This window comes from Mustela erminea, chromosome 18 (genome assembly GCF_009829155.1).
Source record: "Mustela erminea isolate mMusErm1 chromosome 18, mMusErm1.Pri, whole genome shotgun sequence".
NCBI lineage: Eukaryota > Metazoa > Chordata > Mammalia > Carnivora > Mustelidae > Mustela > Mustela erminea.
The window spans coordinates 14,726,183-14,798,271 of record NC_045631.1 but is presented as its reverse complement, the minus strand read 5'-3'; the positions used below and the strand labels follow the sequence as shown (position 1 = coordinate 14,798,271).

The window sequence follows — 72,089 nt, the reverse complement described above, 5'->3', positions numbered from 1 at the left end:
ATTGATAAATGGTATTATTAAACTCTTCTAAATAATTGCTAATTTTATTTGTAGTTGTAGTTGAAAAATGGGTGTGGAGGTCTCCAATTATAATTGTGAATATGTTCATTTCTTCCTTTCAGTTCTCTCAGGTTTTGTTTTATATATTTTGCAGCTCAACAACAGTTTGGTACTTAAAGAATTATGATAGCTGTATTGTATTGCTGTGGTAGATTGGACATTTTACCATTATATAATGTCCCTGTCTGTGTCTTATAATTTTCTTTGCTCTGAAGTCTATTTTATCTGATAGTAATAGAGTTACTCTTGCTTATTTTGATAAGTGTTTTCATCAAATATCTTTCTTCCATTCTAATTTTAATAAGCATATACTGTTTTATTTATGGTAGCATTCAGGGCAGGGGAGGTTCTTTGTTACTGCTAGGCAGCATGGTCTTCTTGGGGCTCCATTGGCATTATCATGAAATGAACCTCATTTCAACTGGATAATGGTAAATGTTTTGACTCTCCTCTAGGTCTCCTTTGGCAGTGTTTTAGTGGAGAGGGGGCAAGGTGTCCTCTTTGTTACCATCCAGTGGGGGTAAAACTTCCACTCCCCTTTTTGGCATTCCAGTAACATGTTTAGTTGCCATGACAGCCTTGCAGGTATAGAAGTCTAAGTTTCCCGCTTAGCATTTGCTGTTGTGGTTCAAGCGGGGCCACAGTTTTTCTGTGGCGTTTGCCTGGAGCAAAGCAGTTATTATTTAAAATTTCTGTCTTGCTAGGCTGCACCTTTGAATAGAGAAAACAGGCTTTAATTGTGAAATTTTTGCCTGTGCTGCATTATACTTCCTTGTTTCCCATTTCTTCAGCTAGAAGTCTAGGATATATGAGGCAAAAAGAAAACCTAGACTACTAAACACTGTTTTATCAACAGTTTCTGAGGTCTCTGACCAATCTATTTCCTTCTGTCCTTCTTTCAGAGTATTCTTATCTTTATTTTATATAGAATGCCCAGGCTTTCAGTTGTACTCTGTGGGGAAAAATAGAAAGAAGTATGCCTACTCCATCTACAAAGAAATGGAAGTCTCCAGGGAAAATTTCAAAGGCTACAGGCCTAAAAACACAATTTGTTGGATTTTCAGATAAACTTAGCAATATAAGCTAGACTTTGATGTCTTTTGAATCCCAGTCAATTATTTGCCAGGTCTTAGATAGTAAAAATTGTCTTTGGTAGATATTTGACAAGGCCCTTATAATATCTAAATTCTTTGTTCCATCAAATAATCCCAAACTGCAGTGGTTTACAGTAGCAAACTTCTGTCTCCCTTACAAAATAGTCTTCAGGTGAGTTATAGTTCAACTTCAGACTGTGTCAGACTCAGGTGTTCTGATTTAGGGGTATGGTCTGCTCCTCATGTTTTCTCATTCTGGAAGCAAGGCTAAAGGAGAAATTCTCTGAATATATGCTGTTCTTTCATGGCAAGGGAAGAAATAAGAAAGTGACAAATATATGCAATGACTATTAAAGCTTCTGCACAGAACTGATAAAATTTTGCTTTTGTTTCTATTTCATTGACTAAACCAAGTAACATGGCCCAGCCTAAAATCAATTGGGTATAGAAGTATACTACTTTTATACAAGTCAGACAAGTTACATGGCAAAGAACACTGATATATAATCATTCAAAGGAGGGAGTGCATAAATATGAAATTTTTACTATCATAATCTGAGAATTCTCAGGATCTAGGTTAATTGGGAAAAACATGATTTGATTTGACATATTTTTGAAACAGAGAATTGTCAAAATATTCTTTTAAATATTTTATTTATTTATTTGAGGAAGTGAGAACACTAGCAGCAGGAGGGACAGAGGGAGAGGGCAGACTCTCCACTGAGCAGGAAACCCAATGCAGGGCTCCATCTCAGGATCTCCATCCCAGGGTCCTGGGATATATGACCCAAGCCAAATGCAGATGCTTAAGTAACTGAGCTACCCAGGTGTCCATCAAAATATATTTTCTATTAAAGATGCAAACCTCGGGGCAAATAGATTTCAGCTTAGATTATGATCTCAGGGTTGTGAGATCAAGGCCTGCATCAAGCTCTGCTCTCAGTGGGGAGTCAGCTTCTCTCCCTCTCTCTTCCCACCCCACATGATCTCTCTCTTTCTCTCAAGTAAATAAATCTTTTAAAAAATAAATAAAGATGTAAACCTTGCATTGCATGCTGGGAAAAACATCTCTATAATATGTTGTATTTTTTTTTTTTGCATAAAGTGATTTGTCAAGTAGGCTACCTGAAATGTATGTTAGGTTTAAACTTAATTTTAAAATAAATTTTAAATAAATTTTAAAATAAATATCATAAAATTTATCTCCAGGTCAGTACTTTTCAGACTAATTATGTTTTACTTTGCATTCCAAAATCTCCATTACAATATAGGTGTCTCACAGGGTGCCTTGGTAGCTCAGTGGGTTAAAGTACCTGATTTCAGCTCAGGTCATGATCTATGTTCCTGGGATCCTGTCCCACATGGTGCTGTCTGCTCAGCAGGAAGCCTGCTTCCCCTTCTATCTTCCTACCTCTTTTCCTACTTGTGATCTCTGTCTGTCAAATAAATAAATAAAATCTTAAAAAAAGAATATAGGTATATCTACAGAGATAGAGATATCTTTATTGTTTCATGAAATTCTATGTTAAGGCCAGATACGGAATAATTCATAAAATGATAGCAAGGGAGAAAAAAGATTTCTAGGCATCTGGAGTTAGAATAAAAATAGAAAGAAAATTTTCTGTACTGGGAAATATTTTAAGTAAAGAATCTGGATCAAAATTATACATAGCTTCTTCTTTCTAAATGAGAGAATTGATTCTTAGCCCCACAAATTCCATAGTGAGCTCATATGAGTTCCACATAAAGGATTCCAGCATAAAGAAAGCAGTACAGTATAGTGAGATATAAATTAGTTTGTGTTGCTTACACTTTTAGTTACATATCTTGTTATTTATTAACTACACAGGGATTATAATAGTTACCTATCTTGTTATTTATTAACTACACAGGGATTATACTAGTTACCTAGCCCAATACACAACCAACACAAATAGAACTAAAAATTACCTTATATATCTGTGTTCAAGGCCCAGTATAGAGTAAATGAGAGGAAATGAGAAGGTAATCTTATCCCATCCTTCCTTATAAACGACTTCTGTCTTCAATATCTTGTTTGAAAAACTACTGTGTTGGTAGGACACTGACTGTTCCTTACATTCTAATACCTGTGATTGTGAGACACAAGTTACATTAAGTTGCAATTTACCTTTCTCTGTTGTCTATTATTATTGTTGTTGCTATTCTTTTCATTCTTCTAATTTTTATTTAACAATAGTAACAACAATAAAAAAACATCTAGTAAGTGGTATCCATAAATTGGCACAGTAGACACTAAAAATGAGTTAACTAATTTATATATGGTCTCATGAATCCAATAGAAGAGGTGAGACAGATGACCAAACAGATGAAATATGAGACAATATATCATGTCTACACTGGAGATAAGCAAAATGTTAACGGGACTCCAAGCAGTAGAGATTATATGCTATCGGAGGAGGGGAACATATGGGAAAGAAGAATGAAATCTATTTTCAAGGTGGATTTGACTCGGGCTTCAGCATTTAGGTAGAATTTTAGCAGGTAAATGTGGGACATAAGTAAGAAAAAGATTGTAAGTGAAAGATAGGATGCAGTTCCAATAGGAGAAGGAGGAGGTAAGACCGAAAAGGCAGGCTATATGCCTGTATTAGTTGTTTTGGGCTGCCATAACAAAATACCACAGATGGAGTAACTTAAACAAGCACTTATTTTTTAATAGTTCTAAACTCTAGAAATCCAAGATCAAGGTAATCATTAGGGTTGGTGCCTAGTGAGACTTCTCTTCCTGGTTTGTTTAAGGCTACCTCCTTGCTGTGTCCATGCACATGTGGAGAGGGAGAAAGCTCTGGTGATTCTATCTCTTCTTGTAAGGGTACCTCCCCTATAGTATTCAGGTCCCAATATTCTAATACCATTTAACCTCAATTACCTCCTTTAAGGCTTTATTTCTAAATACAGTTACATGGGCTTAGGGCTTCAACATAGGGATTTCAAATATGAACAGTTCAGTCCGTAACAATTCCCAAAGTGGAAAATTGTCAATGTAGACTGAGAATTAGGACTTAATTCAGTTATAATTTGGGAGCCATTGACACAAAAACCTGGATTAGAAGAGTGACAGCTAAAGCTTCACTCTAGGTCTGGTGCTAAACATGACATAGCCCATTATTAAATTCACAAGTAATGGTCATACAAATATCTTTAAAGTTTCATTTGATACCAAGGAGTAAATGAACCCTAAAAAAATCTTCATTGTGTTTATAAAATATCAATATACATAAACCAAAATTACAAAAACTCAGCCACTCTTTCCAGTTAAAACATTCAGTACTGTTAGATCTTTTCAAGTATAAATCTGAATGGTAGCTCAGTATGTTTGTATAGAATCAGTCTCTATAAAATATTTGATCCCAAATTATCCATGTGAAGTAGAGGTATGTTTTGTTTTATAATTATTATGAAAATGTGGGTATCAATAAAAAAAAATCAGACTTTCTGTCTTTGCTGGATTATTACAATTTTAGTTATTTCTTTTACTGCTTTATGAATTATTAAAAGCTTTTGTCATTTCATTCATGTTTGGTTAAAAAATTAGACATGATTTATGGAGATTTAAAATAAGGCAACAGGAAGTAGAAAGCCAAAAACACAATCTCATTAATTCACAACTTAAGAATTCTACTACCAAAAGGGAAAAATAGTTTGGGATTTCTTTCTCATAATTTTCAATATTGTCTACATAATCTGAACTCATCACATAATTAAATATTCTCTGGTTTTATTTTTGTCAGCTCAGTGCTTATGGTTCTTAACTCTTTTTAATTGGGTATGTTTTCCTGTCTGTTAGAATAGACAAGTTATTAAAACAGGTTTTAGTCTGTTTTATTACAATTTATTAAAGAAGATGCCAAAGTAATTAATACTAGCCATAAGTTAAGAAAAAAACTAAAAAATAATGTTTCTTTAGTTTGTAATTTCATACTAAATGTTGGGATGTAATAAAAGTTATTTTGTCATGTGTGATAAGAACACGTCAGATTTCTGAGTAAAACATGGCAGTTGCAAGAGTCATTTAACTCTTGGGTAAGGGGACAACATAATGCTTGCTTACCTTGGTTTGTCAATTTTAGTTGACTTCCAAAAGTCAATATCACATTTAGTAGAAAGAACATCTCATTTGAATAAAAATGTGAAAATGTTCACAGGTGGTTGTGAAAATATATAGTTGTAGCATCTTTTTTTTTTTAAGGAAGAACCAGCTTATTAATGACAGCCTTAATTACAACCACTCTCAAGTGTATAAAAAAAAAGGGTGATTAATTGACATTTAGAACTCACTTGGACTTCCTGATTAGCCTATCAGTGGATGTGCCAAAGGAGAGCATCTTGCCTGATTCTGAATCAGCTGGTCAGATGGAATTCACTGGAGAATGAGGTAATAAAAAGAGACAGGAGTGCCAACCGCAGGGCTCAAGTCTTCTCCATGTTGCAATGACACTACAGAATGACAACTGCGTGGGGGCAGAGATGACACAGAATCATCTTACAGCCAGGATATGGCATGAACATCTCTAACTGTACAGGGACACAAAAACACACATGCAGTCATACACACACTCACACTCCAGAGGCAATTTTCAAAGAATCTTTGTCTTTCCTCTGAGCAGATTCATCAGCCCCCATGATGCAACATGGGACTGACACAGAAAACCTTGCTAAGTTTCCATAAAGCCTGCTCGCTGGATGCCCAGTTTTGTGTTGGCAAGTGTGTCATCACCGCAAAACACACCTGTGGTTTTTCCAGCATTTCACAGGCTATGATCTGCTCTCCAGGAGAGGGACCTCCTGGCTGAAACCAGCTGGTTTCAAATCAGAGGGTAAAATTCATCTCTCCCCAGGCTGGTGGGGACAGGTGCATGGAAGCACCTGAAAGTGGTTTCCCACTTTGGGTCACAGAACACTTGCCCCATCAATGCACTGCCTTCCAAAGTATTTGTGCTTTGTTACCATCCTGATGGTTAGTCTGCACTATGAGACCAGAAGGAGCTCTGTCCATGCACTGTTTCTTTTAATAAAAGCCAACTGAAACCAGAATAAGAAGAAAAACATTGATATTTCTGATTGTGTCAACACTGTTTCAGAATTAGGTGCGATTCCATTCAAAGAGAAGGGGCGGGGGAGCTGCAGACGGGGCCCTGAAGACTGATAGGGTAAAGGTATCATGGAGTCCACAGAAGCACTTGCAATAGCCCAGCTGGTGGGACCCTCCCTGGCCACAGAGAACAGGCCACACCGTTCAAGCTGGTGAACTTATGAAATAAATGCTGACCAAATAACATTTATAAATGTTTGTAGGAAAGATGGCAGGAAAAGGAGCTGGTAGAGTCAGATTCACAGATCATGCAGGGAGAGTACACACACACAAAAAATTAATATTTGAGCTGATTAAGAAATCACTTTAAGAGAAACTGCATCCTAGCTTTCACTTTTGGGAGACAAAAACAAAAACACACAAAAAAGTAGAACAAAACAAAAAAGCAAACAAAACAGCAGAATATTCCAGTTTCCAAAGAATCCAACAACTAATTTGGTGAGATGGAGAGAGGGCTATTAGTTAATGTCTCTAGAATAACCTCATTTTCTCCTTAAATTTCATAGAAAATACAGCTCAGGCCTCCTGACAACAACAATCTGTCCTGTTAAAATTCAGCATCATTGAGTGTTCCAAAGCCCTTACTTCATACACACGAAACACACAAGTCCCCTTAAAAGAGACACTCCAGGAGGGACCAGGTGTGCCCACCCTCACGACTTGTTGAAGGTGATCACAACATCTGAACCAAAGACAAGCTGTTTTCTTCTTGGGATGATAGTTTTAACAGGTCCCTGAATTGTATAGTGAAGTGATGCCAAAAAACAAAAACCAAAACACCAAAACAAAACAAAAACTCTACAGCCCTACCAGGTTAGGGGTTGAGTTTTAGAAAAGATGCACTTCTTTAGGCCATGGACCAGAAAGTCCCTTCAAGTTCTGATGAAGAGCAAAAACTGCCTGTCCCAGCCCTTTGATCACTGAAGGAGAGAACAAGACTGAGTGTTCCACAAATTCAATACAGCTGGGTCCCTCACCCTCCCTTTTTTTCTTTTTTGGTAAGTATCCAACCATCCATAAATTCTTAGATACAGTAGAAATGCATGGCACAGTGACTTTCATACTGGTTATCTTTTTAATTTGGTCAGAGAACAGCATTTCCCAGTTCTACTCGCCCCAAACCAAGTTCTCCGCAGTTCCATCCCATGGGATTGTAGCGTGGATGTGGCAGGGCACGCTGGAGGGTCATGAAGGCTGGGTCTGTCTAGTGTCATAAGTGAGGCAGGGCTCTACCAGCTGGTCCTGGCAGCTTCGATATCGCTAACCAAATTCTGAACCAGGCAGATCCCCAAAATCTGTAGCAATGCAGTGCCTATGAAAATACCAGCCACGATGGTTAAATTGTCCTGCAACCACTTCTCAAACTGGGGCACACAGCCTTTCATGTAGATTGCAATCTGCTGGTCAACTTCTGTTTTTTTCCTGGCATCATAGCCACACTGAGCATTGATAACAACTTCCGGGGGTCTTTAGTGCAGCAGGAGAATGTCATGCCGCAACGCTCTTGACTTGCATAGGAATCTGTACAATTGAAGTAAATATTTAGGTTCCAATAATCAGCTCCAAAAGCCCCAGAGCACTGCCAGAACTTCAGAAGGAACGTGTTTTCTCATAGGGTTCCAATGCACCCTGCGAATCCCAAAATGAACATCACTCCTCCCACCAGGAGGAAGATCCAGACTGGGTCAAAGCTGTGGAGATTGGTGATGGAAGAGATATTAGACAGAACTACATTTTCATTCCATGCCCACAGCCCAGTTCCAAGAAATGCTACTCCCCAAAACCAAAATACGACGTTGAAGCCAAATATGAAGTATTTGATGCAACAACTGACTTCAGGACCTTTGTAGTGCTTCCCGGACATCCTCTGGGTTCATGAAGACACTTGCCCAGGCAGCCCGAGTTTGGAGCCCCGAGGGAAGCAGGGGATAGGGGATGAAGCTCCAGGTGGCACCCCGGTGGCCTGAGCTGAGAGCCGCGCGGGGACCGACAGGTGTAGAGCCGCTCCCGCACCTCTAGTCCCCTGCATGTCGAGGCCGCTGGAGCCAGGATGGCCGTGAGCTGGCAGAGAAGCCACGCTGCAAGCCCCGAGCCTCGCAGAAGGCCCAGAGCCCAAGGCGAGATCTTACGGTGGTCCTCTGGGTGATATTTCCATCCTTCGGCCTCCGAGATTCCGGCAAATGTAGCCTGGGCAGATGCTGGTGAAAATGCTACTCCCTAGCCCGCCCATTGGCTCCCCCGCCTATACTTGTAGCATCTTGTAATCTGACCAGTAACAAACAGAAACAACTGGTGAGAAGGCATGCATTAAAAACTTAGGGAAGGTTATATTTTTTAAAGTTAAGCTATCTCTTTATGTCCTCTGTTTTTCTACCTTTTATATGCTTACATAGCAAGGAAAAGCTGCTGCTGATTCTTTATTAGGTAGAACAGAACCTCTTATGATGGTGTCCGTGATCAAAGGAGTGAGACTGATACAAAGTGAAGGTCAAGCAAAGCTTTATTTCATGCCAGCACCGAGAATCAAACTGACTGGCGGAGGCATCTCTTACAGAGAAAGGGACCCCCCCACCCCCCAACCCCCTGCCCCCCCCCCCCCACCCTGCAGCTTCACAGACTAGCTTTTATAGAGCAAAGGCCATGTGTTTGAGCCTGGCCAATGAGATTGTCTCCATTTGGCCTGACTAGTCCTTACATTCTGGGCTCTGTTATCTCCACCTGACCTGACCTGTCCTTGTATTTAGGCTCTGTTATCAGGGACTGGTCAACCATATTTTGCTGGTTTCCCAGACTTGCTTTTAAGTAAGTTCCTCTGAGGGGGGGCAGGGTCATTTTAAGTTTTACTGCACAAACAACAAAATGGCTGTTTAACCGAGATGGAGTCACTCTGGCTAAGTAAGCCTCTACACTTATATGGGAATATAAGTTTGCCCAGGTTGAACTATATCAAAAAAGTGATGAGAATTTGCCTAGAGTCCTGAGAAGTAACTTGATTTTGTTTTGTTTTGTGTTCTAGCCTTGATCTGGAGAGGGGGGTTGATTCATAGGGAGAAGAGGGATGGCACAGAAACTGAATAGGAAAATACTGATAAATCAGCCAGTTGAAGAAAAAGTAGAAAGGATTAGGCACTGTTTTGCCATTTCAGTCACTATGACCACTAAACTCATCTGATTGCAATTTTCTGCTCTTTCCTTCTTTATCTCAAACTTGCAAATGAGAAAACTAAGGCTCAAAGAAACTAAGTGATTATATTGAGGTTATTAAGCTTCCCCATAGTAGAAATATGCTTTTCATTGCATTTTGCTAAGCAATATGTAATCTGACATTATAGTGAACATATGACCAAAGAAATTATTCTCATTAAAAAGACAGTTCTATCATGGAATATTTTCACTCTTAAAAATGTCTCACTTATTTTGCTATGTGATTTTAGAACCTCTCATTTTCCCTGAGTATATACGTAGGTTCTTTATATAGCTTATAAAGCCTTCTATGTCTACATCCTTCCTGTTGAACTCCACAATAAACCTGATGGGCAGAAAGAGCATCTCTTAATCTGTATTAAATAAATGTGCCTATACCAAATAATACATACTATTTTTAGTCAAGAATTTAAGATAGATTTACTAGAGTATTTTGATTCTATACAATTTTTGCCATTGGTGCTGAATTCAGAAACTAATATTTTTAAAGATGTCTTCCCATTGTAATCTTTAAAATGGTAAAGAAATAAAGGCCTAAGTGGAAATATAGCATTTCTCTGAACCAGAAATACAACTTGAAAAATGGAGTGGACTTCTGCCAGGATAAAATGAAAGGGGGGCAGTGGGAGTCTCTGAAATAGAATCCAAAGAATTCTATGATTTCTTACTATTGCTTTGACTAACTTTAATTCCCATCAACCAAAGACCACCAGGTACACAGCTGTTGTCAAAAGTTATGACTTAATGCAGCAAAAGAGTCTACACACCATGGGACTTTGTAGAGTACCACAAAAGAAAGAGGATGAAGTCAGGGAAAGAGAACTTCTGGACTTTTAGGTGCTGGAGTCAAGGGATGACCTTGGGAAGCACTGGTCAGATGGTGTCAATGCAAGGGTTGCTGGAACTGTCAGAGGTCTCTGTCTTTAGGATTTGTGAGCCCATGTAGAATCACTGTTGGTCAGCTTGGGTGTACTCTGATCTAAACCACACAGGTCTAAGTAAACTCGTGTTAAAAGAACGAGTTTAGATAATGGGTGATAAACATGATTTCTCTGGCACTTTCTATCTATTTTATGATTCAGGATATACTTTTAAGTTGTGGTTTGTGTTTCAGTTTTCACTGCCACTAGGTCAGCAAGTTTTTCCCTTTCTCACTCCTGACAAAATTTATCATTGAGGGTAAGTCATTTAAATTCCCTTTAGTCAATCAGTGCTTTCCTTTGTATAGTAGAAATCTTGCAGTTGACATTCAACAAACTCCTTCTACTTCTAAGTCTGAAATACTGAAGCCCAGACACTCACTCTTAAACATCTATCTTTAAGCATAAAGAAGGAGCTGAACTTTGTATCAGGTAAGCTTTATCCATCATCATCTCAAATTCCACATTGGAAAAACTATGGAAATATGATTTTAAGTATAAAAAACAGAAAATTCCAAATCCTTATATCCCAAATGCTCACTAAATATGTGAAAATAAATTGAAGTACAAAATTATGGGTGCTTTCATACTCTATGAATTTAATAGTAAGTGCACTCTTGTTAAGTAAAAAAAATATATATCATTATAATGAAACTGTTGACTCCAAATGAATATTCATCACCTTTGTCAGAGATCAGAAGAATCAAGGCAACCACAGATGAAATTGAAAACACACAGGTGCATTGTTTTAGTAGTTACTTGTTTTAGTCTGCTCAGGTTGCCATAAGAAAATACCATATAGCCTGGGCAGCTTAAACAGGAGAAATTTATTTTCTCACAGTTCTGATGACTCCAAGTTCAAGATCAAGGTGCCAGCAGCATTAAGTTTCTAGTGGGAACTCACTTGCTGGTTTGCGCATGGCCACCTTCTCTGCCAATGCCTACAAGCATAGGTATCTCTCCTCTTCTTAAAAGGACACCATCCCTGCTGAATTTGGACCCCACTCATGGTTTTATTTAACCTTTAGCACATTGTCACTGGCCCTGTCTCCAAGTTCAGTCAGTCACTCTGGGCCTAAAGACTTCAGCTTAGAATTGAGGCACAATTCAGTTGAGCACTAGTAAACCCCAAATAAATAATTTGCCTTCAGCAAAATACTATAATCTCTATTAAGAATATAAATGTTTTGTTATTTTTACCTCATGAAAAAATAAATCTACATAAGATGGAGTGATTTCCATTGCCTTCTTATGGCAACCCTTTTTCTTTCCATTGAAAAGAGGTCCCCTATGAGGGCAGTGAAAAATCCCTTGAACTGGACTGGAAAAATCTGCCACTTCTCTGTGTCAATCCCACCTCTGAACTCTTCAGAGATTATCTTGGTAGGATGCCTGATGGGGTTGGCTTTGAGTGATCTGACCTTCAGCACTTACTTAAACATGGACATAAAAAGGATCCGCTTCCAGCAGTTTAAACTGAAGTGAAGCAAACTACCAAGATTAAAAAAAAAAAAAGACTAACTTTAAAAGCAATTTTACTCAAAATTTTCAGTTTTTTTTTAGAACTTATTATAGCCTAATTTAAATGAACAGATTTCTAGATCATTCACTATCAATTGGTTAATTATTGACCAGAAAGTTTCCTGGTTTTCCTCCTATTTCAAAAATGTAAAGGCTCCCTTATGAGAAGATGTAAATGGCTAACTTATTTTCCAAAACCATTATTTCATTTATTTTATTCAATTCAGTTGGACTTATTTTCAATGAGCTTTGAAAAAAAGTTTCTAGTTCACTGCTGGTGTATGCAGTTGTATTTCTTTTATTAAACAATGTAATTTATGATGTGGCATCATTAATTTGATTTTTAGCTCCTTATCACATCATAAATAGGAATTCTCTGAATACTGATCTATTATCCTTCCACCTGACCCAAAATAGGTAAAAACAAAATAAAACAAACAAAAAAACATAAATCCCATTGCTATAAAGAGGGTATATTTTACCGTTTTTTTTTTCTTCCTTGTAAGTGGAATGACACACGTTGTTTTAGCAAACACATCTTTTATTCATTCATCCCTTTCCTTTTCCTGAGTACAACACTCTCTCCCCCTCTCCCTTAGGTAAGTCAATACTAAAAACTCAGTGTGTATTCATATGTATTTTTCTCCTTTTATAGACTATGACACTATGTAGATATGTATCAATGTATGTCCTCATACACACATATATGGAGTGGGGTTTCTTTGTTTGTTTTTATTTTGTTTTTCATTACCTTGAACAACTCTATAATAGTTATCTTTAGAGGCACCTGAGTGGCTCCGTTGGCTAATCAGGTGCCGTTGGTTAATCAGGTCATGATCCCAGGGTCCTGGAATCAAGCCCCTCACTGGTCTCCCCGCTAAGCAGGGGAGCCATCTGCCTGTGGCTCTGTGTACCTGTGCGCGCTCTCTCTCTCTCTCTCTCTCACTCTGTCAAATAAATAAATAAAAATAAAATCTTTTTTTAAAGTTATCTTTATATATAAATTCTTACACATTGGTACATTTGGTTCTACAGGAAAGCTTTCTAGGAAAGGAATTAGTATTTTTTTTTTCTTAGTAGATATTTCATATTCTCATTTTACAGATTAATAATATTGAGGCTTTTTAGAACAGAAGGCTGAACTCGGTTAAATAACATTACATTTCAACCTGCAATCTAAGACTACCCTTTCACCTCATGTCCATATCAACATGAAATCTGGAGCATTTAAACTTTCTCTCTGGTTAAATCATTATATTGATTTCTAGTTCCCTAGTAATTAGTCAATTTCCTTTTTCCCCAGGGTGTTAGTCATTTGGATTTGCACTTGGTACATTGTGTATTCATATCTTTGCCCATTTTTAGACTCTGTGTTTTGTCTTTTTTCCTGACAATTTGTAAGAACTTTTTGTGTATTACTGAAATGAACTCATGGCTTCCTATTTGCATTTTCATTTTTTCCACATATATCATATCTATCTTGCTTGGTATATCTTTTCTGCATACAGATGGTTTAAATTTCATTTAATAAATTCTGAGTTTCTAGATACTCTAGGTGTCTAGCATTGCACATGAGCTATCTAGATTCTCTTGTACTATTGCCAGAAAACAATCAGTGTTTTAATTCAACTGGTGTTAATTTTTGTAAATAGTGTAAGACAGACAGGGATCCCTTTTTCATTCCTCCTAGATCAATGCATTGCTGTTTCAGCACTGAATATGAAATTTTGCTAGTCTTTTCTCATTGAATGCCTCTACCACAATTGTTGTGTTAACTTTATTATTTTGACAAGGTATCCAGAGTCTGATGCTTATCGGACTGAGCTACCCAAGTGTCCCTCAATTCCTTTATACATAACAACTGATTCTCTTCCTCTATTAACTTGCTTTGTCAAATGTGAGAAAGAGCAAAAAATATGTAGAAAGTCTTTGATTTTTCTTCATTATCCCTTCCATGCATTTCTGCCTTTTAATGTCAATTTCTCCTCTTTGCTTCCTGAGAACCTTCTTTCTACTTCTTCCCACCCTCTATTGGTATCACTTCAGCCTCCTGTCAAGCCCACCTTTCTTTATTCCTCTCAAATTAGTCATGTCCTAATGCCCTTCTACATGTTTTCCTATCATGAGATAGGTTGATATATAATTTTTATACTGTTTCAATGTTTATAGTGATCCCAAAAAGTAGTTACATTGTTACTGAAGAGGCTATATGACCTGTCCATGAACCATGCCAAAAAGTGGCAAAGCCTATATTCAAGCACAGACAGTCTGATCATAAATTTCATGTGTTTTTTGTGCTGTCCTTTATTTGTAAATGACTGTTTTGTTTGATTGACTAATCTGAGTTAGGGTGACAGTGATTAAGAATCAGTAGATAATTTTCCAAAGTTTATCTTGTCAGATGGTTTTTCTGCATCAATTGAGAGGACCATGTGGTTCTTCTCTTATTGATTTGTTCTATCCCATTGATTGATTAGCAAATGTTGAACCACCCTTGCAACCCATGGATAAATCCCACCTGGTCACAGTGGATAATTTTTTTAATGTACTGTTGGATCCTATTAGCGAGGATTTTGTTGAGAATCTTGGCATCCATGTTCATCAGGGATATTGGTTTGAAATTCTCCTTTTTGGTGGGGTCTTTGCCTGGTTTGGGGATCAAGGTAATGCTGGCTTCATGAAAAGAGTCTGGAAGTTTTCCTTCTGCTTCATTTTTTTTTTTTTTGAAACAGCTTCAGGAGAATAGGTATTATTTCTTCTTTGAAAGTTTGTTAGAATTCACCAGAGAACACATCAGGTCCCAGGCTCTTGTTTTTGGGGAGGTTTTCAATCACTGCTTCAGTCTCGTTGCTAGATATTGGTCTATTCAGGTTGTCAAATTCTTCCTGATTCAGTTTTGGAAGTTTATAGTTACCAGGAATGCATCCGTTTCTTCTAGGTTGCTTAATTTATTGGCATATAACTGTTGATAATAATTTCTGATGATTGTTTCTATTTCCTTGCTGCTAGTTGTGATCTCTTCCTTTCATTCATTATTTTATTAATTTGGGTCCTCTCTCTTTTCTTTTGGATTAGTTTGTCCAATGGTTTATCAATCTTATTGATTCTTTCAAAAATCAATAAGATTTTAGCTTCTAGTTTTGTTGATGAATTCTACTGTAACTCTAGTTACTATCTTATTGATCTCTACTCTAATCTTGATTATTTCCCTTCTTGTGTGTGTGGTTGGCTTAATTTGTTGTTGATTCTCCAGTTCTTTAAGGTACAAAGTTTAGCTGATTTGATTCACCATTTAATAGAATTATTTGATCACAGAAATGAGTCTGTATATGTGTGTGTGTATGTACATGTGTAAAGCAATTACTTTACCTCTCAGGAAATACTTTTATTTCAGGATATACTTTTAAGTTATTAAAAAAATCATATTACAAAATGAGGCAAATGGGTTTAAATGTAGAAATATTTCACATGCCATAAGAGAGTGACTAAGAAACTAGAGTAAAATCTAGATGTTGGAATTATTATTTATAGGAAAATAATGAATCATCAATATATATTATTCACCAGGGCCACCTAGGGTACACAGAATGTGACTGGACATCTCAGATGTACACTTACTTTACAGTTCTAAATACTTAAATACTAGATACTACATTTCTTTTACATAGAATAGCATGCACTCTTTATGGCAAGGCATCATGAACATGTGCATTTGTATTAGAATCTCCATATATAGCAAATAAAAACACAAGAGTACACAGTTATGTATACTTCTCAGATAAAGGACAAATGTTATTTTTAGTATAAGCATGTGCCATGCAATACTTGGGATACGTGTATACTCACAATTATCCATTTTTATCTGAATTCAATTTTAACTAGGTATCATGTACTTTATCTGGCAACTATTTTTATATATCTAACACAATACTCAAATCAGTATTCATATTGATGTTCAAAACAACAACAACTTCTAACAGCTACATAGGATTATCCCATTGCATTAACTTTTTTTTATGTTGTGATAGAACCCATATAACATAAAGTTTACTGTCTGAACCATTTTTAGGTGTGCAGTTCAGCAGCGTTAATTGCATTCCATTGTGCCACCAATCTCCAGAGCTCTTTTCATCTTGCAAAACAGAAATTCTATACCCATTGAAGAACCTGTCATTTCCCCCTCACTGCGGCCCATCAATCACCATTCTACTTTCTTTCTTTTTGAATTTAACTACTTTAGGTACCTCTTATAAGTAGAAACATGAAGTATTGGTTTTTTTGTTTTTGTTTTTGTTTCTCAGTGACTGTCTTATTTCACTAAACATAGCATCTTTAAGGTTTACACATGTAGCAGGTGTCAGAATTCTCTACCCTTTTAACGGCTGAATAGTATTCTACTTTTAGTTGTCTATTCACCTGTATATAGCTATTTGTATTGCTTTTACTTTTTTTGGTTATTATAAATAATGCTTCCGAGTTGGTGTCTTGGTCCCTTTGAGCTACGGTAACAAAACTCCACTGACGGGGTAGCTTATAAACAATAGAAATACAATTTTCACAGTTTGGAGGCATGGTTGGGTGACAGCTCTCTTACAAGATGCAGATTTCTCATTGTGTCCTTCCATGGTAGAAGGGGCTGGGGAGCTCTGTGGGATCTTTCTTATAAAAGCACTAATCCTATTCATGAATGTTCTACCCTCAACCTATTTACCTGCCAAAGGCCTCACCTCCTAACACCACCACACTGGGCATTAAAATTCTAACATTTAAATATTAGGAGATCATAATAATTTTTTTTTTATATTTAATTTATTTTTTATTTATTTTTTTTTATTTCCAGCATAACAGTATTCATTATTTTTGCATCACACCCCGTGCTCCATGCAATCCGTGCCCTCTATAATACCCACCACCTGGTACCCCAACCTCCCACCCCCCGTCCCTTCAAAACCCTCAGATTGTTTTTCAGAGTCCATAGTCTCTCATGGTTCACCTCCCCTTCCAATTTCCCCCAACTCCCTTCTCCACTCTAAGTCCCCATGTCCTCCATGCTATTTGTTATGCTCCACAAATAAGTGAAACCATATGATAATTGACTCTCTCTGCTTGACTTATTTCACTCAGCATAATCTCTTCCAGTCCCGTCCATGTTGCTACAAAAGTTGGGTATTCATCCTTTCTGATGGAGGCATAATACTCTATCCCCAGGGGTACAGGTCTGTGAATCACCAGGTTTACACACTTCATAGCACTCACCAAAGCACATACCCTCCCCAATGTCCATAATCCCACCCCCTTCTCCCAAACCCCCTCCCCCAGCAACCCTCAGTTTGTTTTGTGAGATTAAAAGTCACTTATGGTTTGTCTCCCTCCCAATCCCATCTTGTTTCCTTTATTCTTCTCCTACCCACTTAAGCCCCCATGTTGCATCACCACTTCCTCATATCAGGGAGATCATATGATAGTTGTCTTTCTCTGCTTGACTTATTTCGCTAAGCATGATACGCTCTAGTTCCATCCATGTTGTCGCAAATGGCAAGATTTCATTTCTTTTGATGGCTGCATAGTATTCCATTGTGTATATATACCACATCTTCTTGATCCATTCATCTGTTGATGGACATCTAGGTTCTTTCCATAGTTTGGCTATTGTGGACATTGCTGCTATAAACATTCGGGTGCACGTGCCCCTTTGGATCACTACGTTTGTATCCTTAGGGTAAATACCCAATAGTGCAATTGCTGGGTCATAGGGCAGTTCTATTTTCAACATTTTGAGGAACCTCCATGCTGTTTTCCAGAGTGGCTGCACCAGCTTGCATTCCCACCAACAGTGTAGGAGGGTTCCCCTTTCTCCGCATCCTCGCCAGCATCTGTCATTTCCTGACTTGTTTATTTTAGCCATTCTGACTGGTGTGAGGTGATATCTCATTGTGGTTTTGATTTGTATTTCCCTGATGCCGAGTGATATGGAGCACTTTTTCATGTGTCTGTTGGCCATCTGGATGTCTTCTTTGCAGAAATGTCTGTTCATGTCCTCTGCCCATTTCTTGATTGGATTATTTGTTCTTTGGGTGTTGAGTTTGCTAAGTTCTTTATAGATTCTGGACACTAGTCCTTTATCTGATATGTCATTTGCAAATATCTTCTCCCATTCTGTCAGTTGTCTTTTGATTTTGTTAACCGTTTCCTTTGCTGTGCAAAAGCTTTTGATCTTGATGAAATCCCAATAGTTCATTTTTGCCCTTGCTTCCCTTGCCTTTTGCGTTGTTCCTAGGAAGATGTTGCTGCGGTTGAGGTCAAAGAGGTTGCTGCCTGTGTTCTCCTCAAGGATTTTGATGGATTCCTTTCGCACATTGAGGTCCTTCATCCATTTTGAGTCTATTTTTGTGTGTGGTGTAAGGAAATGGTCCAATTTCATTTTTCTGCATGTGGCTGTCCAATTTTCCCAGCACCATTTATTGAAGAGGCTGTCTTTTTTCCATTGGACATTCTTTCCTGCTTTGTCGAAGATTAGTTGACCATAGCGTTGAGGGTCTATTTCTGGGCTCTCTATTCTGTTCCATTGATCTATGTGTCTGTTTTTGTGCCAGTACCATGCTGTCTTGATGACGACAGCTTTGTAATAGAGCTTGAAGTCCGGAATTGTGATGCCACCAACATTGGCTTTCTTTTTCAATATCCCTTTGGCTATTCGAGGTCTTTTCTGGTTCCATATAAATTTTAGCATTATTTGTTCCATTTCTTTGAAAAAGATGGATGGTACTTTGATAGGAATTGCATTAAATGTGTAGATTGCTTTAGGTAGCATAGACATTTTCACAATATTTATTCTTCCAATCCAGGAGCATGGAACATTTTTCCATTTCTTTGTGTCTTCCTCAGTTTCTTTCATGAGTACTTTTAGTTTTCTGAGTATAGATTCTGTGTCTCTTTGGTTAGGTTTATTCCTAGGTATCTTATGGTTTTGGGTGCAATTGTAAATGGGATTGACTCCTTAATTTCTCTTTCTTCTGTCTTGCTGTTGGTGTAGAGAAATGCAACTGATTTCTGTGCATTGATTTTATATCCTGACACTTTACTGAATTCCTGTATAAGTTCTAGCAGTTTTGGAGTGGAGTCTTTTGGGTTTTCCACATATAGTATCATATCATCTGCGAAGAGTGATAATTTGACTTCTTCTTTGCCGATTTGGATGCCTTTAATTTCCTTTTGTTGTCTGATTGCTGAGGCTAAGACCTCTAGTACTATGTTGAATAGCAGTGGTGATAATGGACATCCCTGCCGTGTTCCTGACCTTAGCGGAAAAGCTTTCAGTTTTTCTCCATTGAGAATGATATTTGCGGTGGGTTTTTCATAGATGGCTTTGATGATATTGAGGTATGTGCCCTCTATCCCTACACTTTGAAGAGTTTTGATCAGGAAGGGATGCTGTACTTTGTCAAATGCTTTTTCAGCATCTATTGAGAGTATCATAAGGTTCTTGTTCTTTCTTTTATTGATGTGTTGTATCACATTGACTGATTTGCGGATGTTGAACCAACCTTGCAGCCCTGGAATAAATCCCACTTGGTCGTGGTGAATAATCTTTTTAATGTACTGTTGAATCCTATTGGCTAGTATTTTGTTGAGTATTTTCGCATCTGGGTTCATCAAGGATATCGGTCTATAGCTCTCTTTTTTGGTGGGATCCTTGTCTGGTTTTGGGATCAAGGTGATGCTGGCCTCATAAAATGAGTTTGGAAGTTTTCCTTCCATTTCTATTTTTTGGAACAGTTTCAGGAGAATAGGAATTCGTTCTTCTTTAAATGTTTGGTAGAATTCCCCCGGGAAGCCGTCTGGACCTGGGCTTTTGTTTGTTTGGAGATTTTTAATGACTGTTTCAATCTCCTTACTGGTTATGGGTCTGTTCAGGCTTTCTATTTCTTCCTGGTTCAGTTGTGATAGTTTATATGTTTCTAGGAATGCATCCATTTCTTCCAGATTGTCAAATTTATTGGCGTAGAGTTGCTCATAGTATGTTCTTATAATAGTTTGTATTTCTTTGGTGTTAGTTGTGATCTCTCCTCTTTCATTCATGATTTTATTTATTTGGGTCCTTTCTCTTTTCTTTTTGATAACTCTGGCCAGGGGTTTATCAATTTTATTAATTCTTTCAAAGAACCAGCTCCTAGTTTCATTGATTTGTTCTATTGTTTTTTTGGTTTCTATTTCATTGATTTCTGCTCTGATCTTTATGATTTCTCTCCTCCTGCTGGGCTTAGGGTTTCTTTCTTGTTCTTTCTCCAGCTCCTTTAGGTGTAGGGTTAGGTTGTGTACCTGAGACCTTTCTTGTTTCTTGAGAAAGGCTTGTACCGCTATATATTTTCCTCTCAGGACTGCCTTTGTTGTGTCCCACAGATTTTGAACCATTGTATTTTCATTATCATTTGTTTCCATGATTTTTTTCAATTCTTCTTTAATTTCCCGGTTGACCCATTCATTCTTTAGAAGGATGCTGTTTAGTCTCCATGTATTTGGGTTCTTTCCAAACTTCCTTTTGTGGTTGAGTTCTAGCTTTAGAGCATTGTGGTCTGAAAATATGCAGGGAATGATCCCAATCTTTTGATACCAGTTGAGTCCTGATTTAGGACCGAGGATGTGATCTATTCTGGAGAATGTTCCATGTGCACTAGAGAAGAATGTGTATTCTGTTGCTTTGGGATGAAATATTCTGAATATATCTGTGATGTCCATCTGGTCCAGTGTGTCGTTTAAGGCCTTTATTTCCTTGCTGATCTTTTGCTTGGATGATCTGTCCATTTCAGTGAGGGGAGTGTTAAAGTCCCCTACTATTATTGTATTATTGTTGATGTGTTTCTTTGATTTTGTTATTAATTGGTTTATATAGTTGGCTGCTCACACGTTGGGGGCATAGATATTTAAAATTGTTAAATCTTCTTGTTGGACAGACCCTTTGAGTATGATATAGTGTCCTTCCTCATCTCTTATTATAGTCTTTGGCTTAAAATCTAATTGATCTGATATAAGGATTGCCACTCCTGCTTTCTTCTGATGTCCATTAGCATGGTAAATTCTTTTCCACCCCCTCACTTTAAATCTGGAGGTGTCTTCGGGCTTAAAATGAGTTTCTTGGAGGCAACATATAGATGGGTTTTGTTTTTTTATCCATTCTGATAGCCTGTGTCTTTTGACAGGGGCATTTAGCCCATTAACATTCAGGGTAACTATTGAGAGATATGAATTTAGTGCCATTGTATTGCCTGTAAGGTGACTGTTACTGTATATGGTCTCTGTTCCTTTCTGATCTACCACTTGTAGGCTCTCTCTTTGCTTAGAGGACCCCTTTCAAGATTTCCTGTAGAGCTGGTTTGGTATTTGCAAATTCTTTCAGTTTTTGTTTGTCCTGGAAGCTTTTAATCTCTCCTTCTATTTTCAATGATAGCCTAGCTGGATATAGTATTCTTGGCTGCATGTTTTTCTCGTTTAGTGCTCTGAAAATATCATGCCAGCTCTTTCTGGCCTGCCAGGTCTCTGTGGATAAGTCAGCTGCCAATCTAATATTTTTACCATTGTATGTTACAGACTTCTTTTCCCAGGCTGCTTTCAGGATTTTCTCTTTGTCACTGAGACTTGTAAATTTTACTATTAGGTGACGGGGTGTGGGCCTATTCTTATTGATTTTGAGGGGCGTTCTCTGAACCTCCTGAATTTTGATGCTCGTTCCCTTTGCCATATTGGGGAAATTCTCCCCAATAATTCTCTCCAGTATACCTTCTGCTCCCCTCTCTCTTTCTTCTTCTTCTGGAATCCCAATTATTCTAATGTTGTTTCGTCTTATGGTGTCACTTATCTCTCGAATTCTCCCCTCGTGGTCCAGTAGCTGTTTGTCCCTCTTTTGCTCAGCTTCTTTATTCTCTGTCATTTGGTCTTCTTTATCACTAATTCTTTCTTCTGCCTCATTTATCCTAGCAGTGAGAGCCTCCATTTTTGATTGCACCTCATTAATAACTTTTTTGATTTCAACTTGGTTAGATTTTAGTTCTTTTATTTCTCCAGAAAGGGCTTTTATATCTCTCGAGAGGGTTTCTCTAATATCTTCCATGCCTTTTTCGAGCCCGGCTAGAACCTTGAGAATTGTCATTCTGAACTCTAGATCTGACATATTACCAATGTCTGTATTGATTAGGTCTCTAGCCTTCGGTACTGCCTCTTGTTCTTTTTTTTGTGTTGAATTTTTCCGTCTTGTCATTTTGTCCAGATAAGAGTATATGAAGGGGCAAGTAAAATACTAAAAGGGTGGCAACAACCCCAGGAAAAATGCTTTAACCAAATTAGAAGAGATCCAAAATCATGAGGCGGGAGAAAGGGGATAAAAAGAGGTTCAAAAAGGAAGAAAGAAAAAAAAAGAAAAAAGAAAAAGAAAAGAAAAGAAAAGAAAAGGATTAAAAAAAAGAAAACACCTTTCAGAAAGTGGTTGTTTTTCTGTTTCCAGAATTGCTGTTCTTCTTCTCTTTGATCTGCCGATGGATTTTCAGGTGTTTGCAATCTTTAGATAACCTATGTAGCTGATCTCCGGCTAGCTGAAGCAGTCTCAGACTGCTACTTCTCCGCCATCTTCCCAACTTCATTATTTTTAAGATTGTCTTTGCTATCCTTGTTCTCTTGAGATTCCATATGAATTTTAGGATAGCCATTTTTATTTATGTAAAAAAAATGCATTGGGATTTTCATAGAGATCACATAAGTCTACTTTTTGATGGATAGTTATTCTGTTCTTACTCCAATACAGTTCTTAGTATTTAGAGTCATTTCTAATTTTATTAGCTTGGATATTATCTCTCAATGGGAGGTAATGTTAAAGTTGCTAGCCGGCAGCAAAAAGCAGCACTTCTGAGATAGGATAACATAAAGAGAAAAACAAAAACCTTAATTTACAAGTATCAAAACTTAAAAAAGTGGAGATATATATATATATATCTCCACTTTTAAGTGTATATATATATATATATATGTGTGTGTGTGTGTGTGTGTGTATGTGTGTGCGTATATATATGTATCTATATATCTATATGTGTGTGTGTGTGTGTGTGTGTGTGTGTGTGTGTGTTTTGGTGTCCTCTGGCTGCCATAACAAAATACCATAGGCTACAGGTCTTAAATAGCAGAAATATATTTTCTCATACTTCTAGAAATTAGAAGTTCAAAATCAAGGAATCTACAGGGTTGGTTATAGATGAGGTCTCTTACTGATTTTCAGATAGCTGCCTTCTTCTGTGTCCTCCCATGACCTTGCTTCTGTGCTTGATGAGAGGGTGCTGTTCTCTGATGTCTGTTCCTCTTGTTATAAGGGCACCAGTTCTTTTGGTTTTGAGTTCCACTCTTATGACCTAATTCAACTTTCATTACCTTCTGAAGTCCTTATCTCAGTATACAGTCACAGTAGGATAAGCCTTACCTATGAATTTTGGGGTGGGAATGATCAGTCCATAATAACATAGATTAAAAAATAAAGAACATGAAAGTTATGCTACTAAAGGATATTGGCAGCCTCTCATTGAAATGGCCACCTCTGCTGTTGGGGACAGTTTTAGCAAAGCATCCAAGGAATGATGGATAATATTTTATTTTATCTAGTGTGTGAAAAACAATCTTGTGTGAATGAAAAGACCAGCCTCCCTCACTAAGTGGCTTTTTTCCCCCCAATTTTTATTTTATTTTATTTTATTTTTTAGTGTACCAAAATTCATTGTTTATGCACCACACCCAGTGCTCCATGCAATACGTGCCCTCCACAATACCCACCATCATGCTCACCCACCAACCCCCCCAAACCCCCCTGTTTGTTCCTCAGAGTCCACAGTCTCTCATGGTTCATTCATCTCCACCTCCAATTTCTCCCAACTCACTTCTCTTCTCTGTCTCCCAATGTCCTCTGTGTTATTCCTTATGATTCACAAGTAAGTGAAACCATATGATACTTGAATATCTCTGCTTGACATATTTCATTCAGCATAATCTTTTCCAGTCCTATCCATGTTGATACAAAAGTCGGTATTCATCCTTTCTGAAAGAGGCATAATACCCCATTGTATATATGAGCCATATCTTCTTTATCCATTTGTCCATTGAAGGACATCTTACTCCTTTCCACAATTTGGTGACTGTGGCCATTGCTGCTATGCAATGGGTATAAAAGAAAGGTACATATGCCCTCTCTTTTCACTGCATCTCTATCTTTGAAGTAAGAACCCAGTAGTACAATTGCAGGGTCACAGGGAAGCCCTGTTTTTAATTTCTTAAGGATTCTCCACACTGTTTTTTCCAAAGTGGCTGCACCAACTTGCATTCCCACCAATAGTGTAAGAGGGTTCCTCTTTCTCCATTTATTCTCCAAAACTTCTTGTTTACTGTCTTGTTAATTTTGACCATCCTAACTGGTGAAAGGTTGTATTTCAATATGGTTTTGATTTGAATCTCCCTGATGGCCAATGATGATGAACATTTTTTCATGTGTCTGTTAGACATTGGAGAAATGTCTGTTCATGTCTTCTGCCCATTTCTTGGCATGATTATCTGTTTTGTGTGTGTTGAGTTTGAGGAGTTCTTTATAGATCTTGGATATCAGCCCTTTGTCTGTAGTGTCATTTGCAAATTCATTTCCTATTCTGTGTGTTGTTTCTTTGTTTTGTTTACTGTTCCCTTTGGTGTGCAGAAGCTTTTGATCTTGATGAAGTCCCAAAACTTCATTTTCGCTTTTGTTTCCTTTACCTTTGCAGACTATCTTGAAAGAAGTTGCTGTGGCCAATGTCAAAGAGGTTACTGCCCGTGTTCTCCTCTAGGATTTTGATAGATTCCTGCCTCATGTTGAGGTCTTTCATCCATTTAGAGTTTCTTTATGTGTATGGTGTAAGATAATGGTCAGGTTTCATTATTCTACACATAGCTGACTAATTTTCTCAGCACAAGTTTATTGAAGAGACTGTCTTTTTTCCAATGTATATTTTTTTCCTGCTTTGTCGAAGATTATTTGACCACAGAGTTGAGGGTCCATATCTGGACTCTCTACTCTGTTCCACTGGTCTATATATCTGTTTTAGTGCCAGTACCATCTTGTCTTAGTGATCACAGCTTTGTAGTAAAGCTTGAGATCAGGCAACATGATGCCCCCAGTTTTGCTTTACTTTTTCAACATTTCCTTAGCAATTCGGGGTCTCTTCTGGTTCCATATGAATTTTAGGATTGTTTGTTCTAGCTCTTCAAAAAATGCTGGTGGAGTTTTGATCAGGATGGCACTGAAAGTATAGAAGGCTATAGGCAGTATGGATATTTTAACAATGTTTATTCTTCCAATCCATGAGCATGGAAGGCTCTTCCATCTTTTTGTGCCCTCTTCAATTTGTTTCATGAGTGTTCTGTAGTTCTTCGAGTACAGATCCTTTATCTCTTTGGTTAGGTTTATTCCCAGGTATCTTATGGTTCTTGGTGCTAGAGTAAATTGAATTGATTCTCTAATTTCCCTTTTTATTTTTTCATTGTTAGTGTATACGAAAGGAACTGATTTCTGTACGTTGATTTTGTATCTTGCCACATTATGGTATTGTGGTATGAGTTCTAGTAGATTGAGGGAAGAATCTTTTGGGTTTTCCATAAAAAGTGTCACGTCATCTGCAAAGAGAGAATTTGATTTCTTATTTGCCCACTTGAATACCTTTTATTTCTTTTTGTTGTCTCGTTGCTGTTGCTAGGACTTCTAGTACTATGTTGAACAACAGTGGCAAGAGTGGACATCCTTGTCATTTTCCTGATTTCAAAGGGAAGGCTGTCAGCCTTTTCCCTTTGAGAATGACATTCACTGTGGGTTTTTCGTAGAGTTTATGAAATTGAAGAATGTTCTTTCTATGCCTATACTTTGAATTGTTTTAATCAGGAAAGGATGCTTTATCATGTCAAATGCTTTTTCTGCATCAATTGAGAGGACCATGTAGTTATTCTCTCTTCTCTTATTGATTTGTTCTATCGCATTGATTGATTTGCAAATATTGAACCACCCTTTCATCCCATGGATAAATCCCACCTGGTCATGGTGGATAATATTTTTATATAATATTGGATACCATTAGCTAAGATCTTGTTGAGAATCTTGGCATCCATATTCATCAGGGATATTGGTCTAAAATTCTCCTTTTTGATGGGGTCTTTGCCTGGATTGGGGGTTAGGGTAATGCTGGCTTCATCAAAAGAGTCTGGAAGCTTTCCTTCTGTTTCTATCTTTTAAAACATCTTTAGGAGAACATTTCTTTCTTCTTTGATTGTTGGGTAAAATTCTCCAGGGAATCTGTCAGCTCCTGGGCTCTTGTTTTTTGGAAGGTTTTTGTTCACTCCTTCAATCTCGTTACTAGATATAGGTCTATGCAGTTTCTCAAGTTCTTCCTGATTCAGTTTTGGAGGTTTATAGGTTTCCAGGAATGCATCCATGTATTCTAGGTTGCTTAACTTATTGGCATATTACTGTTGATGATAATTTCTGGTGATTGTTTCTATTTCCTTGGTGTTAGTCATAATCTCTTCCTTTCATTTATAATTTTATTAATTAGGGTCCTCTCTCTTTTCTTTTGGATTAGTTTGGTCAATGGTTTATTGAGCATATTTAGTCTTTCAAAAAACCAGCTTCTAGTTTTGTTGATGTGTTCTACAATATCCCTAGTTTCTATTTCATTGATCTCTGCTCTAATCTTGATCATTTCCCTTCTTGTATGTGGAGTTGGCTTAATTTGTTATTGTTTATTTCATTCTTTAAGGTGTAAAGAGAGCTTGTGTATTCCAGTTTTTCTTTCTTTCCTTCTTCTTCTTTTATTTTTAGGGATGCTTGGTTGGCTATATTTCCCCCGTAGGACTGCCTTAGCTGTATCCCATAGGTTTTGGACCAAAGAGTCTTCATTCTCATTTGTTTCCATGAATTGTTTAAGTTATTCTTTGATTTCCTAGTTAATCCCAACATTCTTAAGCAAGGTGGTCTTTAGCTTCAAAGTGTTTGAATTCCTTCCAAACTTTTTCTTGTGGTTGAGTTCCAGTTTCAAAGCATTGTGGTCTGAGAATATGTAGAGAATAATCTCAATCTTTTGGTATTGGTTGAACCCTGATTTGTGACACAGTATGTGATCTTTTTGTTTGTCCGTTTTTTACCTTTGGGGCCCATTCTGGCTGGGTCTTCTCTCTCTCTCTCTCTCTCTCTCTCTCTCTCTTTTTTGTCTCTCTCTTTCTCTCTGTGTCTCTTTTTTTTTCTTTTCTCTTTCTTTTTGGTGGTGACTTCCAACTGCTCAGAAGTGTTCTAGGGTGTCCCTTGCCTGGATTGTGGTTGATATATTCAGCTACACATCCCTTTAACCATCTCTCACCAAAACAACTAGGAAGAGGAACACCCAACAGAGGACAAATACAGAGACTGTGCCCTCTCCATCAGAGCTACTGGATATGGACATAAACAGTATGTGGGAAAGGGAATTCAGGGTAACAATTATCCAGGCATTAGCTAGTTTGGGAAAAAAAAACCCACTAGTGAAAACATGGGATCAATTAGGGCAGAAGTGAAAGCCTCCTGGGAAGAAGTTAAAAATGCTACCAATGAGAGCCAATCTAATCTAAATAACAGCTAGGGTAACCAAGGCAGAAGATATAATTAGTGATCTAGAGGACAAAGTGATAGAGAAAAAGGATTAGGAGGAGGTCTGGAACAAACTGCTTAGAAGCCATGAAAACAGAATTAGGGAAATAAATGGCATCATGAAACGTTCCAATGTCAGAATTATTGGGATCCCTGAGGGGGAAGAGAAATAAAGAAGACTAGAAGATATAGTTAAACAAATTCTCCATGAAAATTTTCCCAATTTGGGGAATGGAACCAGAGTTTATGTCCTAGAGATAGAAAGATCAGACCCCAAGATGAATGAATCTAGAAAGTCCTTGAGGCACTTGATAGCAAGACTGATGAATCCTAATTTTAGACAAGAGCTTTTGAGAACAGCTAGGGGAAGAGATTCCTTACACACAGAGTAAGTCCATCAGAATATTGTCAGACCTGTCCACAGAAACCTGGCAAGCCAGAAAGAGCTGGCTACACATACTCAGGACACTAAATTAGAAGAACATGTAGCCAAGAATACTTGATCCAGCAAGGTTGACATTCAAAATGGATGGAGAGATAAAGAGCTTCCAAGACCAGCAAGGTTTCAAAAAGTATGTGGCCACCAACCCAGCAATACAAGAAATATGAATAGGGGTTGTATAAAAGAAAGAACTCAATAGTGACATAGAAAAGAAATTTACAGAGACAATCTATAGAAACAAGGACTTCACAGGCAACGTGATGTCAATAAAAACGTATCTTTCAATAATTACTCTCAATGTGAATGGCCTAAACACTCTCATAAAACATCACAGGGTTGCAGATTGGATAAAATGATAGGACCCTTCCATATGGTGTCTACAAGAGACCAATTTGGAACTTAAGAATACATCCAGACTGAAAGTGAAGGGATGGAGAAGCATCTTTCATCCCAATGGGCTTCAAAAGAAAGCTGGGGTAGCAATTCTCATATCAGATAAATTAGATTTTAAACTAAAGACTGTAGTCAAAGATAAAGAAGGACACAACTTCATTCTTAAAGGGTCTATCCACCAAGAAGATCTAAGAATTGTAAATATTTATGCCCCCAAAATGGGAGCAGCCAACTACACAAGACAACTGTTAGTAAAGATAAAGAGTCATATTGATATGAATACATTAGTAGTAGGGGATATTAACATGCCACTCTCAGTAATAGAGAGATCATCCAAGCAGAAAAAAGAAACAAGAGCATTGAATGACACAGTGGACCTCATAGATATATATGGACCTCATAGATATATATAGAACATTCCACCCTAAAACAACAGAATACTCATTCATCTTGAGCACTCAGTGTCTTTAAAAAAATGACACACAATACATATTTTCACTTTTAGAAAACAAGCAAGTGCAAATAAGAATATTTAGATTTGTAGACATTCAGTTTATATTTGGAGGAAGAGTGAATTCTAGAAAATTCAGTGAGATTATAGTAACAATTTCCCTTTCCTTTACTTTAGAATAAAATATTTAATTTAGAATAAAAGTTTCCTGAAAATACAAAATACTAAACTTTATTGATATTGCAGTAAAAAAAATGTGAGTTGATGTATAAATGCTAATGGTTTATATTTTTAGACAAATACTGTTCTAGCTTCCACATGATCTCTTCTAAAAAAAAAAACTCAAGTAAAATTAAAAAGAATTAGAGGAAATTAGAATCAAAGCAAAATTGGTGTTTTTACCTTTATAAAATACAGGAAATTTACACCCTTGAAAAATCACTGTCTTCTAAAATTATATCAAATATCTATGCTATTTCAGTCACCATGAATAAATCAGAACTCTGTATAGACTTTCAAGTATCATTTAAAACCACCAGTTTCCTTACCAAGATTATGAATTTAAAATAGTAGTTACAATTATTTATTTAATAATACTGTTTCTTATATCACTGTTTATGTCATTTATTTATTTATTTTTAAAATTTGTTTTCTCTCTTTCTTTTTTATTTTTTAAAATTATTTATTTATTTATTTTGACAGAGATCACAAATAGGCAGAGAGGCAGGCAGAGAGAGAGGAAGGGAAGCAAGCTCCCTGCTGAGCAGAGAGCCCACTGTGGGGCTTGATCCCAGGACCCTGCGATCATGACTGTAGAAGAAGGCAGAGGTTTTAACCCACTGAGCCACCCAGGTGCCCCTCTCTTTCTTTTTTAAATTAACACAGCCAGAGTTTCCCAATTATCCATGGAAATCATGTCTCCTGAAGTCAAGTAGCTCACTATTTAGAATAACAATATTTTTAAACTCACTGATAGGAAGTTCCAGTTTCATTGTGTTTGACAGCAAGTTAATTCCCCTCTATTACAGCCACAGGTTGCAAAATTTAGTCAAGGACAGCTGACTTGCAAACAGAACATTGTATAACAAGAGTATTAGTATAAGAATATGGTGAATTACGACCAGAGCTTGAATTAAGACCTGGGAGATATTCTAATCTATCACTTCAAAACTATATTACCTTCAGCTTTTTTTCTTTTAATCATTAAAATTGAAAAGGTAAAATGAAATAATGAAATGGAAAAGTAGTAATAGATGTTTTACATAATGAAAAGGGTGTTGAAGGGACCAAATGTCTGTGAAAATGCCTGGCATGTGAATTTCAAAGACTTTATTAATGAGGATTCTACATAATCTTTATATTTTTTTTTAAAAAAACACATAAAATTCTATGTGTTTTAAGGACACTTGAAATTATAAGTTATGGTTAAGATCATTTCTGTTCCTAGAAATACATTTTGATATACATGGGGAGCCAGTGGTTTTATGTGGCACAGAGAAATGATGCATTCAAATGTTCAGTATCTGAATACTTGATAATCCTTCATATTTATCACTCAGTGTTCAGCAATTTATCTTCAAAATTATTTAGGTAATATATACTATATACTCCTAAGCAAGAATGATATGGAAATAATCTGAGTTCCCCCTCCTTACCATTTAATCTTAAATAATCATACTAGTTGTGGATAACTAGGACACTATATCAGATTTTTAAAAAATAACAAATAAATATACAAGAAAACAGAAAAACTGCATGCTTATCTCCCTTCTGTGACTAACACTTCTTGTGTGAATTTAGATAACTCATCTAACCTTTTCTACACTTGACAATTGTATTAAAAAATGAGGGGAAAATATCATGTTTTGTATCCAAAAGGGAATAGGACTCTCTTAAGTTCCCTTCAAACATTAAGATGCTTATAATCAGTATAAAACATCTATTTAAAACTTCTACAAATTTCCAAAAAAAAAGCTTTCTACAAATTTAATCCCTTATTGTATTTAAAAGAGATGACATCATCAAAAAAGAGCTATTCTTTGTTAAATATTCATAAAATCCAGTAATTTCTGTACTGCCTGTGGTACACCACCCATAAGGAAATGCAATATTATTAACATGAAGAAAATGAAAATAAACATAAAACACATTTAAAAATGCAAATTAGTTTATTTGATTGCACAGTCTACACTCAGACTACCTCAAACCAGCAAACTGTATGACCAGCAAATTTACAAAGTGAGTTTAGCTCTGTGGCAGTGACATGTAATTTTGATAAAATAAGTGATTAAATTCCTGACATTTAGTGGAAAAAAAGCTGTTCTGAAAATAATGGTTGGAGTCATTGTAATTGTTACACATAAATTTTTTCGTTTATAATAAAATGTAGTTGGCAAGATAAGGCTCAATCAGTTACCAGCATAGGTTCCCCCATCTCTTGGGCAGTCATTCCTGGAGGGTGATTAGCAAACTGGAATGTTTTAATTTGAATTGGCCAAGTTTCTAAAATTGAATCATAAACATATGCGGTCAAATGATGAGACAATCCCCTGAGAATCAGGATTCATGTATTCCAATTCTACTTTAACTAGTGTTTTAGCAAAGTTGCAGATCCTTTATGCAGTTTGCATTTTTCCAGATGAATTATTAAAATGACAAAACTGGGGGAAAAAAAGTTTACATGGTCAATAGTCTGACATTGGCATTGTAAGAAAACCCAGTTGTAGGGAAAAAGTAGACTGAGAGACTACTGGTTTTACTTGATATTACCATTTCTAGTTGTGTAGATATTTCACCCTCTAATTTATATATAATTAATTACTAGACCATCATTTCGGGCCCTTTAGCTCCTCATCTTATGAGCTGTGATCTCATCACTTCTAAAATGAGGAAACTCATTTTAGAATCTTGTATAAAGCATATGCACTAATAATAAATGTTACACACTTATCATAGCATCTAATATAAAATACATTTTCCAAAAAGTGGCTAAATGTTAGTATAGATAGCAGTCACTCAGTGAACAATTCTGTTCACAATCTCATTACCTAGTAACCCCCAAATTTTAGTCCCTCTCCTTTATGTATGATATTAAAAAGTATATCAGTATCCTCTAAAGTTGCGAGTGACCAATGCATATGATGGTACTTTACTTTTTGCTGTGATCATATTATTTTAAGGGACCCCAAATTCTGCAGATTAAACCAGGAATGAACCATGAACTCAAGAAGGATCTATAAGATTAAAGGAATAGATTTTATACTAAACAAATAAAACAACAAGAACAAAGAAAACCAGGTAGAAATAACCCATTTTTAAAGCTGTGAGGTGACATTTCTTAAAACCAATTATTAACTCTTTAATGTCATGTAGATATTTTCAAATTTGGGGTCCCATAAATGATATTTCATTTAACACGTGTGAACATGGGTTTCTGATAAAGTTGATTTTTAAACACGTTTGGGAGGAGGTGGAGGCTGGAGTAGTGAACAAGAAAAATTGCGTATTCTTTTGTTTGATTTCACCTACAATTGAGAAGAAAATCTATCAGTTACAGAGGCAGCCGTTTTCTTAAATACAGAATTAAAAATGGCTGCCTTGAGGGGCCTGGGTGGCTTGGTCATTAAGTATCTGCCTTTGGTTCAGGTCTTGATTCCAAGGTCCTGGGATCAAGCCTGCATCTTAGGTGCTACCTGATTGCCAGGAAGCCTCCTTCTCCCACTACCACTCCCCGTACTTGTGTTCCCTCTCTTGATGTGTCTTCCTGTCAAATAAATAAATAAAAATCTTTTTTTAGATCAATTTCTTTTTTTTAATTTATTTTTTATTTATTTTCAGCATAACAGTATTCATTATTTTTGCACCACACCCAGTGCTCCATGCAATCCGTGCCCTCTATAATACCCACCACCTGGTACCCCAACCTCCCACCTCCCACCCCTTCAAAACCCTCAGATTGTTTTTCAGAGTCCATAGTCTCTCATGGTTCACCTCCCCTTCCAATTTTCCCAAACTCCCTTCTCCTATCTCCCCATGTCCTCCATGCTATTTGTTATGCTCCACAAATAAGTGAAACCATATGATAATTGACTCTCTCTGCTTGACTTATTTCACTCAGCATGATCTCTTCCAGTCCCGTTCATGTTGCTACAAAAGTTGGGTATTCTTCCTTTTTGATGGAGGCATAATACTCCAGAGTGTATATGGACCACATCTTCCTTATCCGTTCATCCGTTGAAGGGCATCTTGGTTCTTTCCACAGTTTGGCGACTGTGGCCATTGCCGCTATAAACATTGGGGTACAGATGGCCCTTCTTTTCACGACATCTGTATCTTTGGGGTAAATACCCAGTAGTGCAATTGCAGGGTCATAGGGAAGTTCTATTTTTAATTTCTTGAGGAATCTCCACACTGTTCTCCAAAGAGGCTGCACCAACTTGCATTCCCACCAACTGTAAGAGACTTCCCCTTTCTCTATATCCCCTCCAACACATGCTGTTTCCTGTCTTGTTAATTTTGGCCATTCTAACTGGTGTAAGGTGATATCTCAATGTGGTTTTAATTTGAATCTCCCTGATGGCTAGTGATGATGAACATTTTTTCATGTGTCTGATAGCCATTTGTATGCCTTCATTGGAGAAGTGTCTGTTCATATCTTCTGCCCGTTTTTTGATATGATTGTCTGTTTTGTGTGTGTTGAGTTTGAGGAGTTCATTATAGATCCTGGATATCAACCTTTTGTCTGTACTGTCATTTGCAAATATCTTCTCCCATTCCGTGGGTTGCCTCTTTGTTTTGTTGACTGTTTCCTTTGCTGTGCAGAAGCTTTTGATTTTGATGAAGTCCCAAAAGTTCATTTTCGCTTTTGTTTCCTTTGCCTTTGGAGACATATCTTGAAAGAAGTTGCTGTGGCTGATATCGAAGAGATTACTGCCTATGTTCTCTAGGATTCTGATGGATTCCTGTCTCACATTGAGGTCTTTTATCCATTTTGAGTTTATCTTTGTGTACGGTGTAAGAGAATAGTCGAGTTTCATTCTTCTACATATAGCTGCTCAGTTTTCCCAGCACCACTTATTGAAGAGACTGTCTTTTTTCCACTGTATATTTTTTCCTGTTTTGTTGAAGATTATTTGACCATAGAGTTGAGGGTCCATATCTGGGCTCTCTACTCTGTTCCACTGGTCTATGTGTCTGTTTTTTTGCCAGTACCATGCTGTCTTGGTGATCACAGCTTTGTAGTAAAAATAAAATCTTTTAAAAAAAAATGCTGACTCTGGCTTTAAAAAACAAACAAACAAACAAACAAACAAACAAACAAACTGGGTGCCTGATGGCTCAGTGGGTTAAACCTCTGTCTTTAGCTCAGGTCATGATCCCAGGGTCCTTGGATCGAGCCCAGCATTGGCTTCTCTGCTCAGCAGGGAGCCTCCACCCCCCTCTGCCTGCCTTTCTGCCTACTTCTCATCCTTGTTTGTCAAACAAATAAATAAAATCTTAAAAAAATTAGTACCCAGTGTGTCTCTGTTTTATTTTTACTTATTTATTTTAAAGAATTTATTTATTTATTTATTTTATTTATTTTAGAGAAAGAGAGATACAGTGAGAGAGGGAGCACAAGCAGAGAGGGAACACAAGTAGGGGGAATGGGAGAGGGAGAAGCAAGCTCCCGCTGAGTAGGGAGCCCTGTGGGGGCTTGATCCCAAGACTCTGGGATCAGGACCCCAGCAGAAATCAGACCCTTAACAATGGAAACCCCCAGGTGCCCCACTACATTACCTATTAAATAAGTTTTATTAATCAAGACTTTTTTTGGTCTGTCTTATGCATGTTAACACTAACACATTGTTTTTTAATTTTTGCTCCTTCGTGATCTCTGAGGATGTTATCAATATTTCCATGTGTCTATTGGCTGATTTTTTTTTTCTCTTTGGGGTATTTCTGTTCAAGTATTTTCGTTGTTTTTAAGATACCTACCTTTCTTTATTGATTCATAATTATCCTATATATTTTTGTATACAGTTACTTAGTTGGTATATCAATATAGCCTTAAGCGAGAATTTTTTTTTTACATTTTAATGAGTAGAGTACAATTTGCCAATTTTCTTATGCTTAATGTTGTTGGTGTCTTGTTTAACTAATTTTTGCCACCTCCCCCAGATCCTAGAAGTATTTTCCTATTTCACCTTCTAGAAAATTTGTGATGTCATGTTTCATATTTAGTTTACATCAATCTGGAATTGACTTTTATGCTATTTTGTTCCATGTGGATATTCAACTTATTTAGCAATACTTTTTCAAAATCTGTCTCTGCCCTTTTTTGTTTGTTTTCTCTGGTCATTTCAATAGTCTTTTTGTAATAAATCCCATCCCATTAGATTCTCCTCTCACTCTTTCTTCCTCACTCTTGCTCTCACTTTATTCTTCAAATTTCCAGGATAATTACTAGTCCTTTTCATTTCCATGTAAATATAAGAATTGGCTTATCAATGTACACAGGTACTTACTAGAAATTAAACTGGGATTGCATTGAATCTCTAAATCAAGTTGGAGAAAATTGAAACTTTATAATACTGATTATCAAATCTATGAACATGTTATAGTAACATATTTAACATATTAACATATCTGACATCCCATTTATTTAGGTCATAAAATCCCTGTAGTAATATTTTATGGTTTTCTGTGTGGAGACTTTCTATGTAGAGACGGTATAAAGTCTTTTTATAGATTAATTCCTAGTTTTGATGCTCTCATAAGTATTATTTTGAACATTTGTTTGTATTTCATAGAATTCAAATGAATTTTTCTTAATTTTTAACTTATATCCTATGGCCTTGATTAATTCCCTTACTGATTCTATTACTTTGTACATTCTTTTAGATTAACTTTCTATACAAATTTTACTCATTTTATCCAGTTGTTATAACATTAATTTTTCCTCCATAACTTATTTCACTGACTAGGATGTCCACTTCTAGCTTTGTAGATTAGTTGTTCAATTTTAAGTGTTCAATATTACAAAATTTTATTTCTGCCTTGGTGAACTTATTATATTCCTCTTATAAGCAGCATATCTTTATGTGTGTATGTGTGTATTTATGCCATCTAACAAATTTAACGTTTCAATTAGAGTATTAAACCCATTTACATTTCATGACATTACTGAGCCACTAAATTTTTGTCTGTTGTCTTGCAATTTTTTTTTGTTTCATCATTTTTATATCCCTTTTGAAAAACACATTTTTTCCCTTTATATCTTTAAAATGCTGATAAATGCTATCAGCCTCAAAATCTCTGGCCACTTAAAGTACATTCAAAATGAAAAAAAAAAAAAGACTTAGAAAGAATAACCATTTAGTTTTTATAGATCCTTATTTTAAAACACTAGAGAATTTACTTTAACAAAAAGAAATTCAGAAGGAAGGAGTGGTTTGAAAGTCAATTTAATCAGCACATAAACAGATATTAAATACCAAAAAAAAAACCTTGTAAACGCCAAAAAGATGCGAACTGTTTTTAAAAAGATGGCATATGACTTTAGGTAACAATAACTTTCATGGAGATTTATTAGGTAGTGGTGGTAGAATTGTTCAGTAGGCCCCAAAAGCATGCAAATAACCTTGTAATGAAAGGAAGGAAGACTGAGATTCTAAACAAAAATGTTTTATTAGCAAAAAAATAAAATAAAATAATATATATATGTATATACATATATATTTTATTATATATATTTAAAAAAACATATATATATATGACATAAAAACTACCCCAGTCCTAAACCCCAGCACCTGGGAGCATGACCTTATTTGGAAATAGGGTCACAGTAGATGTAATGAGCTAGGATAACGTCATATTTGAGGAGGGTGGGCCTCTAATTCAATATGACTTGTGTCCTTATAAGAAGGGAAACTTGGGATACACAAATATGCACTGAGGGAGAAGGCCATGTGAAGAAGCCCAAAGCCAGGGAAATACTTAAATCTGGGAGAGAGGCCTGGAGCAGATGCTTCCTTAATACCTTCAAAAGGAGCATGGCCTACCAACATTGTAGCCTCTAGAACTGTGAGACTGTTGATTTCTGTTGTTTAAGCCACTAGGTTTGTGGTATCTCGTTATAGCAGCCCTGAAAAACGAATACAAACCTTGTTAGAAACCAACCATAAACACATGGGGAATTGGAAAAATATATATATCTAACTCTTTAAAACATTGAAAAGGAACACACATTTGTGATCCCTGTGAAAAGGAAAACAAGCAAACAAACAAACTGAGCCCCAGGATTAACTCAGTTTTTCCCCTGGAGGAGTTCTGGATGGTGGGGGTATGGAGGAGATTCCAAGGAAAAGATGGGAGTCTTACTGGTGTGGGGAAATAGAGATTGGAATTCAGGAAGGCTGGAGTGATGAAAAGGTCAACCTACTTGACCTGTTTGGCACTCGAATACAATGCCCCAAAAATGCACAATACACAAGGACGCAGGAAATACTCATTGATGTAAACCACATTCAAGACCATAAAACAAGTCTCAAGAAATTTTTAAAAAAACAGCTTAGTGGCACCCAGGTGGCACCATCAGTTAAGTGCCCAACTCTTGGTTTTGACTCAGATCCTGATCTCAGGGTCTTGCGATTGAGCCCCAAGTCAAGATCTGTGCTCAGTGCAGAGTCCACTAGGACTCTCTCTTTCCCCTAAACTACTCCCTGGCCGCACTCACTTGTGCTCTTTCTCTAAAACAAACAAATCTTTTTTTTTTTTTTTTTTTTTAAAACAAACAAATCTTAAATAAATAAATAAATAATGGTTGAGAGTGGGAGGGGTGGGGAGAGGAGCCGCCCTGGAGGGAGGGCGAGGACCCAGAGATGCTGCCCTCCCTTCCAGTGCTGCGCTTGCTCAGCCCCCCCGCCCCCCCCGCGTCACAGAGCAGCCAAACACCTGGAGCGGCAAGACCCGCCGCCAGCCAGCCAGCTGCAGGGACCCAGGGAGGCGCGGAGGGCGGCGTCCAGGCACCGCCCCCCCCCCCCCCACGCAGGCAGGATGAGCATCAAGATCTCTGGGACTGAGGGAGCTGCTGCAGGGCTTCATGGTGGAGGTGCAAGGCACCAGCCTGTGGACCTTCTGGAGTTCCAGCTGCTGCACTTCACGCACCTGCAGCAGGAGAATGAGCGCAAAGGCTCCGCGGGCTTTGGCCATGAGAGCAGGACCTGGGGGCCACCAGGGGCAGCACCCCAGTAAGGGGTCAAGTTCGCTGAGGAAACTTTGTACACTGACTCTGAGAATGGGGAGGAGGAGGAAGAGGCAGCTGTGGACGCGGTGGCGTTCAATGCTTGGGTAATAAACTGATTCACAAGGCTGCCTCAGTATGTGCAGAAACTTATAATCCTGATGAAGAATATGATGCAGAGTCCAGGATTATACATCCCAAAACTGATGATCAAATAATCGATTGCAAGAGGCTTGCAAGGACATCCTGCTGTTTAAGAACCTCCATCAAGCAGATGTCTCAAGTGTTAGATGCCATGTTTGCAAAACTGGTCAAAGAAGGGGAGCATGTAATTGATCAAGGAACTGATTGTGACAACTTCTACGTGATCCATAGAGGAACATTTGACATCTATGTGAAATGTGATGGTGTCGGAAGGTGTGTGGGCAACCACAACAACTGCGGGAGCTTTGGTGAACTGGCCTTAATGTACAACACACCCAGAGTGGCCACAATCACTGCTGCCTCTCCTGGTGCTCTGTGGCGTTTGGACAGGGTAACCTTCAGGAGAATAATTATAAAAATAATGACAAAAAGAGAAAAATGTAGGAAAGCTTTATGGAGTCACTACCATTCCTTAAATCGCTGGAGGTTTCTGATGCCTGAAAGAGGTAGATGTGATAGGCACCAAAGTATACAACGACGGAGAGCAAATGATTGCTCAGGGAGATTTGGCAGATTCTTTTTTCATCATGGAGTCAGGCAATATGAAAATCACCCTGAAAAGGAAGGGTAAATCAGAAGTGGAAGAGAGGTCTCAAAAAAACTGCGGGCTCCTGGCCTGGGGGGATCGTTTTCAGCAGCAAACCGCCAGGGAAAGAAATTCTCTTCCCAGGCCAAGTTTTCAGCCTCCTGAGCCCCCAGCAGCATCTCTGTGGCCTTGGGAGCAATCATTACTTGAAGTTTCTCTGTGTGCTCCTGGTGTGGGTTTGGCCCTGAGCAGATGAAAGCGCTAGTACCAGGCCAGCTCTGGACACAGGGGACAGTACATGCCACCCACTCATGCAAGCAGGAACAGGGACTCACCCAACTGCTATGCAGATGAGGAACGGACTTAGGCGGTCACAGCAGGGGTGACCTGCCCACTGGGGACCTCATGTGCAGCCAGCAGGAGAGGGCAGAATCTAAATGGCTTCACTATATCTCTGGGTCTTTTCTCCTCCTCTTTTTCCTACCTGCCCTGTGTCTCTGTGTGTGCATGTGTGTGAGTGCATGTGTGTGTGTTGTCAGTCCCCTGTTCCTCTCTCCTTCCACCTCCCCCTGCAGTGCTGTCCCTTCTCTGCTTCTCTGTCTACTTGCTGCTCCATCTTTCCCAACTACCTGCCACTGTGTCCAGGGCAGTCAGCGTCATCCCTCAGACCCCTAGTGTACACACCCTGGGCTACATTTCTTGCATACTCAGGCCACCTCCTTAAAGCCCAAGTTGTACTTCCTGGGAGAGTTGCCAAGTGAGTCCTGTGGGGGTCAGGGGTCCACCTAGCCTATGGGCCACACTGCAAATGTAGCTGTCGGGGTCAGCGCCAGGGTACAGGAAACAGGCCCTGCTCAGGCCCCAGGCCTAGTGTGGGAACTGCTCAGCACCTTCTCCCCCTTGCCACCCTTCTCCAGCAAGCTCTAAGATCTACATGGATGTGGGGAGGTCAGGGCCTAAGTTCTACCCAGGACTGGAATCCTGTAGGACCCAGCTCTCAGCATGGACTCAGGCTGGTACCAGCCTACCAGCTGGATGATCTGGGACAGGCAGTGAATCATCTGCATGTCTCAGCGTCCCCAACTACAGAACAGGGAAGAGAAGACTCCCTCCTTCTTATTGTGCCTCTGAGGACTGGATAGGGATGAACAGACATGAAAAACTTGGCGCAGCAACTGTCCTTGTCAGTGGTGAGAATTCGGTTCTGAGAGGCAGCAGCAGCATGAGAAAAAAGCCCAGAGACCACTAGGATCGCAGCTGTAGCTCACCAGGGGCTTACAACCATTGCTGTGTGGACCCACTCATGCCAGGGGACCGCTAGAGTAAGAGGGTGTTACCAGAAAGGATTGCCCTTTGTGTTTCAGTGGGTGCTTGGGGGGATGGTTCAAGGAGGCTCCCCACCAGGTGCTGTCAGAAAGTAAGGAAAGTTCTGTGAATGGAATCCAGTACCTCGTACCTTCAGAGAGGGTAGATGAGTGACTCAGCTGTGAAGGTAACCTCAGGCATAGGTGTGCCAGGTGCACACGAAGAACATGGCAGGGGTGGGCCAAGGGCGCTGGAAAAAGAATGGTGAACAAAAGGCAAGATGGAATGCATACTTGGACCTCCACTATGTTTCTTGATGAATCAAATGGGGAAAGAACCCTAAAGGTCTTCAGAGTGTCTCCTGGAGGCCAGAGTCGCACAACACCGTGAGTCCACTGTTCAGGATGTCACCCAGAACCAAAGGGTCTGACACCCAGAGAAGAAGGCAATGAGGGCACTTGCTGAGGGAAGAGACGATGCATCCAGCCCTGCAATGCTCAGCTGAAGGGATCACAGGGGCATGGCTATGGGACCAGCTCCTGTCCCTGAGGCTTGGGGCCCGGCCAGGGGAGATGGCCAGCCCCCTACTGCCCACACATTCCTCTTCTTCAGCCCAGGAAATCTGTGAATCCCGGAGGGTGGGGAACAAGGGAGTCAACCCATCCGCATCACCTCTGCAGGCTGGAATCACGCACTGGGCGGTGGCTCAACAGAAACTGTGCACTGTGCACCTCAGCTCCCAGGTTCCAAAGCTGTGTCCTGGCAATAGGCCCTGCGCTGTGCTCTTGGCCTTCGGCCACCTAGTTGGCCACTGAAGGAGAGCGCTGCAAGCCTAGTTTGCTAATCTCAGCGCTGGCCTTACCTGACTGCTCTATGGGCACCTCCCTGGGCAGGCCTCCCCCCACCCTGGGCTCTGCAGGGTCCGCACCTGCCAGGAGGGCTGGTCTGCCCCCACCACGCTCACTGTGGCTGTGGACTACTCTTGGCACGCATGGCTCACCAGGCCGCCCACACCCTGGGGTCCACTCGCAGGTGGTCCTCCAAGTACCCCATGAGTTGGCATCCACGTTCAGTCCTAGCAGCTTACAGAAGGTACTCAGTGATCCCACAGACCCTGCACTTTCTCCTGGGCTCCTCGCCTCCATCTACAGGCCGGGCCGTGGGCAGAAGTCAATTCTGTGGGTTCCTGGATCACAGGTGTCCTGCCGCCCCCGCTGCATGTCCATCGTGGACACGGTCACCTCCTGTGTGCTGCAGAAGCGGGTCATTACCGGGCTGCCACCCTCAGCACCCAGGAATGTCCATGATGTCTCCACAGGGGAGACGGTGTGCAGGGACCCTAGAGAGAGCAGCAAAGGGATGGCCCAGCTTGAGGAAGACCCCACACTCCCAGAGGTGCAAAAGACTCAGAGAAAGAACCCTAAAGGCACTGGGGCCACACAGGGGGCATTTACGCCCTTTGGGGTTCCAGGGAGACCTCTCTTCCTTTGTGCCCAGGCCCAGGCCTCTGCAGAGAGCCATCCCCCCGGGAAGAGAGCTCAGAAGACCCATGCAATAAGAAGTCCCCCAGTTCCCATAGGAGCTCCTGCCCCACTCGAAATGCCATCACGAGTTCTTACAGTTCCACCAGGGGCTTCCACCCAGTGCAGAGGAGGAGGGGTCTGGCCACAAGTCAGGCCTCGCGGCCCCTGAGTTCCCCCAAAAAAGTCAGCCAAGAGAGCCCCTTGTGTCCTGCGGGAGTGCCTACACTTTGCCAGAAGAGCCAGCTGGAAAAGGTGCAGATAGCACCTCCGGGCAGGAGGCAATGCGGAAGAACAGCTTGCTTCCAGCTGACTGTTCCAGGCCCCAAAAATGCAAGGTTTCTCTGCTGCCACATAGGCCAAGGAAGCCTCTGAGGCTGCTGCAACCCCCTGAACTGCGGATTTGAGTCACTGCTGAGGACCTGGACTGGAAAAAGAGAGCTGCTCCCCGGGGCATCCAAGATGCCCTTTGAAGGGACACAGAGACCACCTGCAGCTGTGGCCATCCAGTGCCTTGGCCCTGCCTGTTGCAGCGGCTGATCCCCTGCAAGACCCTGGCCTGAATGCACAGAGGAAGACTTGTGGGAGGAAGCAGGACTCGCTGGTTGCCCTGGCTGCCCAGTCCCCAAATCCCTCAGGTCCTGCTTCCAGCTTGGTACCAGGACTGGGCTGTGCAGTGAGAAGCCCAACTCCTGGCTGGTCTGCTCTTGCAATTGCAGGCAGAAGAGGTTCTGTCCCCCTGCATAGAGAAGGCCATCAGGGGTTCCCTTCTGAATGGTGGGGAAGGCAGAGGCTCCTTGCAAGCCAGAGCCTCGGGGACTGTACCCAGTGGGCACAGTGGTAACAGATGCCAGTTGTGCCTTCCCTGGGGCTCCTAGCACCCCCAGCCCCAAATATGTAGATTCTCCTGCTCCCTCCTCCCAGAGCTGCCCTCCCAGCATGGGTCCTGGTGCCTCTCTTTCCATAAGCCTCTCCATCCCATCTGCTGTCATTTCCAGCCCCTCTAGCAGCTCCTCTGTAGGCTTGACTCCCCAGCCAGCCTCTGACACCCAGGTCACCCGCAGGGACTGCTCCCCACCTTCTCAGCCTCTCCTCTTGCAGTCTCACCCTGGCTGCAGTGGGAGTTCCTTTCCATCTACTCAGGCACTCTCGATGCCCTCCAGGGACAACATGGCTTCAATCACAGTCCCCCAAGGCCTGCCTGCCCTGTCTGGGGGTAGTGGAAACCTGGGATCCACTGCCCAGGCCCCATTCGGGGCTCTTGGTGGGCAGTGGCCTGGAGCCAGCACCTTCACAGCTCTCCCCAGCATGGGCAGCCGGCAGCTCAGGCTTCAGACCCAGTCCAGGCCCTGAGCACAGCTCTAGCCCAGCTATCGTTGGGCAGTGGCACCCAGGTGACTTATGTGGTTCCCTTACCCGCATCTGCATCCCAGGGCACCCATGCCATTGCAGAACCAGGCTCGGCTGCCTCCCCTGCTGTACTCACCCCTGGCATGGCCATTGCCCCTTGCTTGGCAGCTGTCCCCCTGGTGCCCAGCGCTGTGCCCCATGCTGGGCCCAACAGCCAGCAGCCCCGCCTCCCAGGTGGCATCACAATGCTGGCCAGCATCAGCATGGGGTTTTTGGCAGCACCCCAAGGTTTGGAGAGAAGAGATGATGTTACAGATCTGTGCTCCAGCTTTGGGGCTCTCAGCATCACAGCAGGAACCAGCAGGGCCCTGAGCAGCTCGCAGGGCTCCAGGGCAAGCCTGGGCCAGAACACAGGGAGCTGCCCATGCTAGAGCACCCTGTCAGGGACCGCTGGAACCAGCACGACAAACCACCCCCTGTCGGGAGCCCTGAATGCCCCTCCCTTCAATCACACCCCCAGGCACCTGTCCAAGCAGGGGTCCAGCTCAGATGGCCACAGGACTGCCACCAAGGCCATGTGTGGGGGCGGGGGCATCCCGGCTTCTCCTCCTAGCAGCTCCACCTCGCTGATCGGCACGGCCCAGAGCAGTCTTGCTACCAAGACCACTTCATCCCCTGCCCAGGGCTTGATTGGATGCCAAAGAGCTGCACCATGCAACAAGCCATCTTCCTCCACATCACAGCCCACTCCCTTGGGGCCCAAGAGACATATGCTCATCTGAACCAATAGCTTCCTGGAGAGGTAGCCAGTGTTGCCCTTCCTTCCAGGTGATACCGGATCACCACTAGTGTGGAATGGGAGACACAAATCTAGCCCCGGCCTTTGCAGTCCTGGAGCAAAACCGGGCTCCCAGCCAGCCAGCCAGACAACATTCTGGAACCTTCCCTATCCCTGACCCACAATTTTGCACCCAGGTGGTGGCTTGAGGCCATTGTCTGTGATCGCAGGGGCCACGGGCTTTGGGACAGTACATGAGACCTGTGTCCCACAGCACCCAGGACTCCTGCCGCTCCCCACAGGTTTCCACTCCGCTCTCCCCATGGTCTTCCCAGAACCTTCAGGTGTTGTCCATTTCATTAATTAAAGCCTTGTTCTAGTTTCTCTGCATAGCTCTCCTGAGTCTCTTCTGTGGGTCAAGTGTGCAAAAGTTGGGACTCAAATGGGTGCTGGCATGGGAAGCCAGACGCCATCATTTCCAGGTTTCCATGGCCCAGCAGAGGGTATAGGGCTAGAAGGATGAACACTTGAAGAGTGAGAATAGGTTTTCAGTTTCGGGGATGGGCCTGGGAGAACAATGGCCTGGGGAGGGAAAAGCCTGGAGACTCACCCTTGCCTATTGGAAGTGCTGCTTCTCTCCCACTGGGGACCCATGGAATCTTTTTGCTTCACAGCCCTAGGGCAATCTACAGACACTCCTGGCCTAGAGTATGGGTTTGGCATCAAACATTGTGGCTCAGGGCAAAGGAGGACAGCTTTGCCTTAAGGGTATGACAGCTCCCTGAGCGCTGAGTGACATCCCACTTCATACAAGTACCAGGCCTCCCTCAGTGCATCTCTTCCCTCTCTCAGGCATTTGGGGTGCTGTTTCCTGATGGCACTGGGGAGAATAATGAGGTTCAAACAACTCACCTGTGAGAGGGAGGGAGCAGGGAGGACAGCTGAAAGGACTGTCACCCTGAAAAAATGCCTTAGTCCCGTATTTATTAGATACAAGATAACAATCAACAAAGGAGGAGGTTATATGTTAGTCATGGGTCTTGTAGGTCGATCAGAAGGAATGGGAGTCCTACATAGATCATAGTCTTGTAGGTAAACAGAGTAGTGTGTTCTTGGCCTGACAGCATGGAATTTATAGTTGAGCAATTGAGGAGAGATGGAAGAAGACTCTTGCTCTCCTACACACTGATGGGCATCTCTATAGGGAATCCTAGACCCTTAAATCTCCTGCCCAAGGTGGATGACACCCAGGGTAGGGGTTTCACTCCCAGACCTCTGGGGGTCCATCTCCCTGGCACTACAGGGATCTCCCTGGATAAGGAAGAGCCATTCTCAGAATGGGTTCCCCACAGCAGCAGAGCCCCATCTGGGAACTTGTTGGAGATGTGTCCGGCCTGTCCCAGGCCTGTCGGGGCAGAAAGTGAGGCTTCTGATGCACCTGCCACTCGCAGCCCAACTGCCTGCCTTTGGCGGGCCCTCCAGCTAATACTGCTTATTGCATTTCTTAACGATGGGGGAAGGAATTGAAAGAAGGGTTGTATTTCATGTCATGGGAAAATTGTATGAAATTCAAACGTCAGTGCCCATAAATGAGGTTTTATTGGAATACACTCCCTAATAGCTAATGGATTTTATTGGAAGCCACTAGTGTATATGCCGTCTCTGGCGGTTTTTGTCCCACAGCCACAGGGCCAGCAGCTTCAACAGAGACCTCAAAGCAGGCACTTTTCTGAAATATTTACTGGCATATCATTTGCTTACAGATTTTGCCTTCCCTGTCTCCCAGCAGCAAGCAGGTCCCCAAAGGGAAACTGCAGGGCCCTGAGCCAGGGCCTCCATGCCCTCAAGGCTCATGAATAGAATGAAGGCTGCATGCACTTGGATGTGAAAACTTTACATTTCCAAGTGGCTTGACCTCCAAGAGAAAGTTAGCATTCCCTTCTTTTTATGGTGGAGGCAACCAAGGGCGGGCCATTGCACCACCTGCAGATTGGGGGACATCGCCCCACCCCTCAGTGTTGCTGGGAGCTCAGCCCCCAGAGAAGATGGCTGCAGGGAAGCCACCTGGGCATGGGTGGGGGTGTTCTCGGTCATGGGCAGTAGGGGAGGAAACAGCTGCTAGCAGACCTCATTGGTATTCACTCCTACAGTGATGACTGTGTGTCAATGAAACATGGGTTTCCCATGTAACCTTATGTGTTTTATCTTGTGCATTTCAAAATTTTACTTGATAAAATTTGTTTTTATAGCACAGAAGACTGCAAAAGCCTGTGTGTGGCAGGTCCCTACACCCCAAGGCTGGAGATCTACTGGTGTAGGGATACGGCTGACAGAAGCCCTGCTGACCGCTGACCTATGGGGTCCTTTTACAACCTGTGGGAGAGCCACAGGTTGATTGAGCACTACTCGACTGACTGAGCTCCCACTGGGTGCTGGGTCTCGACTTCCTGGGCGCTGGGCACAGCCGTGAGCCAGGGAGAACAATGGTCCTTGCTCTCCAGAGACTGACATTCCAGGAGGGAGATGCAGTGAGGCTGTGACATGGCCCAAGATCTGGGCCTGCCATGGTCATCCCTGCCCCTCCCCACCCTCCACGCCCAGGAGGTGGTTTCCTTTTCCTTCTTGTGCTCTCTCCCACCCCAGAGCCTTGGCTTGTGTCAGCCCCTTTCCCTGGGAACTCCTCACATAATTGGGAAAGTCCAACTCATCCCTTAGATCTCAGAAGAAATGTCACTTCCTTGGGGTACCACCTTGGTTCCCCTAATCAGGCCTCCCCTGCTTTTCATTCCATGGCACCCTGCATGTACATGTCCCTTTACCACTCAGGGATCACTCCATACTGCCATTGCTTGGCACAGTAGGCTCTGCCCAAGCTGGGTTAGTGGGAAGAAGTGAGGGCTGTAGGTTGGTGAGAACTGCAGACCCCTCTGGGGTGGGGAGGCCCACTGGACCTGTACTCCATCCTCCCAAGCATCCATAAGGCTTATACACATGAAGCACATATCACATCCTGCACTGGAGACCAGCAGCGAGTGAAAGAGATGAAAAACCTTGCCTTCATGGATTACCTTACCCTGGGACAGGGAAGGCTTAGGCTGGAACAAGGAGGAGGTAGATCTGAAGGGGACATGCTCTGGGCAGGGGTCCTGGGGTAAAGAGAAAATGTAGTATTCTAAAAGAACTAAAAGGAGGTGAGGTGCCTAGAGCAGAGGGATGGAGGATAGGAGAAGAGGATTAGCTGGGTGAGTCAGACTAAGATGGAAAGGACTTTCGAGGCTGGAAAAACAGTTGGGTTTTATTTTCAGTGGATCAGAAGCACCGATGGAGGCCTGGAGCAGGCAGCAGCAGTGGGACGGAGAAACAGATTCGGGCTAAACAAGTTGTAGAGATTAAAAATGTCAGTATGTGATGCTAGAGCAGGGAGTGAGGCGAGAGAAAGGGGCATCAAAAATCTGGCTTGCCCACAAGACAGGCTGCTGGCTCACTCCCCTGCTCCTTGAACTCATTTCCTCATCTGTACCACATTTCCGGGGGGCTGTCTCAGTGTCCTTTTGAGTTCCTCATCCCTGACTTCCCCGTGTGTGTCTGACACACGGGTTAATAAACTCCTGTCTGCTTTGCTCACTGTACTCGTCTCTTGTCCGTCTCATCTGCAGAGCAGCAGGTACAGAACCTAGGAGGACAGAAGCAAGAAGACGTCTCCTCTCCTGCATCACCGACAGGCATCTCCGTAGGGAACCCCAGGCCTGCAAATCCCCACCTGGAAGGGGTATGACAGCCCAGGGTAGGGGTTTCACTCCCAGATCTCTGGGGCTCCATCTCCCTGGCACTACAGGTATCTCCCTGGATAAGGAAGAGCCATTCTCAGAGTGGGGTCCCCACAGCAACAGAGTCCCATCTGGAACTTGTTGGACATGTTTCCAGCCTGTTGCAGGCCTGCCATGGCAGAAGGTGAGGCTTCTGACGCACCCGCCGCTCGCAGCCCATTGCCTGCTTTTGGCGGGCCCTCCAGCTGAGACTCGTTACTGCATTTCTTAATGACAGGGGAAGGAATCGAAAGAGGAGTTGTATTTCATGTCATGGGAAAATACTGTGAAATTTAAATGTCAGTGTCCATAAATGAGGTTTTATTGGAACACACTCCCTAATAGCTAATGGATTTTATTGCAAGCCATTATTAGTGTATATGCCATCTCCAGCGGCTTTTGTCCCACAGCCCCAGGGCCAGCAACTTCAACAGAGACCTCACAGTCTGCACATTTCTGAAATATTTACTCGCACATCTTTTGCAGACAGAGTTTGCCTTCCCTGCCTCCCAGCAGCAAACCAGTCCATAAACGGAAACTGCAGGGCCTCGAGACGGGGCCTCCATGCCCTCAAGGCCCGTGAATTAAATGAAGGTTGCCTGCACTTGGATGTGAAGACTTGACATTTCTACGTCACTTGACCTCCAGGAGAAAGTTAGCCTTCCCTTCCTCTTATGATGAAGGCAACCAAGGGCGGTCCTTGCACCACCCGCGGAATGGGGGGCATCGCCCCGCCCCTCAGTGCTGCTGGGAGCTCAGCCCCCAGGGAAGATGGCAGCAGGAAAACCCCCTGGGCATGGATGGGCATGCTCTCAGTCAGGGGCGGTTGGGGAGGAAACAGCTGCTAGCAGACCATGTATGTATTCACCCCTACGGTGATGATTGTGTGTCAACAAAATGGATTTCTCATGTAACCTTATGTGTTTTATCTTGTGCATTTCAAAATTTTACTTGAATTTGTTTTTATAGCACAGAAGACTGTAAAAGCCTGAGTGCGGCAGGTCCCTACACCCCAAGGCTGGAGATGTGCTGGTGCAGGGATACGGTTGACAGCAGCCCTGCTGACCGCTGCCCTTTCACAGCTGCGGGAGACTTGACTGACTGAGCACCTACTGGGTGCCAGGTCTCAACGTTCTGGGCACTAGGCACAGCTGTGAACCAGGGAGAACAACGGTGCTTACTCTCCAGAGGCTGACATTCCAGGAGGCAGATGCAGTGAGGCTACGACACAGCCTGAGAGCCGCTGAGTGCCAGGGAAGGGGGCTGGGCCCCGCTCTAGTCTTCCCTGCCCCTCCCCACACCCCACCCCCAGCAAGCTGTTTCCTTTTCCTTCTTGTGCTCTCTCCCACCCCAGGGCCTTGGCTTGTGTCAGCCCCTTTCCCTGGGAACTCCTCACATACTTTGAAAAGTCTGACTCATCCCTTAGATCTCAGAAGAAATGTCACTTCCTTGGGGGACCCACCTTGGTTCCCCTAATCAAGCCTCCCCTGCTTTTCCTCCCGTGGCACCCTGCATGTGTCCCTTTACCACTCAGGGATCACTCCATACTGCCATTGCTTGGCACAGTGAGCTCTTCCCAAGCTGGGTAAGTGGGACGAAGTGAGGGCTGTAGGTTGGTGAGACCCGCAGACCCCTCTGCGGAGGAGGCCCACTGGACCTGTACTCCATCCTCCCAAGCATCCATGAGGCAAATACACATGAAGCACATAACACAGCCTGCCCTGGAGACCCAGCAGCGAGTGAAAGAGATGACAATCTCTGCCTTCACGGATTACCTTATCCTGGGACAGGGAAGGCTTAGGCTGGAACAAGGAGGAGGTAGATCTGAAGGGGACGTGCTCTGGGCAGAGGAATAACATATGCAAAAGTCCTGGGGTGAAGAGGAAAATGTAGTGTTCTCAAAGCACTATAAGGAGGTGAGGTGCCTAGAGCAGAGTGGCAGGGGGAAAGGGAGAAGAGGATTAGCTGGGTGAGGTTAGGCCAAGATGGAAGAGGACTTCAGAGGCTGAAAAAGCAGTTGGGTTTATTTTCAGTGGAGCAGAAAGCCAGGGAGGGCTGCAGGCAGTGGGGTTACAGGGCCCGATTCTGACTTTAAGACCACCCTCATGCTGGGTGGATGGTGGGCTGTAGTATGATGGGGTATACCCTTTGAAGCCCCCCACTATTCCTGGGTTGCAGACAGCTCTGATCTTGGCGCCTCCACACTGAGGGGAAACCCAGATTCCCTTCCGAGTCATCAAAGCCCTCCACTGCAAGAGATGAACTTTTGAAAGGATAAACTGAGTCCGGGGCAGGCCGTCTGGCAGGGCTATCCTCCCTCCACTGGCTGAGACTGTGAGGGTAGTGGTATCTGAGTCAAATGAAGGAGCACTTGGGGACCCAGGCCAGGATCAGATCCCAGCTCCAATAACCCACCTCTCTGGAAAGTCCCTTAGTGTCCCTGGACTGATTTCCTCTAAAACAGGAGCACCCGGTCCTTCGGGGACCTCCCACGTGAACTCAGGGAGTGCTCGACAAACACTCATCACTGAATTCTCCACCCCTACCCCCTTTCCACCTTTTTAAATGTAGTTTCCTAGTTGGACTCATCTCATCCTCAGGGAGGCAGGAAGTGCAGGGTAATCTATGGGCTTACTGCACCCACACTGGTGTTGCAACCAGGAGCCGCCTTCATGGTCACCCACCCCACCTCTAGGGATCCGGACCAGTATGTGCTAGGTGGCTGCTGAGTCCCTTCTTGCTCCTTCTTATTCTTTCCACAAGGGTGCGAACTAGCATATCTTATGAATACCCCCCCCTTTTTTTATAGACAGGGAGACTGAGAGCACAGGGGAAAATGAATCTAGTACAGGTCACCAAGCAAGAGAGTGACCTGGGCTCTAATCGAGGGTGACAGGCAGGAGAGAGGGTACCTCAAGACTGCTGAACTCCAGTGCCACCTGGTTAGAGTAATAGACATTTATCCTGTGCTGACTGGGGCCCCACACCTGTCTACAGGAACTAGTGCTGAAGGGACTGGGGAGGCCATAGCTCATTGGTCCCAACTGGCTTAGATTCCAGTATTGGGGTATCTAGGAGGGCTCCGGGACTAGGAGCAGGGATCCCAACCCCCACCCCCAGATCAAGCCAACCACCTTCATGGTCTTCCTGTCTCCAGGTTCAACCCAGACGAACAACCTCCAAGAAGCCTTTGTGACCTGCCCCCAGCCCTCCTGACCTCCTCTCCTTCATCCCTGCATGGCACCTCTGCCTGAACTCCTTGTCCTGAATCATCCCCTGAATCCTACAGAATGAAGCGTCCCTGGGGTCCTTCACTGATGCAGAGAAGTTCTCCAGTGAAGGAATGAGCTGGGGCAAAGGAAAGAATTTTCTCCCTGTGGGCCTCTGCCAGAAGGCCACTGACACCCCAGAGACTGAGCGCTTGGTACAGATAAAATTCTCCTTTCCCCTAGATGTGCCTCGCATGTCTTCCTCCCTGCGTGTCCTCTTGTCCCTATGGGCGGCCCCTGTCTGCCCTGTGGCTTCCTCACCCCAGCCTCGCCAGGGTGAACACCACTCCAATTCCTCCCTGTCACCAAGCCAGGCTGGAGTAGGGGTCCTCAGGCCCTCTGCCTGCCTGCCGTGGCTTTCTGTCCTGTCACCGTGGTGAGAACCAGGGCTGCTGGTAGCGGGGGGGGGGGGTCTCCCATGATGGAGACCCTCTGGAGTCCCTCGTGCTGGCAGGGAATGGGAGGCACAGAACCAGCAGGGCACAGGGGTGGGGGCGGCCACCATGTCCCAAGTAGCATGCGCAGGTGTGCACGTGGACATACTACTTCCACACACGTTCGTGTGCACGCTCTCCCACTTGTCCATGCATATAGCCCCCAGCTGGCAGGCACCAGCCCTGTGCACAGAGCTGGACGCCATGACTACCCAAATGCACCACATGCACCTGCGTGTTCACGGGGACACACACACACACATGCAGACGCCGTCCATACACAGCACTCACCCACACACGCAGATAGGACTTTGTGTCCACGTGCACAAAAGCATCATGGAGGCACACACATTCCACACATTCCCGTGTGGACATAATCAGGGCACAGGGCCAGTGGGACTGCTGGGTTCAGTCGTGTGCATGTTCACAGCTGTTGTCTGTCCTGTGCCCTGTGTGCCTGGCCCCATAGCCTGGCGAACAGTACACCAAACCTGCATATAAACACATACTCACACACACGTGCCTTTCAGCAAATACACAGAGAAATAACTATGCATGTGTGTATCTCTACACACGTACATACCGTGTATATGTCATCAGCCCAGACTCACACACACAGGGAGATCCTCATGGGCACACACCTGCACAACACTCCCATGAACTGTGGGTCCACACCTTGTGCACTCAGGCAAAGCCATAATTGCACACATTTGCTTGAACAGAGATGAGATGATGGCGCATGTGATGCCACACACTTGGTGCTCACTCTCTCTCTCTCTCTCTATCTCTCACACACACACACACACACACACACACACACACACACACACCAGAACAGCCCTTTTCCCACGTAAGCAGCTCAGGGTGTCAGGGAGGAGGGCACCAGCGGCCACGTTCTTGGTCCACTCCAACCTCCACACCTCCTGGTTCTGGCTGTCGAAAAACTTCTTGGAAATCCCAGTGTCTGGGAGGGTAAGGATGGGAGTATATGGCTATACACACCTGCACAGCACACAAACGAGACACCACGTACACGCACACACACACACGCACATCCAACACACACACTCAGGTGCACAAATGCTTCCCACTCACCTGTGCTTGGCACACGGACCACACATGGCATGTGGCACACTCAGAGTGTTGGTGCTCTCCACACACACACGTACATGCACACATGTATGCACACACACACACACACAGGCACACACACACACCCCATCTAGAACACACTCCCCAGGGACAATGAAATCCTTACTCTGCACACACACGGCTTCTCCCATCCACCTTCCCATTTCAAGTGCACTAAAGAGGGAGACTATTTTGGTCTTTAGCACAATAAATAAATAAATAAATAAATAAATAAATAAATACAGGGAAGTGGAAAAAAAAGAGGGCAGAAGAATTTGAAAATGTAGCATCTGCATTTGGTGAGAGGAAAAGCAGCTCATGGATGCTCTCCCACAGGGTCTGGGGCTGAACCATCCAGTGTGGGCCTGGGAGGGTGACAGGCCTGAGAGGAGGAGTACCAAGCCACTGATGTGGCAAGGGTCTTGGGGGACCCAGAGCCTCTGGGCTCTGCTCCAGATGGTAGCAGTGGAAGCCTGCCCACCCTGCCCTATAAGGCTCTCCTGCCACCAGGCAGAGCAGAACACAGGCCTCTTGCTGGCCCCAAGTGACTGGGGCCACCTCATCCCTCCCTGGCTCAGCCTGACAGTCTGGGAGGGGGCGGGCAAGTGAGCCTTCTCATATCAACTAAACCCTTGCCCCCCAGAGCTGAAATGGGAAAAGCCAGCCAGGCTGAGGGCTGGAAGCCAGGCCCTGGGCTAGGAAGGAGTTGAGACCCCTTCAGCAGATCCTGAGAGGAAAAAGCTACCTCCAGAGCCTGAAGCACCCCAGTGGGAAATGAGGCTGGGGCCTGAGGCTATGGCAGGATGCTGGGAGTCAGGCATCCCTCAGGGCACAGACCTGGGGTGTCTATGGGTGGGAACCGATAGCTCATGCTCAGACCCTCCAAAGCCTCTGACCTCAGGCCACGTTTCCAGCTGCCGTAGGGATTAGTAGAAGAGGAGAGGAGAGGCAAGAGCCCTCACCCCAGGCCCCTGGCCTCTCCTGGCCTCCCAAGACCCACCCACCCACTTCGTGATCTTGAAGTCTGCCTCAGTTTCCCCACTTGGGCCAGGGTCCTGGGTGCCTAGCTGTCTTGGAGGGCATGGGTTGGGGTGGCTAAGGAGACACATACAGGCTTTCTTTTTTTTTTTCATTTATTTATTTTCAGCAAAATAGTATCATTATTTTTTCACCACACCCAGTGCTCCATGCAATCCGTGCCCTCTATAATACCCACCACCTGGTACCCCGACCTCCCAGCCCCTGCCACTTCAAACCCCTCAGATTGTTTTTCAGAGTCCATAGTCTCTCATGATTCACCTCCCCTTCTAATTTACCCCAACCCCCTTTTCTCTAACTCCCCATGTCCTCCATGCTATTTGTTATGCTCCACAAATAAGTGAAACCATATGATAATTGACTCTCTCTGCTTGACTTATTTCACTCAGCATAATCTCTTCCAGTCCTGTCCATGTTGCTACAAAAGTTGGGTATTCGTCCTTTCTGATGGAGGCATAATACTCCATAGTGTATATGGACCACATCTTTTTTATCCATTCATCCGTTGAAAGGCATCTTGGTTCTTTCCACAGTTTGGCGACCATGGCCATTGCTGCTATAAACATTGGGGTACAGATGGCCCTTCTTTTCACTACATCTGACATACAGGCTTTCTAATTAAGTACTTCCTTAGAGGCCTGGTCATTCGAGAGGACAAAAGTCTTAGCTGTCCTGGGAAGGGTCTGGCCCACTCCATACCTGCCAGCTGTGTTCTCTACCAAGAACAAGCCCACACTGGGCAGCCCATGGCCCAGGGACCTGCTTTTGGGCCAGCAGAACCAATAGCTGCAAACTTCTTCCTGATGAGGCTGTCAGTATGCAAGTGCCACTCCTGGTCATCTTGGCTGACAACTGCACACCTCTTCTAAGATCATTCCTCCGCCCTTCATTGGGACAGCCTGGCTGGGACACCCCCGCACTCACCTAGTCTGCCCCAGGTGCAGAGAGCCGGCCAAGGCTGTCCACCTCTGCAGACACACAGGCTGGTGCGGACTTCATGGTGGAATCAGGGGGCAGCTGGGAGGACCGGCGAGTCCGAGAGAAACAGAAACAACTGGGGCTGGTCCACCTGGGGTTTCTAAGGCACAACTCACACTGGGGTTCCATGGGAGTAGGGCCAATCTGCTTCCTGGGCATCTGGGACCCCACCCTCCCTTCCCACAGAACCATCTACTCCAACATTTTCTAAGCATCCCTCACTGTGGAAAGGGTGAAGGCTATCGGGCAGAAAAGGAGAGAAGTAAAACAGGAACATCTGGTGGGGGTGGGGAGAATGGACCCTCCATGGTAGGCAGGTCCCAAACCCAGCCCTGAGACGCACCTCTAAGGTACAAAAGTCAAACTCAAAAAGTTTTTTTTCCCCCAGCCCCTACCCCCACCTCTGTGACTCTGGAAAGCTTTTATTATGATCATTAACATGGTCTTGGTTTTTCCATCACAAACATCATCTAATCCGCCTGTGAGCAGAAGGAACCACAGATGAGCCCCGAGCTTGCGCGTGTGGATGGCACCGGCTGGCACACACTCGGCCTTCATGGAGGAGAGGCCTGACCAGCCTCGGGGAACCTCATGGAGCCCCCATCTAATGCCTGCATCTTGGCAGACTAATGGATTTCTCACCGTCCATTTTTATAATCCCCAGAAATTAAAATTTTTTTGTCAATCATGTGTTATTTATTTATTTATTTGGTAAACAGTCTTACTCAAGCTAGGGTTGAGAAAGCCAAAACCAGTGTTTCTCCCTAAGTTAAAAACCAGCGAGGTGCCCTGCAGCCTGCCAGCCTTCACCCACAGAGGCTGGATGGCCACTGAGCCACCTCCGGTCAGGCTGCATTTCTAGCCTCAGACAGAAGCCCCTGGTTCCTGGCCCAGACCCCAAGAGGCTACCTCCCTGCACCTGCTCTGGCCTCTGAGGCCAGCAGCGGCCAACTTTGGTCGCCCATTCTCCCGCCAACCTTACCAGGCCACTGCGAAGAAACATAAAACATTTAAAACGCTACTGAGTCTGCAACTGGAGCACCTGGCCCTTTCTGCTCAAACCCAGGGCCCTTGCAGGACACTGGGCCTCTCCCTGGCAGGGTGGATGCTGCACGTTGGCCCACGCTCACCCTCCTTGTGGCTCAGATCTCTGACTCCCATCTGTAAGGCCACTTCTCGAGGCCACCACCACTGGCCTGAGGTCTGTCAAAGTCATGCCGGCCTGGGGGCTGAGGCTATCCTGGTCTCCATCTGCCTCATCCTCCTCCTCATTGTGGCTCAGGAAAGCCAGCTCGTTCTCATAACAGAAGGAGCTGGCACTGGGCAGCAGGAATTTGTTCTCCACCAGGTCCTCGGTGCTGCAGCAGGATGTGGAGGGCACCTCGTAGGTCTTATGGAAGTGGGAGTAGTCAATCTTGTACTGGTTCTTCTCCTTGAAGAGGACAGGCTCAAAGCGGTGGCCCCACAGGATCTCGTTGGCCAGGTAGGAGCTTTGGGCTTGTGTGGTCACTGGCTGTGGCCTCCACCATGCCCTCCAAGATGACCACCATCTTGAAGTCTTCCATCTCCAAGTCCTGCTGGCTGATGCCGAACAGAGGACTGGTCTCGTCGATCTCATGAAGGATGGTGATGGGGGACATGAGGAAGATGCAGTTGAGGCCCCTGTCGAAGCCGACATCTATGTCGATCTTGTCCAGCAGGATGTACTCGCCCTCCTTGGTGACCCAAGGCTTGATGAGCTGAGCCCACACGTGCGCCTCCACGATGTAGCTCTTGCAAAGGTTGCCCACATGTCACATGAGGCAGAGCTTGCTGTTGTGCGGAGCCACCACCGCCTTGTGGCTAAACAGCAGCAGCATCTGTGCCGGCATCTTGGGCCAAGCCATCTTGGCCATGATGGCGTCGATCATGAAGGAGTCATTGATGCAGCCCACGATGGACTGCGCCACCACTATGAAGGGCACTCCTCCATCACACAGCACAGCCCGTAGCTGATGGTGGTCTGCGTCTAGAGGAAGGCCACTATGAAGTCGTGCACCTGCATCATGCAGGGCATGCGGCCACAGCCCTCGACTGGCTCCAGGTCACCATGCACCATGGCGTTAACCCAAAAGATGACGCCAAACAGGAGCAGGAGGCGAGGAAGGCCAGCAAGAAGATGAGCAGCATGTAGCGCCAGCGGATGTCCACGCAGGTGGTGAACATATCAGCTAGGTAGTGATGCGACTTCTCATCCATGTTGGCGAACTCGATGTTGCACTGGCCGTTCTTCTTGACAAAGCGGTTCTGGCACTGGCGCTGTGTGTGCACCTTGCCGTTGCTGAAGCCATTGGCCCCTGACATGGTGACCAGGTGCAGCCCGTCCTCCTTCGATGACACGATACTGTAGGGGTTGGCCCTGCCAGCCGAGGTCATCATGGGGATGGGGGGGCCCTGGCTCACCCCTGGGCTGCCTTCATGGGGAGTGGCTCCTGCAACAGAGAAGACAGGGGCTGGCAGAGCAGGCCATCCCAGACGAGGCTTCTGCCCCCACCTGGTGCCCTCAGACGTGGCTGGTGGCCATCTTCACCCCAATTCACCGCCCACCGAGCTCTCCATCTTCCCTCCTCAGCCAGCCCCTCACCCTCCTTCTTGGCTTGGAAAACAGACCATCAAGCCTCCCAGGAGCTCTTGCCAAAAGCCTTGGCTTCATCCTCAGCCCATCTGAGTGTCCCCTTACCAAAAGCTCTGCTTCCAAAGTGTATTTATGATCCTACCTCTTCTCCCACTGCTGTGGCCTGAGTCCCCGTCATCATCCACCTGGACCCGCATGGCGGCCCCCACCCTGGTCCAGAGGCAGCGGGGGAGACTGGCTGTCCTGTGCTCAAAGCCAGTCTCTGCTGGCATCTGTGAGGCCTGCATGAATGGAGTCCGGGACCCCTCAGCTCTCAGGTCCAGGCTCCTCGCTCACTTGCTGCAGCTCCTAGCCTGTGCGCTTCTCCTCAGGATGGTCCCTCACACTCTCAGCTCCGACACCCTTCCGCTGCCTCACCTCCCTCAGTCCCTGGCCTCCGTGCCCAGGAGCAGCTTCCTAAACCTATGGGAGACTGTAACCCATCACCCACGTCCTCCCAGTAACCCCAAAGCACCGACTTCTGACCCTGTAACTGTAGTAACAGTAACCGGAAGGACAGGCCTGGGATCTCACTCACCCACCAATCCCACTGTGAGACCACTGGCCTCCCGAGCGTCATGAGTTTGCTGTGTGGTTCACTGGTGTCTCACTCCCCAGGCCTTGAGTAGAGCCTGGCCCCAAGGATGCCCTCCTGATGCTCAAGTCCTGTGCCCCACGGCACCCACTCTCAGCGCCCATATACCACAGCCTCCATCCATAATTAGGAGGGGGTCCACGGGTCAGTGCCCAGAGGGGTCACTGACTGACCCCATCCCAGTGGCCTTTCCCATCACTGCCTTTCTCAGCTCTAAATGACAGCATGTAGGGAACACTCAGAGAATCACTGTCCTTGGCCCATTCAGGGGAGCACTTGGTGGGCTTGTCGCATGCACACCAAGCTGTCTCAGGCATGTCCTATGGCATGACACCTGCAGCCGGACACACTGCTCTCAGGCCCACAGCCCACGTTCAGCCTCCAGACGGGCTGGCAGTGGCCCCTCCCCCAGGGCCTGCAGCCTCCGGGCTAGCCTATTGGTGCCAGGCCGAGACACCTGCAGGCCAGAGACCATGGTGCTGCCTGGCCCTGTGAGCACTGAGGCCATCTAGCCCTTAGTGTCAGGGCTGCAGGTGCTCAGGCCCTCAGCCTGGCTCAGCAGGGCTGAGCTGGAAGGAGGGGGAGAACCCTGGCCGACTGGCCTGGCCAGGATGCTGAATTGGGCATACTCCCCTCCACCACTGGGGACCCCATCCACCCCAAATCCCCACCTGATCACACCAGGAGGCCACCGTTAGACAAGGCTGGGAGCCCTCAAGTGCCCAGAAGACAATGAGGCCACAGATAAGAAGGTCCCAGGGAAGCCATTCCAGAAGCAGAGGCAGGTGGCTGAGCACCCACCAGAAACCCAGAAACAGGAAGCGACACAGCCAGGGGAAGGCAACACTGGGATTTAGCCCCTGTCTGTGTGGCCAGGTGCAGCTAGGGCCTCAGAGGGAATGCAACATCTGACCTCTGCTTCAAACACCTGGGAGACAGGTGAGGGAGAAGTCCACACGAGCAGCCAGGCTGCACATCCCTCCTAGGGTCTGTCTCCATTGCCAGATGTTTCTGAATCTCCAGAGCGGGCTCGTATGTAACACTCATGGCCCTTACTGCCCACTCCTCAAACTGCAGAGAAAGCAGGCTAGACACATTAGCAAATGGTCTTAAATTCTCCTTGCAAAACCCCAAGAAGGTGGCTGCCATCATTACTTCTACCATGAATGGAGATTCAGAGAGGTTAAGTGACTTCCTCAAAGCTACACAGCCATTAAGCAGGAGAGCTGAAATTTGAACCAGTCTAGCTAATGCAAGGTCTCCTGCCGTGGGCACATCGGGCTTTGTGAGGGGCCTCTTTTCACATTGCCACTGCCCCCCGCAGCTACTCCAGCTGGCCACCTCACCATAAGTCTGAGGCTCTGAGGCCTGGGGCTGTGGTGGTGGAGGCTGCTTCTGCCTGGGCCAGGAGGCAGGGAGCCGGTGTGTGTGTGTGTGCTGTGCCGAGAAGATGGCTCGCCCCAGATTCCTGGGCGCTCCAAGCGGAGGGGGCCAGGCCCTCGGTACTTAGATGCTGGCGGCAGGTCACTGGACTGCAGGGGGCAGGTTTATGTGGCCTGGATGCCTTGAGGGATGTCCAGCAGGTCATGGCTGCTCCAGCTGGGGTTCTAAGTAGCTTGAAGCCTGCAAGGGACAGAAACAGAAGAATCAAAGGCCAGAGAGCCCAGCCTGGTGTGCTGCTCCCATTAGCTGGGGAGCCCCACATCTGGCCAGCTCCCAGGCTGGGATGTTTCCCAGGCCGGGTGTTTCTACCTGGGCTGGGCACCTGGGACCCATCCAGACTGTGTCACACAAGCTTGGGAAACCCCTCTTCTGTTGATGTTCCTCCTCAAACCACACAGAAAATCCACAAGTTCACGTTCACACCTGCTTCCCTATTTCTCAGCTAGCAACTGAAACTATGAGCAGAGTCATTTTAGAGTCACTGTCCAAAGTCACCCAGAAACTAAGGTTTAGAGACAGAGTTGGAGTTCCAGGTGTCGGTCCAGTCCTCAACTTTCCATGGCCCCATCCTGCCATGTGTATATATGTATGTGTGTGCATGTGTGTGTGCCAGTGACACTAGGGGTGTGGGGAGCCCCTCCCAGGCTCTTGGTGAATGCAACTCCACAAAGAAAGATCCAGAAGAGGATCCTTGAGTAGAAACCCCAGCACCATAAACTTGACAAACATCCCAAGGACACTTCACGTAGACAAACACAGGTGTGGCAAGAAGGTAACACAGCCTTGAGATCTTTAAAGACTCAGTTTAAGAAATGTGGGACAATATCCCCAACCAAGGATGTGCAGGCCTGTTGCCTACACTCTTGCTCAGTGGATGCATACAGGTAGATCAGAAAAGAAATGTTATTAAATTTGTTTTGCTACAAGAGGCCTCAGCAAGTAAGGAGGCTGGCTCCCCATTTCATAGATTTGAGAACTGAGGCTAAGACTTGCCCCAGGTCACAAAGCATTTTGTGGGCTTGGATGAGATGGTAAAGGCAAGGGTTAGGATCAGTGTTGACAGACACCCAGATCAGCCAGTGGGGAGGCATTGTCTGGAGGGAAGCAGGAGAGAGGCCCCGGGGGTGAGCTACCTGAGCTAGACAAGGTGACTTCGACACTGAAGGTGGGTAGCAAGGCAAGTCCAGCAGGAGAGAAGAGGATGGTGCAGTGCACAGACCAGACACCAACGGGAGATGGAGAAGCTGTCCCCAGCCCTGCTGTCTCTTGAGTTCACTTTTCTGCTGGCCACAGCTCTGTGGACACAGATAGACTCCCAGCCACTGAGGCGTTTGGAGCACAACAGGGCCTGGGCTGGGAGCTTTTAGAGAGGCAGCTACCACATGACCCAAAGGTGGGGCCCAGAAGTTACCAGGAGGTGCCTCTGGATAGAGCAGGACCCCCCATCACCTCTCCCCTGAGGCTCTGGGCACCTCAGGTTTTGGCAATATCTGGCAGGGAAAGAGGGCAAAGCAGGGGCCCAGTCTCAGATGTCAAGAAAGCACTAGCCACAAGAGCAGGAGGAACTGAAGCCCCTCCCCCCCATGCCTTTAGGCTGGCTGGAGCACTTTGGAGGCAGGAGTGCACTGATCAGTGCCAGTTGTGTGCTCTCTGCGTGCCTGGCCTGGTTCAAGGAGCCCCAGTGACCTCACTTAATCCCTGCAACAACCTTATGACTATTAGCCCCATTTTCCAGTTGAAGAAACTGAAGCTCAGATTGAGTCACTTGCCTAGGATCACATGTTTCCTAAGCAGCAAGTTCCCAGTCTAGAAGGTGAGAGAGAAACCAACCCCCGTTGCCCCCAGGCCTCAGGGTCAGACCACAAGCCTGACACTGAGTTCCTGTCTCAGTCCTTCAGGCCCCAAACTGTGTGCCAGTAAGACAGACAGACAGCCCCAAATCTTGGCACTGAAAGCAGAGGTGAGCCCCTCATGGGTGCCCCTGACCCAGGGCCCTTGCTTGGAATGTCATGGAAGGGGCACTCACTACCTCGTGATCAAAGCCTACAATGGGAAAAAACTCCTCGCAGATCCCGTGGTGCCTGGACAGCCAGCCTGTGGCCTGCAGGCAGCTGCCACCACCTCCCCCATGTCCTGGGACAGCCTCCGCAACTCTCCTACTCTAGGAATGCTGACATCTTTAGCGAGATAGCTTGATGAATTCAATCTTCAAGATGCAGGCAAGGAGACTGAGGGTCTGAGCAGGGCTCATAAAAATGAACATTTTAATCTAATAAATTTTTGTAAGCTGGCACTCAAATATATTGTTGATCTTCTTTTTATTATTATTATTTTTTGCCTGTAGTTTTGTGTTTCATGGATTTGGGAGATTTTTGTAAAGATCAATATGACTCCGAGACCGGGTTTGGACACACAATATGATAGATTTGAGGAAATATCTGTTGACATTCTTTATGTTTCTTGTTGGGAAGTATTCATTTCCTGAAGATCCATATTTTGCATGTCTCAATGTCAGTGACACAGCTGAGAATAAAGGTCATGTATTTTTCCTGATAAAGGAAAACAAAGAAATTGGTACATAAACTGGAAATGCAGACAACAAGAATATGATATAATTTATAAGGTAAACTTATACATCAATAGACACATACTTCAGAGTCTAGCATCTGAGTGGGTTTTCAGAAAAAAAAAAGATGAGCCTTAACTCCCAGGATAGATGCTATGTATGCTCTTTGTTGGCTAGTCTAAGTGCCATGATCCCTGCCTACCACAGGTGGTGTGTTCCTGACCCTTAGGTATAAACATATGTGAGTTTTGAAATCTTAGGTAGGGAGTACCTACTTAAGAAAAGTTAAGGAAGTGTGAATAACTTCCTGATGCTTTTCCAAGGTTCAGCCTTTCAAGCTAAGAGCAACGTACCTGAGCAATGTTGAACAAACATTTATGTTTATATTAGCCTTGATCGCTGTCTCCCCAAAATAGAGCTGAAGTCAAGAACTTTCCATGACCCCTTGGTATAAGGATCCTAGGGAGCAGGTTTGGGAGATAATGGAAGGTTAAAGAATCAGGGAGGAAAATCTCATAAAGGGACACATTTTTTAGTTAATATTACAGTGGGCAATGGGAACGTAATCTTTCTTTACCTTTTTAGGGACCTATAGAATGACTCTCACAATTATTTACCCCAGGATCTGATCAACAGGTAGAAGCATTTATCCATCAGCTCCATCTCTCAGTGGTTCAGTGTTGTAGCCAGATGTGTGTTAACTTCCTGAAACGTCATTCAGTATACAGAGGAGGATTCTCATGGGTTCCATTTGTTTTCCTGGCTGTGATCTCAGAGAAGTTCAGGGAGAGAGTGAAGGAAATGCTGTGTTTGGGTGGAGAAACTCTGTGTAAAGAGAGTGGGAGTCTGGGTGAAATTGTTCACTATAGCTGTGCCTGGGACCCACGGAGAGAATGAGGGTATAAAGGAGGGCACAAGAGGAATCAGATATACCACTTCCATTTAATCCTCAACCATTCCTGTGAGAAAGATAAACATTATGTCCTATAGACCTTTCCATACACAAGGGAATAAAAACTCAAAAGGATTAGAAGCTTGCCAAAGTTTATAAATCAAAGATCTTGTAGATTCTGTCCTCTTGAATCTATCATTTATTGTTTTTTCTGGTTTTTGTTTGTTTGTTTGTTTTAATATGCAATTCTTCGTTTAATCGAAGAGTAGCTGAGTACCCCTGGTACTACAGAAATTCCTTCATATGAATAGGCTTTAACTCCTATGGGATCTTGTTTCATTAGCCTCATGAATAGTACCCAGAATAAAGAGTAGAAATGAAAACAAATTTAGCATTTAGGAGAAATGCATGAAGGAAGGGTGAGCTAATTTTATTTTAAAATATTTGTATTAACTATAATACTTAATAAAAGACTGAGAGAAAAATATATGACTACCTCTCAGGAAGAGATCCCTGGAAATCCTGAGTGCTGTGACAAATCCTATATTCCTTACTTTAATTATTATTATTAGTGTCACATCACAATGTTCCCTTCTTTAATACTAACACCATGAACAAAAATAATTTAAAAAAAAAGTACTCTCACACTTCACTTGGTATATTCAAGTTCAATACCAGCAATTAGAGATGATCAACTTCTTGTTTAAACTTTTAAAAATGGGGTACCTGGGTGGCTCAGTCATTAAGCATCTACCTCCAGCTCAGGTCATAATCCCAGAGTCCTGGGATTGAGCATTGGGCTCCCTGCTCAAGGGGAGTCTGCTTCTTCCTCTCCCTCTACTACTCTCTGTTTATGTCTCTCTATGTGTGTCAAATAAATAAAATCCTTTTTTCCCCCTAAATTGAAAAATAAAATGAATAAAAAGATAAAAGTTGATTCTTATGTAACTTGGCAGATTTCTTAATTTTCTTTCAAATTCCCCAATTCAAACACTGCTGTTCCTAGAAACTTTTCTATGAAATTTTAAAGAGAAACAGTAAAATTGCCAAAATCTTGTGATATTTCCCCAAAACTGTAAACTGCAGTCCCATTTGGTGAGTCAGGTTGAAGGAGAAGCAATCTGAGTAAAATCATGGGAAAGTCCTTGAGTAGAGAAAAGGAGTACTGTTTGTGCAGAAGTAGCATAGGTGTGTTTGGGGGGCGGGGAGGGGAAGATTTAGAATCTAGCATGGCAGAGTAGTAGCCCAATCAAGAATCAGAAGAAAATCTCTTGTGTGTGCTTTGTTATATAAAACAGCATACTAACAGCCTAAAAATCAGCAACACAAAGGCACAAGGATAATAATATAACAGATGTGATATATGAGGTAAAGAAAAGCATTGATTGCCAAACTTAACCTACTGTGGATATTCATGAATCCTTTTAAAATTTTAAAACTACAACTTCCTTTTTCATTAGTAGATGACTACAGTTTGGATATAATTATGAGTTATTTGTTTACAATATTTGTAACTGTTACTTCTTCTTCATAGGAATCTTATCTGTCTTTACCAAGATGTTGTCCTTGTCCAGATTTGCACTTTTTATTATTACTGAGGCAACCAATAATTTTATCTTTGATGTTGACCTTTTTAGATAATTTTACATTAACATTGTCAAATAGAGCATTATGAACTTTACTTGAATTCTTTGTACTGTGCTGGGGAGAGGAACATTTTACTTCTACTCTTGAGGTTCTTTGGCTGGTCTAATAATTAAATTGATTTAAACAGATGAACTGGGGCACCTGGGTAGCTCAGTGGGTGAAGCCTCTGCCTTTGGCTCAGGTCATGATCCCAGGGTCCTGGGATCAAGCCCCACATCAGGCTCTCTGCTCAGCAGGGAGCTTGCTTCCCTTCCTCTCTCTGCCTGTCTCTCTGCCTGCTTGTGATCTCTGTCAAATAAATAAATAAAATCTTTTCAAAAAAATTTTTAAAAATAAATAAAACAGATGAACTGGAGTAAGACAAAAGTTTAATAATTATTGTATAACTGCAAGGTAGGGAGTAACCCCTTGAAATGACCAAAGCCATCACCTTAAATACCATCTGTAGCTCAAGACAAAGGAAGATTTGGGGGATAGGGAGTCAGTTATAGAGATGACTAGGAAAAGACCAGTAAAGAAGGCTGAAGTTATTATGCATATTGAGATTTCTGGACTATTGAGTCCTTCCCCTTTTCCTGGCACAAGGCAGGAGACACTCTTACAAACAGAGGTTTCCCTTATGAATATAAATGTCTCTTATAAAAGGGTACCTTTTAGTCAATTTTCAGATCTTCTTTTGTGTCTGTATTTTCTTAAAAATACCCAGCTTAAAATAATCGCCAGGACAGGAGGCATGTTTTGAAGTGGCAGATTCAAATGGATGAAGAAATCAAATCATCATTAGAATTACTTCATTTTCTACATAAGCCATTGATAATATGGACATAAAACTGCCCTCATCTAATCCTTAGTGAAGTTTTTCTTCTGCTAATAGAAGAGCACACGAACATTTATTGCTTTTGTGTGTATGTTGTTTTGTGTGCACAGGAAAATTTAGGGTTTAACGTAAGTGAAAATCATTTAGAAGTGTTATTTGACCTAAATGAAAATGTATGCATCTCAGTGATCTAATAACAGTCTTTTGCAACTGCTAATGATAAGTCATCATCTTTGGAAGCAACTGGTGATGTAAATTTACCAGAAAGACAACTCCAATATGGAAAAAAGAATAGAGACCCAATTAGGACAGCTGCCCAGGACACAGTATTTTTTTTAATTTTTAAATTTTTTATAATCATATAATGTATTTTTATCCCCCGGGATACAGGTCTGTGAATCGCCAGGTTTACACACTTAACAGCACTCACCATAGCACATACCCTCACTAATGTCCATAACCCCACCCCCCTCTCCCAACCCCCCTCCCCCCAGCAACCCTCAATTTGTTTTGTGAGATTAAGAGTCACTTATGGTTTGTCTCCCTCCCAATCCCATCTTGCAGGAAACAGTATCTTCAGGAGAAAGAAAGTGCTCCAGAGAATGAACAGTCTCTTTTCTACTTCTTGGAAAAGCTAAAAAGAAAAAAAAGTAGGTGAGCATATAGGTAGAAATCCTAAATTTTAACATCAAGGAATCTGGAGAGTAGGAGCACTGATTGATATGTCAAGGGCAAGATGGTTTTCCTTTAGGCTACTCATTCACAAAGCAGATGTACAATGCATGCGTGGTGGGCCATAAATCAAACTTGTGGTTTGAGCAAAGTTTATATACAGTCATGCTGACTTAGAAAGAAGTCTAAAATTGCTTCCTTAGAGAGTTTTTCTTTCATCACAACCTTAAAAAAAAAAAAACAACTACTTTCGGGGGGCTGGCTCAGTTGGAAGAGCATACACCTCTTGATTTGCAGGTCATGGGTTTGAGTTGCATATTGGGTGTAAAGATTACTTACATACTCACTTACACAAATAAAAATAAGTAAATACACACATGGGTACATAGGAAAAAGAAAAACCCTCAAAGAACACGTCTGCTTTCTTTTGAACTGGTTACTGTTGCTTCTCCGCAAAATTGTCTCTGAATTTTCATGTGATCCATGACATTGCTGACCCCCATGGTAGATAGTAAATGACATCAAATTGTTGTACAAATGAAATATTCACCATCAACTTGCTTTAGGAACAGAAATTACCTATTCACTTTTTCACTAAAGATGAATTTCTTCCATTTTACCTCATTGCTCCTAAAAATAATTTTTTGTAAAGTTTAAAGAAGAAAGATATTCCCAGACAAAACAAGTAGTTACAGGTTTAAACAATATGATATATTGTCAAGCCACTCCAGCAAAAGCATGTAAATTATTCTTTTTATGCTGTGTGGCAGCCTCAAATTCATGCTCTTACTTCATGCACAACCCATTGCTAATTCTCAAGGTCCTCACTATCTCCACCTACTTACTGGTCACTTGGTGTATATTATTGCATGCTGTAGCCTATGGAAAGAACCCTATCAGTATTTAAGGGCTGCTTTAGACCAACAAATAACCTGCCACCAGGATATGAATGTGAAAGTGATCCTATCCCTTGTATCTGAGTGTAATTTGTCTTTCAATAATCCCTCTGCACACTGTCTTTGACAGAAAAGTGAGTTATATTTTACTCAAAAAAGGATGAACAAAGGAAGGACAGAAGAAGGCTTGTCTTCTTCCAGATTTAACATTGGTTAAAGTAAAACCACTGCTCACTATGCATACATCTTATGCTCCATGAACTAAAAGCATGACTGAAGTTTGAGGTCTCCCAAACCAATCTCATTTATGTTAATTCAATTATTACTCATTATAAATAAAAAGTAAAAAAATAAAATCTAAGACCATTACCAGAGGAGACAGGATGCTGAGACAAACAATTAACCAAGACATACGGTTACCCTGTGGGTGAGAACCTAGTTATTTGTGCCTTTAGTAGTGTTCTTGACTTAGTGGATAAAAGTCTGGGGCAGAACTGATTCCCAGGTCATCAGTTGCCTGGATGTCTAGCTGAATGCTGTAACAACAGAATATCTGCACTGGTCTTGAGTTTTGTTTTGTTGTTGCTTTCAAACAAGTGTTATTAACTGAACAACTAAAAAACAGGAGCAAGTTTGGATTTCATCAGACCTACAGGACTGACTATAGTGGGGCTACTTACCAATAAATGTTGGAATGTGTTAGATATGTCATTTAGAGACTTGATTTTTTTTTATCCTTATTACTATCATTTACTTTTAATTTTAATTCCAGTATAGTTAACACACAATGTTACATTAGTTTCAAGTGTACCATATAGTGACTCAACACTCAAGACTTGGTTTCCTATGTCAGTTGAGTGGGGTGAGTAGAACCTCACAAAATCTAACTCACTAACATCTAACTTCTGACTGGAGAGCTTCACTTCACTTTTGCATGTACTTTAGGATGTATTTTATTAGAGTTGCCTTCCTTCCAAAATTCTGTAGTGTATTTAATATCCATTATAATTCATAATTATTTTACATAAAAACACTGAAATTTCTAACTCCATACAGAACAAAAGACCACAATGGTTTGTAGTCTTAAAAATGTGTTTCTAGGTTTTATCATATGAAGGTATGGAGTGTACATTAAAGATAAAACAATTTCTTTCAAACCAAAAAGACAGTTGATAATTTTATTTTTTTGAAGTAAATATATATATTTACTTCAAATATATATATATATATATATATATATCAGAGAGAGAGAGCATGAGAGGGAGAGGGAGAAGGCCACTCTGACCTAAGTACAGAGCACAGCATGGGGTTCCATCCCGCAACACTGAGATCAGGACCTGACCTGAACCGAAATCAAGAGCTAGATGTTCAATGAACTGAGCCACCCAGGAATCCCTTAAATAAGAAAAAAATTTGAATGATAAATACAAATACAGAAATATCCAGTCAGATATTTAGAAGTATTTTTGAAGACACAGAGTAAACAAATAACACAAAAACATATATGTGAATGTCATGTAACATACTTTTATTTAAACTTAGATTTTTCCATTTTGTAAAATTTGAAACAAATGTACTAGGAGAAATAACTAGGAGATATTAAGAAAGATTAAAAAAGAAATATGTTTCAATATTGCATATATAACTATAAGAAAGTTGTTTCAACATCTTTCTTCCATGAACATATTTTCCAATTACTGGAATTCAAATTATTTCTAAACCATAGAAGGTCACAATAGAAGTAAAATTTGTAAGCTAATCATAAGGACAGACATCGATAGATAGCATGGATCTTGACATAGTTGATACTGTGGTGAATTTCTAGAAATAGTAGGTATTATGTTCCAACATAAGATTAGTAGAAGCCAGAGGCGCCTGGGTGGCTCAGTGGTTACATCCTCTGCCTTCGGCTCAGGTCATGATCTCAGGGTCCTGGGATCGAGCCCCACATCGGGCTCTCTGCTCAGTGGGAACCTGCTTCCTCCTCTCTCTCTGCCTGCCTCTCTGCCTACTTGTGATCTCTGCCTGTCAAATAAATAAATAAAATATTAAAAAAAAAAGATTAGTAGAAGCCAGATCCACAGGTTGATTGGTAGAAAACAGACTGGCAGCTTCTAGAAGAGTAGTAGAGTGGATGATAAAAGATGGATCTACAACCTAGAGATGAAAGGCACTGGGACCACAGCCCACTGACTGGAAACCACCCAATCCAAAGCCCAGAGAGGGAGAGCCACAACCAAAAGATTGAATGCCACTGGAGCCAAAGCTCAGAGACACTGTATAAGTTGTCTGGCAGGAACTGAAGAGCATGGAGGTCCTTGAGGGGTAGCAGAATGTCTGGCAAGGTCTGGACACCAGGTAGGATATCCAGCAGCTGGTGGGCTCACAGCAGGTCTCTTGACAGCCACTGGAGAGGGAGGAGCCCAGCTGGTATGTGCCAGGGGACTGGAGGTTAGTGCTGCAGAACAGGTTCCTGGGGTAAGATGAGCCACAGAAAGATCCTTGGTAGTGCAGGTGTCCCCCAAGGGACTGGGAGGAGAAGTTTCCAGAGCAGCAGTTATAGGACATGGTGACAGGAGATGTGTTGTACAATGAGAAGCTTCTGAGTTTCAATGCCACTTCTCAGACTGGGGCATTTATATACCCTTATCATTGGGTGTGCCACCCACAAAACACATAAAAATAGGTTACCTTCTGCTTTCAACTGAATTGAAAATATCATCATAATCAAACATATGTACTGTTTGTGGTTTTACAACTGGAAAGTGCAGTAGTGTTTGTGCCTTGGAATTCAGGTAATAGTGTTGAATCTTCAAAGCTAGTAGTAATCTCCCTCTACCAAAGGTCACCCAGCAGATCACTCAAAGTACTGCTTCTGGGATGAGGAAAGCTGGCTTAATTAAAAATAATTGATACCCCTTTCACAATCTGTCTCAAAATTGTTGTTATCTGGATAGCAAAGTTGCTAACTGATCTATTCATAGTCATTTCTTTTAAGCAAAAACACACATTGATTGTTGCCAAGCAAGTTTACTTAATGAATAGTGTCGTCAGAAAGCAGCATTGGTAATATGCAAGAAGTAGGAGGATTTTTTTTTCAGTCAGCTCTCAATTTGAACAGCTTCAGTGAAATATTAACTGAGGTTCCCTCATTTCCCATGTTCTTGCTTAAACCATATGCAGACTGGTAAGAGTTGATCTCAGTTTTTCCTTCTTTTGTGTAAGCATTTACTTTGGTATAAGTTAAATATTGAAGCTGTTTTGTATTATTCTGGAATGTTGGAGGAGATTCATCCAAGATGTTGAAAAAGCATTAAAAATCACAAAACATGGCAAAAATTCACCATGTATTTCTATTCTAATTAGAGGCAGTGTTTATCACTAAAAAAGTTCCCCAGAACCTGGAAAAGTTCTTTAGAATCTTGTTCTAAAGAAAGTTTATAAGGTAATTGCTTTGAAGTATTGGACCAAAGCAGCCATCTTTTCTTTTTTTTTTTTTTTTGAAAGTTGCTAACATAGCAAATCTTTTTTTTTTAATTTTTAATTTTTTATAAGCATATATTTTTATCCCCAGGAGTACAGGTCTGTGAATCGCCAGCCAAAGCAGCCATCTTAAGGAGATTCTTCCTTGCCTTGGAAAGCAACATACATCACTTTGACTTAAACTGTTTTCAGGTGTTTATGACAAGTATTACAAAATTTCTAAAATAATGGTCATATTTTTTCTTGTTCTATGACTTGTATTCCACTTCTACATAGTAGGGTAATGAAGATTGATACCTTGATTGAGAAGGTTCATCTTGCCATGCCTCCTGGGCTGTTTGATGCATTCCTTTCGCACTAAAGTGTACCCTTCCACTTCTGAATGAAAGTGTTGCAGTGCATAAACCTCCATTTTGTTGAGAAAAGAATATTCAGGAATTACCTAATATCTGAGTCATAGAATATTCTTCCACAGAAATAGCTGATATAAGTGATAAATGAAAATGCTTGAAAACCATTTTGTCTACTCAAAATGTTCAGACCCATGAAGTTTACAATTTGGGGGTTTAGCAGTTATCCCCAGTCCTCTACCAAGCTGGAATCACATTAAAATATCTTGACAAGGTATTCCAAGTGCCCTCAAGATGGAAAACTCATTACCTAAAAAAGTGACTTGTTTTATATTTTTAACTGAATCTTCCTTTAAAACTTCCACCTAGCAATCTCAGTTCTTTCTAGAGTAAGTCTCAGCTCATGTCCATTGGACAACATATCAGTTTTTGAAGATGGGTATCTTATGAGGTTTTCCCATTCTGATAGGTTATTTTAAGCCATTTTTTGCACTCCTGAACTACTCTACTTGTGGTCATCAATGCTGCACTTAATAGGAGGGTTTAGAAAAATACTTATAATACTAGTCTTCTAGGCAGAATATATATGTCACTTGATACATGTGTCACATCAGAGGTCCCAAAGGCATTCATTCTTTATTTCACATTACCATCTGTTCTGATTCCCTCACACCCCATTTCAATTTATAAAGATCATTTGTGGGGGAGGAGTCAAGATGGTGGAGAAGTAGCAGGCTGAGACTACTTCAGCTAGCCGGAGATCAGCTAGATAGCTTATCTAAAGATTGCAAACACCTGAAAATCCATCGGCAGATCGAAGAGAAGAACAGCAATTCTGGAAACAGAAAAACAACCACTTTCTGAAAGGTAGGACCGGCGGAGAAGTGAATCCAAAGTGACGGGAAGATAGACCCCGGGGGGAGGGGCCGGCTCCTGGCAAGTGGCGGAGCAACGGTGCACAAAATCAGGACTTTTAAAAGTCTGTTTCACTGAGGGACATCGCTCCAGAGGCTAAACCAGGTCGAACCCCACGCGGGGTCAACGTAGCCTCAGGTCCCGCAGGGTCACAGAAGGATCAGGGGTGTCTGAGTGTCGCAGAGCTTGCGGGTATTGGAACAGGAAAGCCGGCTACAGAGACAGAGCCAACAGTAAGATCACAGCTTGGTGTTTCCTTGAACCGGTCGCAGGCTCGGTGAGCTCGGAGCGGGGCCGGAGGTCAGGCAGACGGGAGTAACTGGGCGCTGTTCTCTGAGGGCGCACTGAGGAGTGGGGCCCTGGGCTCTCGGCTCCTCTGGGCCGGAGACCAGGAGGCCGCCATTTGTATTCCCGTCTTCTGGAACTCTACAGAAAGCGCTCAGGGAACAAAAGCTCCTGAAAGCAAACCCAAGCGGATTACTCACCCCGGCCCCCGGTAAGGGCGGTGCAATTCCACCTGGGGCAAAGACACTTGAGAATCACTACAACAGGCCCCTCCCCCAGAAGATCAACAAGAAATCCAGCCGAGACCAAGTTCACCTACCAAGGAGTGCGGTTTCAATACCAAGGAGAGCAGCAGAATTCCAGAGGAGGAGAAAGCAAAGCACGGAACTCATGGCTTTTTCCCTGTGATTTTTTTTAGTCTTGCAGTTAA

General features: G+C 43.0%; 1 long non-coding RNA gene and 4 pseudogenes across 1 annotated transcript; 1 reads left to right on the top strand and 4 right to left on the bottom strand.

Moving 5' to 3' along the window:
- Positions 1–2,441: 2,441 nt before the first annotated feature.
- On the bottom strand, positions 2,442–27,390 carry LOC116577777. Its single transcript, XR_004280612.1, has 3 exons — positions 27,380–27,390; positions 22,141–22,151; positions 2,442–2,553 (listed from the first exon to the last, which is right to left on the bottom strand). It is a non-coding gene; the product is annotated as an uncharacterized LOC116577777 (long non-coding RNA).
- On the bottom strand, positions 7,518–8,176 carry LOC116577776 (annotated as a pseudogene).
- A 9,818-nt stretch (positions 27,391–37,208) lies between the features above and the next one.
- LOC116577981 lies at positions 37,209–43,442 on the top strand (annotated as a pseudogene).
- A 12,145-nt stretch (positions 43,443–55,587) lies between these two features.
- Positions 55,588–59,281, bottom strand: LOC116578270 (annotated as a pseudogene).
- Positions 59,282–68,688: 9,407 nt separating this feature from the next.
- LOC116578271 lies at positions 68,689–69,194 on the bottom strand (annotated as a pseudogene).
- Between the last annotated feature and the right edge of the window lie 2,895 nt (positions 69,195–72,089).